This window comes from Stegodyphus dumicola, chromosome X2 (genome assembly GCF_044657685.1).
Source record: "Stegodyphus dumicola isolate Sdum_Otavi_A_Nest chromosome X2, ASM4465768v1".
NCBI classification, from domain to species: domain Eukaryota; kingdom Metazoa; phylum Arthropoda; class Arachnida; order Araneae; family Eresidae; genus Stegodyphus; species Stegodyphus dumicola.
Window position 1 is genome coordinate 146,532,316 of NC_140781.1, and position 72,089 is coordinate 146,604,404.

A 72,089-nucleotide genomic window follows, 5' to 3' on the forward strand; every position below is an offset into this window, starting at 1 on the left:
ACACACTGTTCATGAAACGTTGGAACGTTTGGGCCGCATTTCGTAGGCCAAACGTCATGAATGGGAACTCGAATAAGCCAAAGGGAGTGAGAATGGCCGTTTTCGGTATATCTTCTTCGCGAACAGGAATTTGTTGGTACGCTCTAATGAGGTCTATGGATGAGAAAACTCTTTTTCCAGCTAAAATGGAACTGCAATCTGTTAAAAATGGTAGAGGGTATCTATCAGGAATCGTGACGTTGTTTAACGCTCTATAGTCTCCACAAGGTCTCCAATCACCTGATTTCTTCATAGCGAGATGTAGTGGGTTTGACCAGTTACTTTTGGATGGCATGCATAAACCCATTTGGAGCATAAATTCAAACTCCTTTTTAGCCGCTTTAAGTTTCTCAGCTGATAGTCTCCTGGCTTTCGCGAAAACTGGTGGACCTCTGGTTTCGATATAATGTTCGATGTTATGATTTTTAACTTTATTATTAACTACATTGAGTTTTAACAAATCCGGAAAATCGTTAATGATACGTTTATATGGATCATTTACGGCATTTAAAATCGGAATATTATTATTGTTATTTTGAAAACAAGGAGTTCCATTGGTTGTTAAGAATGTAGTACCATCAATCAACTTGCGATTTTTAGAATCTACCAAAAGGTTAAAATTTGCAAGAAAATCCATGCCTATTATCGGTTTGTTTACGTCCGCAATTACAAAAGGCCATGTGAATGATCGTCTGAGTCCAAGATCAAGCTTGAGTAATTTTTGGCCATATGTTTTAATTTTCGTACCATTTGCAGCAAAGAGTTCTAATTTTGAGATTTTTTTTTATCTGCAGGCAAGGGAGGAATGACAGAAATTTCTGCCCCAGTATCTATTAAAAATTGGGTAGCCGATTCTTTGTCGCTGATGAAAAGACGACTCAGCTGCACCCCTTGTCCCTCCGTCGTCAATGAGAGACGGGGAGCTGGTTTTCCGGACTATTTGTCTGTGATGTTGATGAGTAGTTGCAGGGTTGTTTACACTTAAATGACTTATCACCGAATTTTTTATGATAGTAACAAATATCACTAGATCTGTTACCACTGTAACTCCTATCTCTTAATTTGGATCGGTTACGACAATAGGGACGACTGTGGCGTTGCTTGTTTAAAGTAGAAACTTGTAAGCTAAGTTCACTAACCTGTTTTTGTAAACTTTCAATCACTTCCGTTTTTACCGTTATGGATGATGCAGTAGCTATTTGGGGAGTAGCAGGGTTTTATTCCCAAATCTTATCGGCCATTGTAGCCACTTTTGACAAATCTTCACTACTAACAGATATAATGCTGCGCATATTAACGGGTAAACGTTGTAGCCACAATGTTTTTAGGAAAGTATCTGTTACTTTATCGCCAGCCAAATTACGCATCTCACACAGTAATTGAGATGGCTTTTTGTCACCCAGTTCTAACTCACTCAGTAATTTTTGGGTTTTTTCAGTCTCTGAATCAGCATATAATGAAATTAGTCTATTTTTAATTGCCTCATATTTATTATCTTGTGGTGGACTTAGCAAAATATCAGATACCTGTGACAAAATATCGGGTTCAATGGAACTTATAACATAATCATATTTTGTTTGATCTGCACTAATTTTTGCATTTCTAAATTGTGCTTCTAGTTGAATAAACCATATTTTAGGATCTGCCTTCCAAAAAGGAGGAACTTTAACGCTTACCTTGGCGACAGATGCAGTTGTTGCTTTAATTTCGGTTTCGTCTTCGTCAGCCATTGTAGAATTCGATCACGCCGGGATACACCAGTGAAGTGTCTGGTATGCAAATGTAAGAGAATAACACTTCCCTGACTCCAATGGAACCAATATTTTATTCCATACGATGTTATAGATTCTTATTCATAAGATTTATTTACATTTTACATGCACGTAGCATCGCGTGACAAAAACTCGAAGTTTGTTTACTTCGCGGAGACTAGAAGGTGTTGCCATTCCGCTTTAACTAAATTTAATTAGAAATGTAACGGAACTGAAGCGACACTACACTGTGTATAATGCTAGAATAAAAATAGCGAAAGAGTAAGTAAGATATTCTGTTCAGTGTTATTTAACTGCTGCATATGTTTTAATTTTGATTCCATATAACTTGTTTTTAATTATAAGAGAAAGAAAAATAATTCAATATTGAACACATATTTCGAGTATAACAAAAGTATTTTAAGAAACAACCTTATAAAAATACATAAGTAATTAAAAATATTTAATTTGTGTACAGTCTGAATTTAAATTAAGATGCGGTGGTGTATTTAATTATGGCAAAGCACACTAGGGCTATCTGCGTAATAAGTGTGATGCCTTTGTGGAGGACGTTCTCAGGGAAACTGGCTCGTATACACGTTACACATGAGGAAAACCACGAAAACGTCCGTGCAGCCAGCCCTTTCGCGGGATTCGGACCGAACTACCAGTGTTCAGCGACTTTACCGCTCGGCCGCTGGTGGGCCGAAACTAAGATGTAGGGCAAGTTTATTATTATTATTATTGTGCGTATATGTGTAAGAAAATGTATTTTTATTGTTCCATTTTTAATGTATGGAAGGAAGAATAGGATGCCAATATCGAAGATTATTTACTAAAGCAAATAATCACGTCAGGATAAATGTTATATAGAAATCTTGGGAGTGTAAGGGATTATAAGAGTTCTTTTAGATTATACTGAAAATATATGCACTTCTGCTAAAATCTGAAGTGAATCAGTATGAAGTGACTTTTCACTTTAAAAAGAATGTGATAAGTATACTATTTAAAAGTATAATGACGGATATTAAGAAATTTGTAGAATTTTATGTTATTTAAATATGAATTTGTTAAGTCAAATCTTTTTATGTATATTTTTGCTTGAGATATGTAATTTAAACTGAAAATCACGATCATATATTTCTCATGGAATGTCAAAGTTCATTTGTATTAAAAAAGTGCATGAGCAATGAAAATAAACAGAATAATACTTTTTGATTATGTTTTTACGTCTTAGCAGTTATGCCATCATGTGTTCTGTTCAACAAGATTTATTTAGTGCAAACAATACTACGAAAAATATTCAAAAATACCTTGTTTTGCAATATTTATTTCCCTTAATTAACTTAAATATCGTTTTTCATTTTCTAATGTTTTCCTTTACGAAAAGAATTTAATGTTTACAATTATTTTCAGCATTCGTAGGAATTCTGCGCATAAAATAAACATTTTCTTTAACAAAATACTTAATCGGAAAGTATATACCCGGTATTTCCGGTGTATCTACCACATATAAAATGATCATTTTGCTTTAGTTTACATTTTTTCCATTACCAAAATCATATAGCAGACGCGTCGGCCGATGCGTCTTGTCTCCCGGGTGACGTCACTACCAGCAACCAATGGCACGCTTTTTCCGTTCCTGGTCTAACCTTAGTATATTAAAGAACCTTGTAAAGACGTGAAAATTTTTGACCTTTTGATAGTGTACCTGATGATTTATTAAAAACACAATTGACTCTCTTATATTTAATATTGAAAAGAAGGAGGGGGATATGTACAAAATTATAATAAAGATAATTCTAAGGTATTTTTTATAAATATATGTGACTTCTGAATATAGAAAATAATCGCTTACGAATGACTTATGCAGTATTTGTTTTATTATCATATCCTGTCCTCATAAGCTCAAAAATAAAACTTTATACAGGAAAGTCATTTTACCTCCAAATATATTTTATGGTATTGAAGTATGATAACAGATGATTATTTTTGTTAGAAAAATTATAATGTTATGAATATTTTCCTGAAGAAAATTATACATTATATTCAAGCATATTTATATATTAATATATATATATTATACTCAAGTAATAGATGACATATTTATATATTCTATTTAAAAATAAATGGCAGCCCTATGTCTTATCATTAACTTTATCAAAAGAACTTATAGGTTTAAAGCACCTAATTTCTAGTATAAGAACTGTACTTCAAATGGCCTTTTCTTTTCCTTTTTTTTTTTTTTTTTTTTTTTTTTTTCTGTAAGAGTTTTGCTTTATACTATTTACAGATGTGACATCTAAAAATGCTTGGCCTTTTTTATCCAAATATCTAAATATGGAAGTCTGAAATAATGCACTATATTTGTATGTATATAGAGTAAAATATTAGTAAATTCTACATAAGTACATTATTATTCTAAGATAATGTTTTTAAAAATATTCAGTTTAATGCAAATATGTGAATCAATTTATACATATAAATTTTAAGTGTATGACTTCTGTTGGATGTTTTAAGTAAACAATCAAAAAAATTAACCTTTTTATCAACTTATCTTGCACATATATACATTATTACTTTTTTTTCCTATAAGAATAAACTTAATCTAATATAATAATCTAAAAATAAATAATACACAACATCTATTAAGGCAGACCATTTTTAGTACCGTAACAAATAATACAAGCAATATAATTTAATACTTTCAGTTGTCAGAGAATGAAGTGAGTTTTGTGAAGCTATTTAATAAAAAAATCTGAAAACAATTTTTGATGGTTCTAAAATACAAGTTCTAAAAGAATTAAAATATGTACATGAGATAAATGCCGCTCTTTTTGTTTTAACCCCTTTGAATAAATTTTAACCAATTTGATACTTTTTTTACTTCTTTTCAAAACCTTGAAATACATGAGAAACTGATTTCAGGACCAACACATTTCAAGAAATATTGCTAACTGCAATGAATCAGCACACATGTATGACTTCATCAGAACCATCAGAATGTCTTGTATTACCTTTATTTATTTATTTAAAGTTACTAATGGATTTATATGTAGAAGAGCTGAGATTTCTAATACAGTTACCACACTGGCATTTTTAATGATCTTTTCACTAATGATTTAAAATCTCTCTATATTTTTTATTATTTTTCAAATGAAAAGTTTTTGTTCATTTGTTTCCAAAATAACAGCTACTTCCTTAGTTCAATTATTATTTTTCTTAACTGGTTTGTCTGGTGAACTCCTGTGATTTTTTTTTTTTTTTTTTTTTTTTTTTTTTTTGTGTGTGTGTGTGTGTGTGTGTGTGAATACATTAATTCTGTAATTTGTTGTTTTCAGTTTTTTAATTTCTCTTTTGAAAAGTTTTCTGCATTTTAACTTAATAGCCTTGAAACTTATGATCAACATTCAAAATCTAACTTCCATTTTAAATTTCAATGTTTACCTGGATTCATAACAAGTGTATTATTTTTAAATTATTCAGACAACTTAAGAGCTCTGTGTCTTACATCTTTATAATGGTAGAAAATTTCATTGTACAGCCTATGTACATTTTAGTTTTGTCATGTCATGCCATTTGTGAAATATTCCTTCTCTCTGCTTAATTTTATTCCATATATAGAGATATTCAGTAAGTTTAAGCATAATAAATTTTTAGAAGATAAATGTGTAAAATTCCATTTTCAGTTTCCTATGTAGACTTTTACATTTGCATTTAGTACAGCAATCAATTACGCATTGAATTCCAATATAAAAATATTTTTTATCACAGCCTTCAGATCATTCCTGAACATCATTCAAATCATCATCAGACTGCAGTATGAAATATACAAATATTTCTTCTGTTTTTGAAACAAAAAAGAATGATGACAAGGTCTAGTGAACATTGTGCATAGGGTATAAGCTGAAATTATTATTCCTGGAACAGCAATCTGGCAAATTTTAGTCTTGTGTGCTGCAGCGCTTTTATGCATAGCGGAAGTTTACTGCTGAGTTTGCTACACAGTTTTATAGTTAATAGGAATTGTATTGGATTATTACGTCAAAAAAAAATGTGAGAACTATCTGTCTAAGAGAAGATATGCCTTTTCAAAGGAACAATATAAGGAAAACTGGCTCTGATTCACTTTATACATGAGGAAAACAGCAAAATCTCCTCTGGAGCCAGCCTATTCGTCAAGATAAAACTCTGAGCGAATTACTAGCATTCAGCGGATTTACCTCTCGGCCGCTGGTGGGCCTAGTACAAGTTGAGTCAACAGGTTAGCGTAATAAACACCTTTTATCATGATATTATGTGACCGATAATCTATAAGCAATGCTCTTCATAAAAAATGTTAATTCCGTTTGCTTTCTGGATTCTGAACTTAGCTCTTGTTTATCTATTCTCTTGTTTTGAGATCTGCTCATCAAAACAGAGCAGCAGGTCAATTAAAGAAGGATATGCATGCAGTGCAATCATCTTCAGTACGATCTCAAGTCATAGTCACGTCTTTAATCCACCTAAAATCCAGTTCCAGTACTTTTCACTATTTGAGAAAAGTATAATTCCTGTTGGAGTCTAAATTAAGATGAGCTCCGGTATTTCAATTTTCTACTGAACTATTTTCGTTAATTAAATTGAATTATCTAATTTTATTTATTAATTTACATTTTATTTTTATTTCTTCTTCATTTTTATCTTTGTTGACGACTTTTCATAGTCCTTCTTCTTTTAGAAATTAAGTACTGACCTCAATGCATTGAGGCATAAAATTGAACAGGCACTCGTGTAATCCTATGGCAAACATTCCACACTTGCTAGGTAATGTGTTTCATATTGAGGACATCGAAGCACTGAGCCTACGCAGGCCAGATAGAGCTTAAGTCACATTATTTTGATCACTGCAAAGCACGCAAGGGCTTTCTGCCTAAGAACAGGGATGCTTTTGTGGAGCACTTTTTAAAGGTTCGATTTGGTTTGTTTGATTTTAGAAAAGCACTTGAGGGCTATTTGTCTAAAGAAGAGCAAAGATTCTTGATGGCTTCATGATGGACTTTTCGAAGAAAACTAGCTGGCATTCACATTGCGCAAGAGAAAACATCAAAAACTCCCATGCGACCAGTCCGTTCGCTGGAATTTCAAACCAGTCGAACTAACAGTATTCACCAAATTTACTGGTAGGTTTATACTCAACATGGGACATATTTTTGGAGCAGGTAGGTAGTGTAAGTGTCAGTAAATGATGTAGCCAGTCTTGGGCAATAAGCTATGAGTGAGTGAGTGCACCGCTATGATGGCTTCCGACCACGGACATGAACCAAACGGAATTATATACCATCACGGCGGGGAAGACTCCAGAGTAACAAGGTTGAATATTATAAACTAATAACAGTTTTTACATATTGTTAACTGCAAGGCACTAAGCGTTATTCTGGTTATCTGCTTTAAGTTCTGAACTTTTGAAACATTATAATATTATCCACGGTTGTTTCTGCTTAGGCAGTGTTCTGAGATTTTCTCTATTTTATCAAGGGCTATTCTGTTTTTGAGTGTGTTAGTCGTCCACATTGCCCAGGCACAGTCCGCTGGTTTCTTCAAGTGCCAGGTTCTTGTATGTACATAATGGAAGTAACAATGGTCCGTGTCGCCTTCCTCTCCGCATTCGCAGAAAGGAGTATCCCTAAGTCTGAATCTGTTCAGGTATACTGGGAATGGTCCATGACCTGTCAAGAACTGTGTTAGGCTAGCACAGTGGGTCTTTATTTCCATGTTAACTTTTGGCAGTAAGCGAAATGTCCTTCGTCCTACCTCTGCCTCTGTCCATCTACTTTGCCAATTTTGTAGCAGACTTGTCAAAGTTGTTCGCTTAATATGAGACCAAGGAAGTTTAGTTGGTCTTTCTAATATATCCGTACAGTTGGCTGGGCGTTCTTTATCCTACTGAAATATCGTGCTTGGATTCTTTGTCAGGTATTGGTGTATATTGGTTGAGACAGATAGATTTTCGCATGTTATGTCTCATGTGCAAGCAGTAATTAGAATGGTGCAAAGCATAGTATAACATCGTCAACGTATTAGACAGTGAGAAATGTGACAACACTGACTAAGAAAGGAATGCAAAAGATACAAAAGCAGATTCGAAATACATCTGTATTCTACTCAAATCAGAAGGTGAATGCCCATATGATAAGGGTAACACAAACGCAATTATCACTAGGGGATATAATCCTACTTAATTGTGATGCAGTCTCTCTACTGTATATTCATGCTCTGTACGAGATCGTCCACGAATTTCTGAGAAATTATGTTCAATTCTTCTTGCAGGGCTGATTACAGCTATGAAAGCATTGAAAGGCACTAGCGACGGACTGTCAAAAGTCCCCAGACCATACACTATATATTAAGTTGGAGCATACGACAGCCTTCAGAATGCCTACGCTAAGACAGGTGCTATATCTTCACTCCTTAACAAGCTAGCGACAGTTGGTATACCATGAAGTGTAGCACTGTTGTTCGCGAAGAATCTTGGAAAAGATGCACAATGATGAGGAGAAGAACATTAGCACAACTGCAGTCAGTAGTGAATTAATCTTCTTCAGATGTATGGAGCTTCATATAGCGACCAAGCATTTCACTTCCACAAACGAAAATTTGAGCACTTGCAAACTGTTTCCTTTCGATGATCTCAGAGGGACGACTGCGTAATCTCTGCTTTATCTAGATATTTAGACTTCCAGAATGGCTAGATAATCTAAATATAGGAAGATTAAAGCTGTTATCTTATTCTTGAACCGGGATGATAACGCCTCATATAATATTGCAGCGGCTGCTCTATTGTCCTACAAAACTGGATGACACCCCCCTTTCCCTGTTTAGTCTTGCCAGCGACTGCTGCTATCCTTAAAGCTCAACTCCATTGCTGAGCTACTCAGTGGCGTAAAGGGGGTGTATGATGCGCCGGTCGCAGAGGGGCGCCAAATGGTCTCCAAACAAGATTTTCATCATATCACTGTGTTTTTTTCGGGAAGGGGGGCGCCAAAAAGGTATTTTGCCCCGGGCGCCAGTTATGCTCGCCACTCCACTGGAGCTACTCAGATCTTTTATTTGCAACACTACAGAAGACACTGCCTCCGACGAGAAGGCATGAAAGTCCGCAAAGCGATCAAAACACCATGAGATTGTTTCGTAGTGATATCAGTGTTATAGCTAGAGACGGGCGAGGGTGGACAACTGTCCCTGGGCGTAGTGTCACGGAAATGCCAAACTGACGAAGTTTTAGAATGAAACAGTTTCCATACTTAGAAAACAGAAGGGTGTATGAAATCTGCAGTTGTCTTTAGGCGCTGAAAACTATAGCCAAGTCTTTAGCCATATTGGATGTCCAGTAATAGATTGCATGCATCTTAGGATGTCACCCACTGTCGCCACTACCAGATGATGGGAGTCATTAGCATAGATATCGCATCATCTAAAGACGGCTCTCCAGTGGCCGAGCGGTAAAGCCGATACACTCGGGCCGGGGTTCGAATCACGGCGAGCAGATTGGCTGCTAACTAAGCGTTTTCATGGTTTCCATATGTGTAACCCATATACAGTCCAATTTCCCTTAGAAAGTCTTTCACGAAGCCATCCCTTCCCTTAGACAGGTAGCCCTCGAATGTTTCGCCATAACTAAATAAACTGAACCCAACTCATCATCTGTAAGAGAAGATATCAGTTCTTCATATCCTGGCGTGGTTGTTTGTGGAAAACCACTACCAGAGTTGGATTAGCCATTAAGGAAAGTAAGCACGTGCTTAGGGCATCAGGTAAAGGCGGCGTTACAAAAAGGTGGTTAAAGATTCAAAGAAAGAGTGCAAAGGGTCCACAAAAATAAAATTCTCACTGCAGATTTTAGAAGATACCTAGTGCACTTAATCCAAGCCCGAGAAAGAGGGAATGATGAGAAAGAGGCGTTATACTATAGATGTATGTGGAGGCAGCAAAATCTTTGAAGTGCTACGGGCATATAAAAGTCTAATTTGGCAATGAGCATTACTAAACATTCAGATAGCTGCTCCCTTTGTTCGAAATGTAATCCAAACTACTGACATGATGTGTATAGTCGCACTTTGGCCTTCTTTCAAACTTCCAGACAAAGTCGTCCAAATATTGTCTATAGAACTGTCACGCTGAGACTACAAATCGATGTTGTTAAAACCGAATGTACCGTGCAGTAGCTTCCGTTCATGTTTTGAGCATACACCATGCTTTATACCCTCTCCTACACCCCATAGATGTCATGCTACGTATATGTGCATGCTGTACAATACCGGACCCTAAGTGATCTCCTAATTGATCTTTTTGTTGCATCTTCTTGTTTGTACTAACGTTACATTAATTTCTCCATTTCATTCTTAATTTTTATTATTTATATAATTGCAGAACTGATCAGCTATCGTGGATGACTTCTTAAATCGCAATATTTTACAGGAGCGGAAGCACGCTGTCCACTAGGAAGGTGGGGATTTATGCTACTGACCGGGAAATTCGCTTAGCTACTTATAGGAACTGTGTGCAGCCAAAATAAAATAAGATACTAAGTCACTAATTTTCTCTTTCCTTACCGCTTGGCTTCGTGTTCTAATTAGAAGCACGTTCGGCTGGCAATAGGGAAGTCCAGAATGCAAATTCTGGGGCGGTCATTCGCTGATATTTTCTATTTCAAATAAATACCTAAAGGCTCAACCAACTAACCAAGTGGTTCCCAAACTAAAATGTGGTAGACGATAATTCTTCACCACCAGCAGGTGGCGATTAGGTTACCACCTCCCCAACTGCCTTTTAAATGGGGAAGAATGTACGGAATTTTCTTTTTTCTCAACGCATGCTTTCATGATGTAATTAGAAGCACTTCTGGATGGCAGTCTTTAAGCCCAGATTTCGAATCCAGGATAGGTCATTTCTAATATTTTTTTTGGCTCCTAAATAAACCTGATATTATACATCACCGTTCTATGGTGCTCTACACTCATCTGCAATAGCACAATCTCAAATAGAGCTACCAGTGCTTTAATATCGAGATTAGTGTACATAGTGACTCTGAAATTGCAGTTTCGATGGTAATGGTTCAGAGGCACATGTTCTACTGTAGTGTGGATTAGGTTAACATGTCTTTCTGGAGCTGTTTCCAAAGCAGAAGGGTGCTGATCATTCTACAGATTTAAGGCGAATAATAAGGTCTTTACCGAAGCTTATAAGTTGGATAAATCAATGTCTACATGATATTTTTTCTGATTACATACTTTTTGTTTTGTGTCATATGGGGACAAACTGTATACTAGTTTTTATGCCTGCTTTGAATCAGACACTAATTTTTGTTTGCAACGCCACTATAGGGTTTGCAGTCATACCCTGCTACACGACACTTGAACCATTAGCATCTATGTTCACATATTGCTCAATTGATTTATTAGTTATAGCTTATGTGCATACATTTCTTTGTCACATGTGTATGTATTTTAATATGAATCTTTTGTAAAAAATAAATTAGACTTGCATATATGCATAGGCAAGCTAGTTTGCTATACGAAAAGAAAATAAAATTAAAAACCCTGTTCCTTAGACCATATCAACTAGCTGTTTACCCAAGTCACATATATTGCTACAGCACCAGATGTTAAATTTAAATCGACCACTTCATTTGAAAGTTATAAAATGGACATTTGTATACTATGTTATCTTTTAGTACATGCTCAGCTGTTGAATTTTTATGGCAAAGGTCCTGAGGGCTATCTGCTTAAAAGAAGAGATGCCCTTCTTTGAGCACTTTTTGAATGAAACTGACTTGTATTCGTATTAAACATAGGGAAAACTGTAAAAACGGAGATCTAGCTAACCCATTTGATAGAATTCAAACCTAAATTGTATCACCAGTATTCTGTGTCTTATCTATTCGAGAACCGACACCGGTGGGTATTCTTCTAAAGCAAGATTTTGGTTTATGTTTGCATATAGATATTACTTATGCAGTAGATCATTATCAGACATATAAAAATAGTGATATCATTGAATGAAATTTAAAAAAATAATAATTCCATTTTGCTACAAACTTCATACACAGAAAACAAGAGAAATAATGCTTTGAATTTTGCTCATCAGAAGAAGCATTAAATAATACAGCACTTTTGATGAGCACAGTTAATTGGTGTGTATATGTATTTTAATCAGTGAGCTGTTCTAAAAGATTTTTCATGGAATGGTCAGACTTTCTTAATTTCTCAACCAGACTAGCAGCATTGTTCATCTGACATGAGACAAACTTAAATTAAGATATACATAATTTTTAAAACAGGGCACATAAATTTCTATATAATGGTTAACATAAATTATATTTTATGTTAGCCATTATATAGAAAACTGGCTAAATAAACAGAAAATCTAAAAAATACAGCCGCCTATTCCACAAACAAAAAAAGGACAAATAATCTTAAAATGAACTCAATGATTGCAGACTATAGTAATAACAATTTATTCAAAATGAATGTAGATACAATATTTTACTTTTAAATATGTCAAGAAACTTGTAGTGATAATCCAGCTAATTCAGTTTGCTTTTAAAAAAGTGTGCATTGAAATAAATAAATAAAAAAAAAAAAAAAAAAAAAAACAAGAATTTAAAGAAAAAAGAACAAGAGCTTTTCATTATTAAAAACTGTTATGACCTAGAAGAAATCTAATCATATCCTTTCACATTACCATCCATGCACACCAATCACATAATCATCCAGCTAGTTGGAGAAAAACGGTTTTAGGTAATGAATGTACATATTTTGCTTTTTTAATTCCCCTGATATGAAACTCATCCAGATCAGGTTCATGAATTTAATTGTAAAATACGGGTACTGAGAAGCAACTGTCATTGGCAAAGGGCTTGGGCATACTGTAGATGACAGTAGGAATCTGCCCATAGTTATCCCTATGGGACGGACGGATAGAGGACTAATGTCAATTTCAAAAATATGTCTCTGCAATAATATTTTATTAAATTAATTATGTGAGGTTTGTTTGGTGCATTATGAAAAATGAGCACTATTTATGAACAACTTAAGATACTTAACAGTAAATTATCATCACATACATCACAAAAAAGAAATGTATCTCTTTGAGTGCGCATATAGTGAGCTTGGATATATTTATATATAAAAGTATATTTTATTTAGTATTATAATATATTATTCTTTTTCATATTTTTATGTTAAATGATAATTCTTAAATAGATAAGAATGAATGAATTTATAAAAACAATCATCTCAACCTTTATAATAAATGACACCTAAAGGTTTTCTCAAAATTTAATACAGTTATTCCCATACATGTTGATTTGGCATCCATAGTTGTTATGGCCAAACTATTATAATGCAAATAACAGAAGAAAAAAAATACAAAATGCATTTTAAATGAGAACAGGCCACATCATGCCAAAATAATTTGTACTAAAATTCCAATCATAAGCAAAAATATACAAGTATAAAATAAAAAAATAAAAAAAATATTGTTCTGACATCAAATACAAAACTGCTTACTTTGCTTATAGTACTTAACATTTTATTCAGGGTTAAATTAAAACATCAAAATTCTCAACATTAGAGATACAGAAAATATATTAAAAAAATGTATATGATATAGTATACAATCTCAGCATGCACAATTTATCAATTAAATTTGACTTCCTTTATACGTATTTTTCAAATCATGAGAAACAGTTTTTGGCTGATTTTTGTGATGAAACATTAGAAGATATTTTCCAAGAAGGGATGCTTTAAGGCAAACTGGCTTGCATTCATATTACACGTGGAAAAATCATGACGACGCTTATGCAGGCAGTCCATTCACCAGGATTCAAGCTATTAGTGTTCAGCTTCTCACCAGCTTGTCCACTGGCACACAACAGCCTCTTGTAATACATTATCTGCAGACATGAAATCCTTCTGTATTTATATGAAAAGAAAAAGTTATACATTCAATATTAATTACAAAACCCATTTTCATACATGCCTACTGACAAATTATAAGTAATCCGCAACTCATGATGAGTATTGTTCCAATAGTTCCATCATAAGTTCATGATGTAACTCAGGGTCTTAATAAAATTATACCTTGGTATGTTTGATTATATTGTTATGAATAAGGCTTCTGTTTCACATGAAAATGGTTTAAGGAGGTATAAACTTATGTGACATTTATAAACAATTTATTTGCATACATTCACATGAATTTTATAAAATTAATACATTAGTTGATTTATTTATTAGTTGATAAGAACAAAAATATATACAAAATTCTTTTAATTAAAATAATGGATAAGTAACTGTTACTTATTTGAAAGAATTATTGTAAAATACAACTTAGTGAAAAATTATTATTCAGGTATGATCAGAATCCTATAAAAACAATGCATGTATGCATAAGCTGTTTATATTTTTCTGTAAAATAAACATTTGATCTGGACAACTGCATACTTTTATTTCAAGATGCTTTTTTAGTTAGGACTACCTAATATACACTAATGTTTGTGAAAATCACAACCATGAAGGAATTATGCACTTTGAACCAAACTTACATGAAATGTAAAGTGAGTTAAGACATACAAATGATTAGAATTACAAAGGGATTATGCATGCATGAAATGAGAACTGGCAGTTGTAAAGGACTGTAAAGTTGTGCTGAAATCTGTTTATCATCCTCCGTCTGCAGTGAACATTTAATTTGTGCTCAGTATGCCTCGTCTACAGCAGAGGATGCCATACCAACAAGTTTGAACGAGGCCACATCGTCTGTATGCAAGAGGGTGGACTTTCATATCAAACAATCACAGCCCGCACGCAGCACAATGCCACAACAGTGATGCATGTTTGGAAGAAATGGACAGTGAAAACCAAACAAGGTGAAATCCTGGCAATGGGGCACACAACAGCACAGGACGACAAACACCTCATCTGCATGTCTGTGATGGATTGTAGAGCATCCTCTCGTATGTTAGTACAATATTGGAGCACGGTTACAAGTGTTCGTCGCTGTCTGCTGCAACATGAACTACATGCAAGGGTTCCTCTACGCAGGATTGCCCTGTCGCTGAGTAACATATGCCTCCGACTTCAGTGAGCACTGCAACTCAGTGCGTGGCGTGCTCTGTGGCAACAAGTTGCTTTCTCCAACAAATCTTGCTACAATCTGGAGTATAATGATGACAGAGTATGCATTATTTGATGCATTCCAGGCACTATATTTTAGGGGAAAAAAATGCCTGTGCACAAGTCTTCTTTAAGGTACAACAGGTTTTGCATCTTCCCCAGATATGTTGCTCAATCAGTATGCCTAGGATTTCATCGGTCAGCGACTCGCACGTACAGCTAGTGGGCCACACACTGAAACTGAATTTTCACATCAAGTCAAAGCCATTCCCCAGGATTACATTCAGAACCTATACGATTCAATGCCACGATGTGTACAGGCTCTCGCTCAGCATGACAGAAACCCAAAGTACTGATTTTCCAACTTTCGTTTTTTTTTTTTTTTTGTTTTGTTTTTGTTTGTAAATGTGATCGTTTACTTGTATCACTATCGGTAATATGCGGAATAAATTTCATTCATTTCCGACAATTCCTTCATGGTGTTGCATTTTTCACAAACATTAGTGTGTCTACAGTTTCCAGTGCCTGCTCAGCATCCTCTCGTATGTTACTGAAGATAAATGACTAACTGAAGACAATTTTTAATCTCTATTGAAATACCCGTAATGATTCATTGCTAAGCACAGAATCTTAAATAACACTTGTCACTCCTAACAATGCCTCATTCTGCCTCTAGTCCACCATCAGAAAACTCCATCAACCTGCTGTGGAGGAAGCTCCACGTTTATAAAATCATTGCCATCATCTTCAAAGGCAGAATTACAGAGGTTCTGGGAATCCCATATTATCTGTAAATTCTTTCAAAGCTTTTCTCAAGCCTTTTCTTGTACAATGCAATCATAAAATGCTTGTTGAAATTCTACTCAGTATCAACTGTAATCTCCAAATGCGGCTTTATGAATTTGTGTCCATCATCTATACAAATTACACTGACCAAAAAAAAAAAAAAAAAAAAAAAAAAGCTTTATCTAATTTTTAAAATTACATTATCTTTCGGCTATGCCGAACTGGATAACGAAAGGGACAATTCTCAGAACCCGCACATTTCCAGGAAACCCGTGTAGCTAGGTTACCATTTTCACTTACTACAAAGACAACACCAAACAATAATCGATTATCGCTCAGATTGGGACCCCGTGATCCTTCAGAAGCAGAACTTTCATCTGATTGGTTCATTTCTACCCCGGACAGAGTTTCAGTTGAAACATTTTTGGCGAGGTTTGAAGAAATATCACATAGCCGCTACATTGTTTCTGTAGCTAGGTGGGATTCTTTTTTTTCTAAGAATCCTCCCATTTAAACCAGTGCTACCAAAAACTTGTTTCTCAGGAAAGTTCCGTCTAGCAGGGACTGTTGATAGAAGTAAATAACCGCTTTAATCAACACTCACTAATAATATAGTAAAATCACAATGACCAAAATTAGCCTCAATCCACTATGTCTAATCCGTTTTCAAAACACATGTTTCACTTTTGTGATAAGAGGAGAGTGGAATGTGGAAATGAACATGAGCTCAGCATAAGAGCGTATAGGTAGTGATCACTTTAGGTTTTCTACAAATGACATTCAGTGGATGAGTTGAATGTTGCCTTTTTTTCCCTCCGAGATAGCTAGATGGTGTTACTAGGTGTCTTAAAGTACAGTCAAAAGTCTTTAATCTGGAATGATCTATAATCCGGACCTCAAAGCTACAAACTTTCTGCACATGTTTAAACGCATGCGCATATGCGTTTAATGTATAATGGACGGTATAAGCTAAGCTAAAATTATCTATTTCAGTTAATGTTGCAGATCGCGTTGTTCCTTATTCTTCTAATTGGATCCGGCTTATTATTTTTTGCAGACTGTTAGAGCAATTTTATAAAATGTCAAAAAGAGTTTCTGATTCTGGAGATATCAAAGGATTTACAAGCGAAAGCATGTTTTGATGTCCATGAAACAAAAAGTGGAATTGCTGCAAAAAATGGTTAAAGGCATGAAGAAAGTGACAGAGAGGTGATTTGTTTCTCTAACCATTCCGAAATCTGTTTATCAATTTCGCGCTGCTCTGCGGGAGAGGAGGGGGTACGTTGCAGCACACAATGAACTGGAAGTTGATCTGTCAGCACTATCCTCATCTTCAGGGCAGATGTTTTTATTTTATTCGGCTTATAATTCCTCACTAAATGCAGTATTTCATCTCGATGTACTCCGTCTTTGGTATGATTTAAATCAAGTTCATCATTATAAATATCACGAATACACATGAAATAGTTTTCTGGTTGCAATTTTCTAATTTCAACTATGCGTAATGTATGCTTTACACATGCGCACGTTGAAAGAAAAGTTTATTAAAGTAAACAAATAAATAAATATTAAACTTTTTTTTGTAAATTTTGATACCCTTTAGATCATAATTGCTCTTTATTTCATATTTTTAATTTTATAATTTCTGCATGCCATCTTAAAAGATTTAAACTGATGAGCTATAATACAAAAAAACCGATAATCCGAAATCGCCGAAGAGTCCAAATTAAAGACTTTTGACTGTTTATGATAACCAAATGAGCACCACAGCATTTAATGGGTTAATATATGACATAATTACACAGATTGGAATTTGCTAGCAAGTTTGCCTTTGAAACAGAAAAGAAAATTAAAAATCCTGCTCCAGAGGACATTCCAGCTGGCAACTTTATGAAATTTATATACTACTGTTACGAAATGATTTGATCCAGTTTTGTGAAATTAACAAAATATATGGCATTAATGAACTATACAATCACCTGATGCATATTTTAACTTTGAATGTCAAATCAAAATAGGGATTTTTTTTTTTTTTTTTTTTTTTTTTTTTTTTTTTTTTTTTTTTGCACTGTGGCTGATTCTTACCTTTAGTCATAAAGATGATTTTTATGATGCATGTTGCTTTATCTGTGTATAAAAATTGTCACGTTTATGCTCACGAATTTACGATTCTATTTTTTTTATATAAAAACAAAACATTTAATGAAGAGCTTATGTACATTATTTACATTATTGAAAGCACAATCATACATATATTATAAATTTTCCCATCATAGGGCCAATATTCGTTTATCAAGAACAATTACCGCTATGCGGCCAAGATCAGATCATTTCAAGGCGTCGCCCTCAAGCTGACTAAAAGAGAAGTGTATTACATTCCTTCTCTGCCGCCAGTCACGTGACCTAGTCGGCGACAGACGATAAAAATAAAAGAAAAAATGAATCCATCGGAGGGAAAAAGAAATAATTTCAACAAACTCCCCCCCCCCGATGAACAATAGGTTCATCATAAATTTAACTAACTATTACAATATTACTATAACAATAAGAAACAAATAAAAATTACTTACATATACAGGTCACATTATATCAATAATTTCTTAACACCAAGAAAATAAAATTTTTCTGAAACTATAGAAAAAATAAAACATTTAAATTAACATTTCTCAAGATCACCACAAATCATTAAACCAAGGAAAATAATAATGAATAAATGAAAACATTATGAAAAAGAACATTTTTTTTCCTATCATCAGTTTATCAGTCATTCAGTCCAAATTTTTTTTTTAACCAGTCACTGATTATTGCAATTACTGATATCATCAATTTCTAAATTGTACAATAGCTGCACTGGACGTTTGATTACCGAATTACCAGTTTTCACTTCACACGATCTGATCATTCCATCTCTACCAATAAAGGTTTTGGTTATTCTTCCTAATTTCCACCAGCTTCTAGGTAAATTTTCATCATGAACAAGTACTATATCATTTACGTTGAATGCAGATGGTTTCTTCTGACCGGTATAATGAGCAGATCTCAAGCACAGGAGATATTCTTTTTTCCATCTGTTCCAAAAGTGATTTATTAGATTTTCTCGTGTACGGAAACGTTTTAACATTACTTCTCTGGAACCTGGTAAATTCAAGTCATTCCTCCTTACAGCTGGCAAACTCAAGAGTCGTTTACCAATCAACAGGTGGGCTGGAGTAAGTGCGGAGGGCTCTTCAAGATCAGAAAAGACGTATGTTAATGGACGCGAGTTTATCATCGCTTCTATTTCAAGCAAAAGCGTTTCTAATTCACTTTGAGTCAAAGATGATTTCCCAATGTTCTTTCTTAAACTAGTTTTTACACTGCGAACTAAACGTTCATAAAAACCGCCCCACCAGGCAGCACGTTCCACAATGTATTTCCATGTGATTCCATGCGAAGCATAAAATTTTTTAACTTCAGGGTGGTTAATCACTTTCCACATTTGCTTTAATTCAAGTTCGGCTCTTTTAAATGTTCTAGCATTGTCCGAGTACACAGTGGAACACAAACCTCTTCGGGATACGAACCTGCGGAACGCAAGTAAAAATTCTTCAGTGCTCATGCCTTTTACGAGCTCAAGATGAATAGCTCTTGTAGTAGCGCAAGTAAACAATAAAATGTAGTATTTGTTGTCATTTTCTTTTACATACAAAGGACCTGCAAAATCGAGTCCACAAATTGCGAAAGGTGGAGATTCATTAACTCTATCCGCTGGAAGAGGTGCAGTGATTTGTTGTCCAGGACGTACATTATATTTTTTGCATATTAAGCATTTACTCAGGATTGATTTGACGTATTGTTTTCCTCTTAAGAGCCAGAATTTTTCACGTATATGTACCAGAGTATCTGATACACCCGCATGATGAACCTTTTCATGAGCGTCTCGTACTACTAATTCACTTAATTTATGTTTTGAAGGGATTACTATTGGATGTTTGTTGTTAAATAGTAGGTTTGACTTTTGTAACCGACCTCGTACCAAAAGTAGACCTTCATCTGATAATATGGGATTTAATTCGAACAATTTTGAATCTTTTGGAATATGCTTGTTTTCTCTTAGAGACTTTATAACTTCAGGAAAACTATCTTCTTGAGCTTGTTTTAACCAAAAGGTTTCAGATTTACTGATTTCTTCTGCTGAAATTTCCGCAAAATTTCTATTTTCCCTTTTTACTTTTAAATTTGATATAAATCTGAAAATCCAAACAGTCACACGATAAAGTTTTTTCAAGGAACTAAATTTTGTCAAATTCATGAGTGGAACATTTTCAGCTTTGTCTGTTTTGATCAAACACGCTAGGATAGCTTCCGATTTTCGAGATTCTTCTGATACATCATGTAATTTTGACGTCGATAGTTTGGGTTTTGGCCATTGACTTTCAGGTAACGAAAGAAATGCAGGGCCATGCCACCATTTCGAAGAATCTATCAGTTCTTTTGCAGAACAACCCTTTGTTATTAGATCTGCAGGGTTGAGTTTTCCTTCGCAATGTCTCCATGAACAAGGATCTGAAATTTCATGTATTTCTGAAATTCTATTAGCAATGAAAGGTTTCCATCTTTTAGCTGTACCTTTAATCCAATGTAGAACTATTTCCGAATCTGACCATAAAATGACATTTGAAATATGTAGAATATTTTTCAGGTAGTTGGCAACCCTAGCACCCACCAGTGCTCCCATCAATTCAAGGCGGGGAAGCGTTAATTTCTTTAATGGTGCAACACGTGATTTTGCCAAAACAAATGTAGTTTCAAATTTATCTTCATCAGTTCTGTATCTCAAGTATGCGACTGAGCCATACGCATTCGGATTAGCGTCACTAAAAATGTGTAACTGAACAGTGTCCCTGTCTAAATTTGGTACATGAAAATAATATCTGGGAATTTTCAACATTTTAAGTTCTTTTATTTCAGAGAGCCATATTTTCCAGTCATTTTCGAGTTCTCCAGAAAAGATCTCATCCCAAGGTACCCCTTGAAGCCATAGCTGTTGCAATAAACATTTAATTCGAATTACAAAGGGTGCGATAAATCCAGATGGGTCAAAAATTTTGGCTGCTATTTTTAATACATTACGTTTGGTACATTCAGTGTTTATAGAGGACAGTAAGGGTGTTAATTCTAGTCCTAAGACATCTTTATCATTGTTCCATATTAAACCTAGTACTTTTAAGGATGTACATGGAGTGTCACTATTGAGAGAGATTAACTTTTCCTCAAGCCATTTCTGCTTAAGCTCTAGGGAATTGGTTTCGAATTTTCTTAGATTTAGACCTCCTTCATCAAGAATTTTAACAGATTCATTTGATAGATTAAGCGCTTCTTCAACAGTTGTCGCTCCAGAAAATAGGTCATCCACGTAAAGATTTGAGTTAAGCATTTCAAAAGTCTTAAAGTTAGAATTCTTGTACTTATCAATGTGATGTTTTATTGTGCAAGCAAGGATGAAAGGACTACAAGTTACACCAAAGGTTGCTCTTGTCATTTTGTAAGAAATTACACTCTCTTTTCTATCAAGGTTTTTAAAATAAAGAAATCTCAGATAATCTCTGTCTTCTTCTGCGATTGATATTTGAAGGAATGCCTTTTCGATATCTGCCGAAAAGGCGATCCTATTTTCGCGGAATTTCAAAATAACGTCCAAAACATTTGGATTTAGATTTGGCCCTGGGTGAAGACAATCATTGAGAGAAAGAGCATCATTTGATTTTGAAGAAGCATCGTAAACGATGCGTACCTTTGTTGTTGTTTTGTCGTCTCTAATTACAGGATGGTGAGGCATATAATAAGAATTAAGTGTCGAGCTGTTTTCAGGGCATACTTCTACAATTCCTAAATGTTCTTGTTCCCTGAGAATATTGTTGTATTCTTCAAATAACATTTCATTACACTTAAATTTATTTTCCAGACTAGCAAATCTTCTTTTAGCCACTTCAAGATTATTTCTCAATAAATCGCGAGATTTGCTCCATAGTAACTTTGCCTCATAACGACCATTTTTAAATTTCAAATTATTTTGAAAGTCATTTATGATTTCTAAATCACTAGAATTCTTTTCGTTATTCTCAACAATCCCCATGACTTCTAAATCCCAAAATTTCTTCAGTTCATCATTTTCACTCTCAACTGATACACTACAACAATTTATTCTTCTATCTTTTGATTCTATCTGCCCCTGAATAGTATGTCCGAAAATAGTTTCTGCAATGTATAAATGCTTCCAAATTTTTCCTACAATACCTAATTGAATTTGCCATAAAAAATCTGACCCTAGTAAAATAGTTATTTCCCGTTCATGCCCTGTATCAGCAGGATTAAATCCTCTCATTTTCAAGCGTTGAATCAAACCTTTGTCTGGAATTTTGACTGTAGCGCCAGTTATTTTTTCAACTACCAAGGCTTCAATATTTATGGAATTGTTTGTTTGCGAAACATTTTGTAATTCAAGAGAAACTACGTCAAATGATGATTCTTGTGGTTTTCGTCCGCCAAATGAATATACTAATAAATTTTCTTTTCTAATAGGCTTTAAATTCAGTTTTCTTACTAAATTTTCTTTTATAAAGCATTTTTCTGAACCACTATCACACAAAACCCTTGCATGGATTTTGTTTTCACCACCAGAGACACATACAATACAAGTTTGGAGTAATGTAGAAATAGTTTTATTTTTCTGTTCAGAAACGCAAGATACTAAGGTTGTGGATTTATCTGCGTTAATATTTTCAGGACTTTCATGTTTTTCTGATTTATTACAGAACAGCTCATTGTGAAATTTATTACCACATTTCGAACATGGGGTTAATTTACTTTTACAGTTAGAAGACAGGTGTGATTTTAAGAAACACTTGTAACAGCGTCCTCCCTTCTTCAATTTAAAACGTTTCTCTTGGTCTGTATACCTTTTACAACCCAAGCTTGTATGATCCGAAGAGTCACAAAATACACAAAATATTTTTATAGAAGTGTTCAAGGCAGCAGCCGAAGGAACACTTTTCGTAGAAGAAAAGTTCTGATTATATTTTTGTTTGGAATTAAAATTAGTGTAAGTGTCATGTATTTTATTATTAGAAGAATTATTTACTAATATTGTGGCCTCACGGGCACGTAAATCTTCTCTTATAAATTCCAATAGGTCATTGACCTTATACTCATTTTCTGTATTATTTTTCTTATGAAATTCTAGAACCATGTTTTCTGGTAACAATTTTAACAGTATAGGCAAAAGTAGATGCCCGTATGAACCTGTTACCCCCACTGACTTGAGATTTCTGATATGTATTTCACATTTATCATACAGATTTCTAAGTCCCCTTATATTATTTGATGATTTTACTGGCTCTAAGTTCAAAATTTTATTTATATGACAGTTTATGATTGTATCACGCCTACCATATCTTTCGTTTAACAATTTTAGGCATCCGTCATAATTTTCATCAGTGAGATCAAACCCTGATACAACATTATATGCAGTACCTGTCAAAAGAGATTTCAGGTATGGAAATTTACTTATTTTTGACAAAGAATCATTGTTATCCACAGCATTCTTGAAACAGTTAATAAATTCTAAATAAGTACTGGGATCACCAGAGAATTTTTCAATATTTAATTTCGGCAACTTAACTGCCGCAACAAATTTACTTTCGATTACAGGAGTTACAGGTACATTTTGAACTACGTTAACTTCGGTATCTGCTTTACATTTTCTTAACCTATTCTTAATTTTGGATTTCATACTCAAAATTTTATGAGAGTATTCTTCAACCGATTTTAATTCTTTTTCATATTCAGCTTTATCTTCAATCAATTTATCTATCTCTTTATCAATTTCATTTAAAGAATTTTCTTTTTCTGACAAAATATCCTGGCACTCTAACAAGGAATCTGTGTCAGTTCTTTCAATCGCTGCTACCAGCAAATCTTCTGCTTTATTTATTTGTTTAGTGATTGCAGATCTGATAGCAGCTCTTTTCGACTTGTCTATATTTTCCATATTTCAAGTAATGGAATATAACCTTATAAAATTCAACAAATAATTGTAACAAAATTTAAAGTACAGTATTTCAATATTTTAAGCACTTCCTTTAAAAACAATATACTTATAGTCCACAAATTTCCTTCGATTAAGACCAATTAATTTTTTCAAGCATCAATGAAGTATTATTCTTTCAAGTAATATTTCAATAAAACAACATAAATATTCAATACTTTTATTCAACTCAATCATTATTTTTCAAGGTTGAATACTTCAAGAATGAAAGAAAATGGCTTACCTGATATTTTCAGGTATCCTTCCATTATTCCAGCATAGAACTATATTCAACTATATTCAGTTTCGATTTTAAAGTATCTAAAGGTCCGGGAATTTCGGCACCAAATATATGTGTATAAAAATTGTCACGTTTATGCTCACGAATTCACGATTCTATTTTTTTTTTTTATATAAAAACAAAACATTTAATGAAGGGCTTATGTACATTATTTACATTATTGAAAGCACAATCATACATATATTATAAATTTTCCCATCATAGGGCCAATATTCGTTTATCAAGAACAATTACCGCTATGCGGCCAAGATCAGATCATTTCAAGGCGTCGCCCTCAAGCTGACTAAAAGAGAAGTGTATTACATTCCTTCTCTGCCGCCAGTCACGTGACCTAGTCGGCGACAGACGATAAAAAATAAAAGAAAAAATGAATCCATCGGAGGGAAAAAGAAATAATTTCAACATTATCGAAGACCTGCCAATGATGGATTACTATATTCCCGCCCCACTTTACAGTGCTGAAATTTATTAAAAATATTTCCCTCATTTTCCACTTTTTTCAATAAATTAATTAGAACGAGCTTTCCTATAGTTTAAAATGTATTTGTTGATGTGGTAATCATTGTCTTACTTACAAAGACAAAATCCCATAAATACATACAAAGGTTACATTGAACCTTTCTTGTAATTTTTTACCTTAATGCCAACTTAACACAAGAACTGTTGAAACACAGTGAAGCAAACACAAACTGACATTCATTCTATGATTTCAGCTGCATACTCAACTTCTCGCCTACGACTCTGCAGTTGTGCAATTCTAAGATGTTTCTTCAAGTAAAAAATTGGTCGATGTGTACATGGATACCGAGGATGTGTAATTCTTAAAAACGCACCAAGCAGTCGGTGATTTTTCATTCTTTTTCTTGAAGTCCTGTTTTAGATATTTTGGGAAATTTTCCGTAACCGGCCCTTGGCTATTTTTGGCCGCCATCTTGGATTTCAAAAACGCGCCAAGAGGCGCGTTTTTGAAATCCAAGATGGCGGCCAAAATTGTTTTCCCTGTCCGAGGGAAATTGGACAGGGAAAACAACTCTGACCTACCAAACCTGGAAAGAACGAGAAAAAACGAACTTACCGAATTTATGGTGCCATCCTGAAGGCTACTCATCGCTGTTCCTTCAGATATCTATCAGGATACCTGCAAATAATAAGAAAAACAAAATATAATATTTTTTTGCTGAGCACAAGTTTAAGAAATATTAAATGAAATTGTTTAAATTACATTAAATACAACTGCTTAGCAGAAATGCAAATTATAAAATATATATATATACCATATTATTTTTTGCTGGGCAAAAGTTTAAGAAATAATAAACGAAATTGCTTAAATTACATTAAATACAACTGCTTAATATTTTCAAATATGTGATTATAAAAAAAAATATATATATAATATTTTTTTTTGCTGGGCAAAAGTTTAAGAAATAATAAACGAAATTGCTTAAATTACATTAAATACAACTACTTAATGTTTTAAAATATACGATTTGCAGAAATCAGCTTTACAAAATAGTTTCATGCTTTAAAACTAAAAGAAATATCTATCATAAAATCAATCAAGAAACCTACTCTTTTATAAATACATAAACTATTTTTATAAATCTAGAAATACTTAAAAACGCTTAAAACATACAGTAAAAGCAAAAAAAAATTCTCAGTATCGTAAGTAAGGGATAAGTTAAGTAATCGTTTTAAACTACGAATTTACTTTATTCTCGTTAGCATCCTCTGACAATATATGAAATTAAATTTAATTTATATCATAATATATATAAATAATAATATTAAATTGCATTAATAACAAATTAGCACTTACTTTGTACACGAGACATCCTTTCCGCGCGCGATCGTTTTGGCGCCCAAAGTTACGGCTACTAGTTACGGTTGCAGTGAACGATGAACTCGGATCGTTCAGTTAATAAATTTGGCAAAATTTATTAAGAAGTTCTGCAAGTTCTTGTAAATAGAATTATTGAAATTAGAACTGCTATTTATTGCCAATAAACAAATATAAAATTGTTATATAGTATAATTTTTCTTATATTCCTACTCTTATGTTTGTTCACAATCTACATTTGATTATATTTAAGGTCTTGTTTTTACAGTTCAGAATGTATAATTAATAATACTGCTTTCTAATTTGATTAAAATAAAATACAGTAAATTATTTCAAACAGAATGGTATAGGTTATTTCGCTGCAAACAATTATACTAAATATACTTATTTATGTACATTTGAGAATTTAGCGCCGAGCAGTTATTAATCATCCATGATGCTCTTCTGTCTGCCTATTTACAATTCTAAATTACATTTTTGGAAAGAAAAATTAAATTCAAGATTAAAAAAACTTTTTTTTAATGAAAATGTAACTTTTTTAAAAGCTTCATTTATTAGCTAGAATGGTTCCAGTTTACTTATCTGTATTATCACAGTGAATCAAATATTATTACTGGCTTATCAAACATTAATAACAGTATAAATAGAGTAATTAAGACACAATAACACGCCGAATAAATACTAATTCAGAAGTCAAACAACAAAAATCAGCGTTATCCTTTCCGCGCGCAATCGATTTGGCGCCCAAAGTTACGGTTACTAGTTACGGTTTCAGTGAACGATGAACTCGGATCGTTCAGTTAATAATTTTGGCAAAATTTATTAAGAAGTTCTGCAAGTTCTTGTAAATAGAATTATTGAAATTAGAACTGCTATTTATTGCCAATAAACAAATATAAAATTGTTATATAGTATAATTTTTCTTATATTCCTACTCTTATGTTTATTCACAATCTACATTTGTACAATTTTGTTGGTATAACGCTGATTTTTGTTGTTTGACTTCTGAATTAGTATAAATAGAGCTTTGGCCCGATTGAATAAACGTAAGAAGACCAGCTAACAAAACTTGTAGCCGCATAATAGGGTTTTAAAAACGATGTTTGAAATTTCAGCTAATTTCTGTAATACATCCCCGTCATTAACTCCACATGGATTGCCAAATATTTACAAAGGCACCTTCAATTTCGTAGCTTAATAGTAGCTACTTTTGCAGTTATTCCAGCAAGCCCTACATCAGAAACAACAGCCATTTAATGCACATTGGTCTCAAGTGTCTTTCCAGTGCAGGATTTACGTATAAGCTACACATATAAGCTAATATTATATATAGCTTAGGCCCCCACTTTCTTCGCTCCCTTAAAATTAAAATATAGTATAACAGACTTATAAAGGGCCCTATATTTCAAACAGCCTAGAGCCTTATCAAGTCTAAATCTAGCTTTGTGTCTTCCTCAGAAAGGAATTCGTGCTAAATAATTTATGTGAATATGGGAGCTTCGACAGAGGTTAATCATGCCCCAACCCATTGCTTTACAAAATTTCACTTAATACTCACATGCATGAATGACGTAATGGGCTGGAGCCACTCGGTTTGGAATCATAAACAGTGGCTCAGAGTCATGGGATTATCTTCAGAAATCATGTGAAATCTCGCCTACAAAAATCTTACTCTCCCATCTTGGGTAGTAGTAGGTATAGGCTCAGTAAACAGTCATCCACTTACATATTAAAAATGGCGAAGCGGTGTCACGCAACATGGGACTGAGTAGCAGTGAGTTCATCTGAATCCACAGTCTGCGCTGAGATCTAGAAGACCTCTTTATAAGAAAGGAGGAAAATTGAACTTACATAAGTGCATCCTTATGTAAGTTCAATTTTTGTTTTCATTACTGACTAATTAATTAAGCAAAGGATCAAATAAATCTTCGACACCTTTATGCAAATTCACTTTACTGGACTTTATCATCTATAAATACAGCTTCGAAATTCTAGATCACAAGAGCTCTGTTAAAAGAATCAAGCAAGCCAACTAGATATCTAGTTTGCCTTGAATCAAGATGGTTTGATAAGAAGTACATCATAACTGGGCCGTTCCTAGGCCATTAGATGCCCGAGTACATTCGAGATTGCCGCCCCCAAATTTAAAACAAAATGCTCAATGATTAATAAAATTTATATTTCATACTCACTAAGTACTTACATATGACACATTGTATAACAAGTACTGACATAATATGACAAGTATTTACAATGAATTTGAAATATTTAGGTATCGCGGAAGTCCGGCCGCCCCTGATTTTCGAAGCCCGCTTACTTTTACACTCTCCACCTTCACTAGGAACGGCCCTGCATCATAAAGATACTTGCACACCTGTGCAAATCGTTGTTGTTTGATAATGCTTGTTACCTAAAGAAATTGTTAGAAATGCGCCTGCCTTGAAGACGAGCGTCCCTGATGAGTATCATTTTCTAACTTCAGAAAAGCACTCTTCATAAAAGTGCATACTTATGTAAGTTCAATTTTTGTTTTCATTACTGACTAGCAGTGGAGTAGCTAGGGTGGGGCAAGGGAGGACATCTATCCCCGGGCGCAGAATTCAGGGGGCGCGAAATTGATGTTACGAAATTTTAGAATGAAATGTTTTCCGTTCTTGACACAGAGAAAGGGGCGCAAAATCTTCAGTTGTCCCCGGGCGCCGAAAACCCTAGCTACGCCTCTTCTGACTAATTAATTAAGCGAAGGATCAAATAAATCTTCGGCACCTTTATGCAAATTCACTTCACTGGACTTTGTATAAATGTTCTCTTTGAGAAATGTGTGACGAGCGTTTCCGTAGAAAGATCTTGTTTTTCACAAAAGTGCCGAAAATTAATTCCATCCACTGCATCATTAATTAATTAATCTGCAATGCAAATGAAAACCCCATTCGCATAAAGAGACCTGCCTTAAATTGTCCGTATCCTTACAGAGGTTGCATTTTTCAAAATTACAGATTGATTTTTTGTAAGGTTCACATGCCTTTATGCCAAGGCACCCTTACAAAGAATTTTATTTTTTCGAACAGCGATCGATCTTTATAAAGGTGTATTCACCATTATATCTGGGTGCTATTATGAAGGTGTCTCTAAGAACCACCGCAAAAAAATACCATACATCGCAGATTATCATCGCAATAACTGGGCACATTGCAGATAAAATTAAAGAAAGGCAAGGTGAGCTGCATAATATCCATTGATTCTAGATACTCCTGTTGGAGCCACAATTGCATATATGTTTGTGCATTTTAATTTTGGTATAAGCATATATACAGCTTCCATAACATGCGACCCATCCTCCTATATACAAGGTGTTTCGGTTGATCTTTGCCATTTGACATTCTATATTCTTACCCAGAAGAGACCATGTTCATTGAAACAGGTTCTGATGCAAATGTGCAAACATTAATATTATGATACACATGTGGTTGGGCACCTTTTCCCATATATTCTTACAGTGGCTCCTCCATTGCCGTCAGCTGTTTGATACACGAAGTGAATGTCTGCAAACTCTGAATTCGTAAAACGGTATATACTCTGTGGTTGGAATCAGAAAGCTCTCCAAGTGCCTACCAGGAGCACTGGTACTAAATACAGATTTATCTGTTTTTCCATTTCTGGCCTTGTTGCTCCATATAAATACGGTTTATTTCGTTTGATTTTTATTAAAGATGAGTCAGCCTGTATATATAACAGAAAGATGAATTGTATTTTGCGATGCATATGAGAGGTTACCTTTAAAGTGGGGGAACTTAACAAAGCAAGGTTATGCGTAATTATGTCCTAACGAAAAAAAATTGTTTTTAATATTATATAATCCTAACTAATATTATAAATGCGAATGCGAGTTTGTTTGTTTATTACCCTTTCACTTTTTAATTACTTAACCGATCACCATGAAATTTTCAAGAAAGATGAGAAAAGGTTATAGGCTATATAATGTAACTTATCAGTTGAAACTTAAACTATACAATAAGTTTTATAGTTAAAATGATTGCCGTTGTATAAACATTAAATGTTAAACGATATAAAAGTTTGTCTGCGCGCACAGGTGCTTGGCTTGTCTATAAAATGTTTGCGTGGTTTCAGCCACGCAAACATTTTATAGACAATAAATATTTAATAAACATTTTATTTATAACCTTTTCTAATATCCAGGGGCATAGCTATAGTATTTGACATTCTATATTCTTACCCAGAAGAGACCATGTTCATTGAAACAGGTTCTGATGCAAATGTGCAAACATTAATATTATGATACACATGTGGTTGGGCACCTTTTCCCATATATTCTTACAGTGGCTCCTCCATTGCCGTCAGCTGTTTGATACACGAAGTGAATGTCTGCAAACTCTGAATTCGTAAAACGGTATATACTCTGTGGTTGGAATCAGAAAGCTCTCCAAGTGCCTACCAGGAGCACTGGTACTAAATACAGATTTATCTGTTTTTCCATTTCTGGCCTTGTTGCTCCATATAAATACGGTTTATTTCGTTTGATTTTTATTAAAGATGAGTCAGCCTGTATATATAACAGAAAGATGAATTGTATTTTGCGATGCATATGAGAGGTTACCTTTAAAGTGGGGGAACTTAACAAAGCAAGGTTATGCGTAATTATGTCCTAACGAAAAAAAATTGTTTTTAATATTATATAATCCTAACTAATATTATAAATGCGAATGCGAGTTTGTTTGTTTATTACCCTTTCACTTTTTAATTACTTAATTAAAGCAGCGCCTGGGGACAACTGAAGCATTTGCGCCCCATTCTATGTGCCAAAAATGGAAAACATTTCATTCAAAAATTTCGTAGCATCAATAAGGCGCCCCTTGGATGCTGGGCCCAGAGACAGATAGCCTCACCCTAGCTACGCCACTGCTAATATATCAAAATATTTCTTGAAAATTTCATGATGATCCGTTAAGTAATTAAGGCGTGAAAGCGTAACATTTATTAATTTTTACTTGTTTAATTTTATTATTTGAAATCCTTCAGGATTTACGGGTTTCGGGTCATCTTTCACAAAAATTTTTCAGTCATTAAGAAAATATACGTAGCAGTTTTACTAGATTTCATGGCGATACACTCCACGTAAATACAAAATATCCGCGGTCTTATAGGTATAGAAGAAGGGCAGTATTTACTGAAATTTTACGCAGAGTTTATTTTTAAAATTCACGCGAAGTTGAAACTTATTTAAGGACATTAACGCGAGCGAAGCCGTGGGTAAAAGCTAGTAAAACTATAAAACATGACGCCACATTAAATTAATTAACTGGAAAACAAGGGGCCCACCAGCGGCAACGTCGCTGAACACTGGTAGTTCGGTCCGAGGTTCGAATCCCGCGAACGGGCTGGCTGCATGGGTGTTTTCGTGGTTTTCCCCATGTGTAACGTGTATACGAGCCAGTTTCCCTTAAAAAGTCCTCCACGAAGGCATCCCTCCCTTAATTCAGATAGCCCTCGAGTGCTTTGCCGTAATTTAATAAGCCAAACGAAGTTTGAGAAAAACTAATCATTATTAATAGAAAGAGTTATAGGTATTTTTTCCTCTTTAAAGCGGTCTTTAATGGTATAATCGGAAGCCCGGCCGCCTAGAAATCATGAGGTTAGGAGTTCGAAACTCGGCGAGGGCGTATATTTTTCCTGCCTATTGGCGCCTGAAGTAAAATGTGGTAGCCTATAATATGTCACTATCAGGATTTAGCAACTGATCCTTACCTTCCTTGTCGCCCTAGAAGTGGGGGAGAATGCAAGGAATTTTCTCCTTTATTACCGTAATGGAAAATTTGGCTAGGGTATTGCACCTTTTTCATATTCTGGCTAGGCAGAAGAGTACCAGAGGGAGCATAACAGCCAGGCCACTGATTAAGAGGAGAGGCCTCCGAAGAACCTTAAGTTTTTAAGTATATATTAAAAAAAATGAAGCTAAAATGTGGTCTGTATTGAGAGAATCAATCCCTAACTCATAATTGGCACTAAACATATTTTTGGGACGGTGTATGTTTCAGTTGCTCCATGCTAGAGAAGCTTTTTGAAGTTGAAGTGGATTAAAAGCTATCTTCGATCAACAAGGTGCCAAGATTTAATGGCTTGTCAGTCTTTTTGCATTGAAAATACGGTAGCTAAACATGTTAATGAATTTTTGACAAAACTATAGACAAACTTTCGTAAGTCAAAATTCACTAAAAACAGTTATAGCTTTTTTATTTTTAGAAAAGTTAACAATATTTTTTAAATCATCAAAAATAGCTGATTAAGAAGCATTTTTAAATATAAATTTGTTTTCTAAATGTAATTTTCCCCCTTAATCTTAAGACTTGCTTTTCAAATCAATTCAAATATTTAATTTTAATTAAATAAATGTTAATTTTATATTTGTGTTAACATTTTGTATGGTGATCATTCCGATATAGGGTGACCAAGTGAGATTTCCATCCTGAGCATCGATAATTAAGTCTGGCACTGCAGATAGAATTTTGCATATATGCCCTATTTCTTACTTTGACAAATGTAATGATTTTACAAAATTACATGTTCTATTTGTACAACTTTTCCATCCTAAGATCAGTCAATATACTAAGCATAAAACCTATTTCAAACATTCTGCGTGTGTGTATTTATGTTTTATTTAAGCTAATAGAAAATATTTAATAATGGAAATTTCCTTCATCCAGAGTCAGTTTACAATCCATAAAAGATAATAAGATTAATACCAGTAATAATGTATACATAATGTAAATAATGAGTAAAATGCATAATATATTTTAATAAATGAAGCTGGAAATTGCAGATGTGTGAATCTTGAAATAAATACTGATAACCAAAAAAACAGAATAGAAATTTGTGCTTATTTTAAAAGTGAATGATACAGGCAAAGTTAAAATAAAAATAAACATTATCAATGAAGAGTAACATTACTTATACTACATTAAGGGGCAGCAAATGTGTATATGTAAATGTGTGCATTAGTGGTATTTATGACTTTACACTGAAGAATTTTTTTAATAGGTAAAGAAGCTAATGGGATAAATGAAACTAAAGGAATTATTGATATGTTGTCCTCTATTAAAGACATATGTGTTATTTTGTTCCATTGGCTAATTCATTTTCACATTGGACTTGTAATTGAATTTTAAATTAAGAATGAATCTGTGTGCTTTTTCAGGGAAGGGAAGTTATGCTTTATAAAATTATAAGTATGCAATATTTACAATTAAACAGAAAATGAGAGGTGTATGAAAAAATTACAAGAAAAAAGGGAATTTTAAATTTTTTGACAGGATGAAATTTAAAATACTTCTCAGTCATGGTTAATAAGACTTAGCTGAATATTAAATATATGTATCAAATTTATTGAGAATAAAAATTGAAGCTAACAGAATGATAATAATAAATTAAAAAATTTATTTACATGCATACAATTTTATGTTAAATATACATAAAATTTTCATATGAGAATACAAGAATAAAGAATTGTTTTACTAAAGAGTCTTGAAATAACTGTAGCTTTTTCTTTCAATTTTAAATTCAATAACTCTTAAAATTATAGTGATATTTATAAAAGCATAATAAAAATAATTTGATTAAACATTCCTTTTACATATTAGGCCAACTAATATTACATATTACAGCTCATGAAATGTTTCTGGTATGGAAAAAAGGATCCTTCTAAAAAATTTTCTTTACATATATATAACTAAAAATGTATCAGTTCATTTTTTCTATAATTATGTTTTATGAAAATATTCTTAAACTATTGAAAAGAATGAAATTTCCTTCGTTTTCAAATGATTATGAGATGGATTTTAATGTAATGCTGATAAAGAAGATATTTTTAACATTAAAACAGAAAAATCTAAAATAGCTAAAACATATACACCTTGGATAAAAATTTGCAAGGAAAAAAATTATAAATATTAATGAAAATAAAATTTTCATAGCACATAATTTTAGCATTTTAGTAAAAAATTATAAAAATTGCATCATTATACTTTACATACAGCCACTTTACTGAGATATTTATTTCAATATTAAATATATAAATTTCATGTTTCATTTTCTATTTATCTATTTCACTATCTTCTAATTTGACAAATTTTGTCTCAAATCTCAGATAATGCATTAATTCTAGATTCAGCAGCAATTACTTTCACAAAACATATATGAAATTAACAAGATGCTATTAATTTTGCACGAAGGCTTTCCATATAAAATTAACTTCTCAGATTTTCTACATTTATATAGTTCTATATAAAAAGAGCATCTATTTTGGAACATAATGACCAATATGATAATAATAATGACCATATAACTTTATCGCACTAAGCACAGCAACTGAAAAATTGGTCACAAGATTTGTGGCTTAATTGTCTGATTTTCCGAGATTTAGGTATTAAGTTTTTATTTTGACTGACATTCCTCTTTGGAATGTCACTGGGTTTGCTTGATGCAGCCACTTGCCCTGAAGATGGTTAGCTTGGCTGTTCACAGCTTTAATGAAGCTTGCCGCAGGGTGGTGAATTCTACTGCATAACTAAGCAAATAGCTCCTTCACATTTACAAGTCTGCTGCTTCTGCACACCTAATCAGCTGGAAGGGATAAAAATTATAAACATAAATAATTACAAAATTGATTCACAATAAATTTTATATTTTAGTTAATTTATTTATTGAATAAAATAAATGTGAAAGTAATTAAAAAGCAGCACTGAATTAAAATATTAGTAATACTCATAGTGTAACAACGCTGATACTGCAAATGCTAAATTAAACGAGTATTGGGACTTTAAAGCATTAGAAATGAGTGAGTGTTGCATACAAAGGTTAGCATTTTGGATGCATAAATTCATGTCACACATAGAGAAAATTATGAAAACTTCCATGCAGCTAGTCTATTTGGCAGGATACACAAGTAATAAACATGTTTAATAATGAAACATAATAAAAATATTAATAATTAATGAGGGAAAATTTATAGTTTTGTTCTTTTTATTTAATATTTCTATTGTGAAAACTATCTAACTTAATACACTATTCACTTTCTCTTTGCCAGTACTAAACATTAATTCTGAATTATAATAAATTTTCTAACTGCTCTGTTATTCATTCACAATAGTAATGGCTTGAGTTAATTTCTTCTGCGTTTATTTCACTTATAACCTCCCAAAGTTTTCAACTACATTTTATCCTATAGTTCTAATCTGAGGTAATGTGCTGCAAATATCAAGTGTTAAACTGTCATAATAATAATACTATAGACAACTGAAGTTAACAAGCACATATTGTAAAGCTTCAATCATATGCAGAAGTGATTTATATGCAAGTACAGTCAAAAGTCGTTAATCCGGACTCATCAGGACTTCGGCGATTCCGGATTATCGATTTTACCGGATTATAGATCATCAGTTTAAATCTGGTAAGATGGCATGCAGAAATTACAAAATTAAAAATATGAAACCGTAATTTATGAAATAAAGAACAATTATGATCTAAAGGGTATCAAAATTTACAAAAAGAAAAAGCTTAATATTTATTTGTTTACTTTATTAAACATTTATTTCAATGTAAGTTGCTTCGTTTCATGTGATAATACTTTCTCTTTAATTCTATTAAACAGACATAATTTCTCGTTTAGTTACAAAGTTCCGCTGTTCAAGTCCTATAATTGCTGTGTTGAGAATACCGACTAATTTGTCAATGGAAATGTTTTCGTTTTCAATAACCTCTGGGTCACTTTCTTCACTATCGGAAGCGAATTATAATGACGAGGAACTTGATTTAAATCATATCAAAGACGGAGTACATAGACATGAAATACTATACTTAGTAAGGAATTATAAGCCAAATAAAATAAAAACATCTGCCCTGAAGATAAGGATAGTGCTGACAGATCAACTTCCGATCCGCGGCGTGAAATTGATAAACAGATTTCGGATTTCAGAACATACTTTCGCTTTGTAGATATAAATTACATATCAGTAAATATATATCGGAAATTCTATTTGACATAATCGAAAGTTCAAGCTTACTTTTATGAAATTGTTCTAAAAGTCTGCAAAAAACAATAAGCCGGATCCAATTCGAAGATTAAGGAGCAACGCAATGTGCAACATTAACTGAATCAGATAATTTTAGCTTAGCTTATACCTCTGTTACGCATTAAACACGCATGTGCACAAACATATTTGCAGCCGTAAAGGTCTTACGCGCACTCTTAAACGCCTGTGCGCATGCGTGAACGCAACACATGCGCAGAAAGTTTGTAGCTTTGAGGTCTGGATTATGGGTGTCCGAATTAACGACTTTTGACTGTATATCTTTATCATTTGGCCAATTTGAATTCAACAAAATAATCTAATTTTCATAATTTTCTCAATTTTTATTGTCTGCAGATAATCAAAACCATTTTTAAAGAGGGACTACTGCACATTATTGTTAAGAAATATATCACATTGACATTCTTCAGCTTTATTACTTTTTAACTTTAACAAATTAATATTTAAGTACTAAAAATTAAATATAACACAGTTATAGCTCTGAAGTTATGTGACAGATGCGATGAGCGAAAGCTCTGAAGTCAGATTCCAATCAGTCTGGGTCATATTTATTTTGCATATAAAACAATACATGTGAATTCTAGTTAAATAGAACCAATGACTAAAAAGCACTTGTTTTAAAAAATACATAATAAAAATGTATTTTTCATATTACATATCAATACAAAATAGCATATTAAAATAAAGTCATAGCTGCCCGGATGGTATAGTGATTAGGGAAGCCTGAGTACAATACTGAGGGACCCGGGTTCGAATAACGAACAAGGCATGGATGTAAATTATCTGTCCCTTCATAGGAGGCAAAGGTGGCCTGCCTATTAGGTGCCTCCATAATAGATCACCATATCTGATTTTAGGAGTGGCCAATGCCGGCATAGGCAAGCATCCACCATTGGAAACAAAAAGTACATGTGCAAGAAATGGAGTTATTCTGATGCTAATGGTTTCATAAAATTAATTATTCTTTTCTGATAACTCGATTCATAATTATAATGTGGGGAAAAAAGAAGAAATATAGAATATCAAATCCCATTTACTTTCCTGAACCAAAGTATGAAAGTAACAGCACAGTGTATAAAAATGTTGAACAACTGCATCGTCTGTTAACACAGTTATAACTGAAGTACTGTTTTGAAGAAGGGTATGGAGTTTTATGGCAATTAGCATATACTTTGATGCTTCTTATTTCATTAAAGCTAATTCTTATATATAGGCATAGTAATGTTTTGTTCATCAGCATTTTATGAATTATTGACAATTTCAAAACAACAAGTATAAATATGCAAAATAAAATAAGGAGCTGTACGACTTAAAGCTCATATAAATTGGAATACCTTATGTTGGAGCATTGCTGAACTCATACTTAAAACAGAATAAAATGATAAATGAAAATCAAAACACTACTATATATGCACTGTATGTTACTTCCTTATTAAAGCAGACAGTCTGGATATATTTAAAAGTTACAAGTTACAAATTTGGTGATTCAATCAGCTTATTTTGTTATGGTGTCTTTATTAAACAATAATCAAATGTCACCTATGGATATTCTAATATATTTTAAGAACATTAGGCTTAAATAAAAAGTTAAACTTTACCTTTCTGGATTTTGGAAAGCCTAACAGATTTCAGTTTACAAAAGTCCCATTTATTGCTATTACAGGCCACACATCGAGCAAAAGCTTTCATTGAAGGGCAGTTCAACCTGAAAAAAGAAATTAAATCACCATTTAAAATTTCATGATCAGGGTAACAATACAAAGGTTTAGCACTTGGCTTATAAATAATCCTGCTCTTTCAGAAAAATTTAATTGCCATGACAATAGATTTAGGTTGGTAACTTATTTCTGTAAAAAAAATGTTATGCCCTTTCCAGGAAAAACATGAGCACACATATTTACCATATAACATATTCCTCGAAGTATAACACAATGGCTTCAAATCACATTAATTAGAAAGTTTGATTTCATTTCTACTTTAACCAGTTTGCCTTCATGGCCATATGACATACAATATATTCTTTAAAATAAAGACTAATGTAACAGATTCAAATAACAAATTTAAAAGTTTTGCCCCATAAGTGAAACTTTACTAGTGAAAATATAACTTTGTACCCCATAAGTGAAAATATAACTTTGTGAAATAAATCTTGCATCCAATTTAAGGCCATGAGAACTGATGTTTGACAAATACTAAAGAAAGTTTATTTATATTTTTGATGCATTAGACATGAACCTGATTTAATCAAAAAAACTTTAATATGGGGGATAGGTTGGAATAGCTTTAACTTCTTTGATAAGCTGAAGCATGTTTAGAACAAAATGTTTTAATGACAAGTAAATTTCCATCATTTGCAAATCATTATATTATTAGAAAATACATTTTAATGAGATACTAACAACTATGACATTTTATGCATAAAAAGAGTAAAAATTAAGCCAGTTATCATTTGGCTTTGTGGTGTCATCGAAGCTTTGCTTCTTCTCCCAGCATAAATTCTTTGGTGGTACACTACTATACTGTCAACAATATTGTTTTCATATTAGTTCCACAACAGTAAATTAACATGTTCCAGTTCAGAGTTTGAATGCATCTGAAATGTTTTGTGCACAGTTTGAATTTAAGAAAAATCTCTTTCCTTCAGACTTATATTTTCAGCTCAATATTCTAATGATTTACTTTTTTTGAAATCATATACTACAGCTATATCCATTTGACTTTGAAGGGAAGATTAATAATTTTTATCTTCTTATATCCTACCCATATATCTTTCTTTCTGAGTAGCTATGTGCAGAGTTAAAAAATGTATAGACATATAAAAATAATAAGGATAGCTTAATTATTTTTATTGAGAAAAATTAAATGTGCATAGCTATATATGTAAGAATACATAATTAAATTAGTCCAAATCATATTTAATGCATCTCCATATCTATTTTAATATTTTCATTTAATATGTATTTAAATGCACTAATCATTTTATCATTAGAATTCTAGTAAAAGTAAGAAAAAAGCTATAATAAATTAAATGCTGTTGTTGTTGGTATCATTTTAACTTTGCCCAGTTTGTCTTCATGGCAATAGCAATATTTATAACATATATAATACCTAAAAAAGGAACATTTTGTTATGTTAATAATAATAATTTGCTGCATTTTTTAACTCCCCAAACCCCATAAACGTTTTGCGAAAATATAAAAAACTTTAAATAGCAATATTTATAACATATATAATACCTAAAAAAGGAACATTTTGTTATGTTAATAATAATAATTTGCTGCATTTTTTAACTCCCCAAACCCCATAAACGTTTTGCGAAAATATAAAAAACTTTATTTTCTTTTACCGTAATGTTCGAAAAATAAACCCCATAAACGTTTTGCGATTCAAACTTTATTTTCTCTTACCGTAATGTTCGTTGCGAAAATATAAAAAACTTTATTTTCTTTTACCGTAATGTTCGAAAAATAAACCCCATAAACGTTTTGCGAAAATATGAACTAATAATGATTTGCGACTTTCAAACTTTATTTTCTCTTACCGTAATTTTCGAAAAGTAAACAGAAAATTTCCCTTTTCCTCCTTCAGGAAAATTCCCTGTGTGGGTTGCAACAATTATCAGGGTTACCATATTCTGGCGCACATACGCTCACTTCCGATGTAAACAAATCCGCAATTTCGCCAAGTGCCGGTTATGGAAACATCCCCGATATTTTTGCATGTTTACAGAATTAATTCAAATTTGTAACCGGCGATATGATGAGTCAGCGATTTTCTAAAACACACGAAAACAATCGATTTGGCGACCTGGCAATTTTTTTAAAACTCGCCAATCTGGACCGTAATATCTAGTTTTACCATATTGCTGTTGTGAAAAGACATGTTTGAAGATGAGTACAAGTTTAACAATTTAAAAATACTGTAATCCTAAAAACAAATCATATGGACCATGGCAGACAAAAAAATAAGAAAGGCACTGCAAAAGCATATGGTTAGACATGGCCAGAATCTCATAAAAAATAGCACACATTAGCTTCTTGGCAAAACATACTTTGGCTCAACTTCGATGTTAATGTTTCTGGTTAAGTAGAAGCAACATTAAAACTGGTTTGCAGTAAATGCTGCCAAATGAACACATAACTGAAATATTTGCTGATATTAAGAAAAATATTAATTTGTTCAGCTAGACATTTAGCAACAATGCTCATCCAATAACAACAACAAAATTATAAATTTGTTCACAGAATGTAATAAGAAATTTGTGTAAATAAGAACATAAGCAACAACAACAAAAGGCACATCAATATCACTGCCACACCATATAATTACGTTTGAATAAGAAAACAGAGTTATGCGCACAGCATTAAAAGAATACCTTTGAAGTACACCATATTCATTTCTTACCCTGAATCGACCAGAACCATGTAATTATTTAATCTGCAACTACATTTTGAAATTTAATAATACACACAAATTATATACATTTAATACACATTTTGTACCGAAATTAAATAAGTACAAATATAGTTTTTACTAACCTATACATGCAGAAATTCAGGGAAAAAAGATCGCATTTACCAGTTTGCTTTAAAAAAATGAATTAACATAAATAATTACAATTGAAAACCTATTAATTTAAGCAAATAATGGATTATAAATTTTAATTTTACCTTACAATCAAGAATGAGAATAGCCACATCACACCCACACCACGCTGCATATAGGCAAGAGAACATTAACTGGGCTGAATAACAAAACAACCATCACAGCAAAAGCTACTGCTTCTTGCTGCAATTTTAAATTTCGCTACAAATAACAGAATAATACTAGAATTGCTTACAATAAGTGTACATAGAATGTTAGGCTTTTGGTATTAATATTACACGCTCTAGCTCGGCTGAAGTTAATATGTTAATGTTTCTGGCTAAGCATGTTCAACTAGATGCATTATTAAAGCTGATTTCCAATAACGTCTGGAAAGTTGAGGGCAGATAACCAAAATATTTGCTCAGCCAGATATTTAACATTACTATTAATACGATATCAAAGAGAACATGAAAAAATGAGTATATTTGTTCAAAAGAACACAGAAATACAAGAATATATTACATTTCGCAGTATTTAAAGAAAAATGGGTGAATAAGTACATAAACGACACGAATTTTTTTTCTTCCTTTTAACTGCACACACAAACCAATAAACTATATACAATTCATAAATAATTTTGTATTCAAAGTTAATTAAATATTTACAAAATCAAAAATAATTCTTACCTATACATTCAGCAGAAAACGAATTATGCCTATAATTGCGGTCTATGCAAGAAAAAAAATAATGATTAAAATTAATCAAAAAGACAATTAAATTAAAAAAAGACTATTCATTTAAGTGGAAAAAGCATTAGAATTTTAATTTATTTGAATTTCAACTTAAAATTTGGAACAATAGATATCACTTGTATTCTCACCACTACACCATCCCACCACGTTCGAGAACAAAATGGCGCTCGATTCGCATGCAAGGAGGTTAGAATACATGGAGATGGCATCTCTGCTATCGCAATACGCGGAGAGTGAAGCCGGGGGAAGCAAATAAGCCACGCCTCGTTAGGGCAAGAAAACGCTTCCCTTACAATGTGAAGTGAGGTTAAACGTCAGCTTGTTTGAAGTTTTGAGTGTGTTTTCTGATTTCTTATGTGAAGACGTGAGAGGGTTATAAGGTACTGAATGGTTACATTGAAATAATGTCTACATTTCGGATTTCATTTCCATATAAAAGAATGTTTTTTTAACATGCATAAATAAGTAGAATAATTGAAATGTGCGTTTGAAAAGCCGTCAGCAAAGAGTTTGAGTATTTTCTCGGTGTGACGTGCGCGAAGAAACATCTATAATTCTCAGATTTTTCTTCAATTAATGGTTTGAATATTATACTCGTAATTAACTGAGTTGTAAAAGCAAAACGGTAAGTAAACAAGGAAAGGGGGAGTGGTCAGCTCATCCTGGAAAAGAAAACGCGTTATTTTAAAGGTGTGATCATATTATATTACAAGTCATATTTTATGTATTTAATTTTATTTTCTGTTCAAGTAAATATTTAATAACAGGATTTAATTTGGGGTGAAATTTGTGGGAGTTTTAAAAATAAATATGCAGAATTTAAATATTATTTTTTATCATTGTTCATGTAATTTAATATTTTTCAAAACGTAAGTAGAATTTTGAACATGGAAAATTGAGAATTATACCTGTATATATTTAGAATAACTAAAATATAATCAATTAATGGTTTGAGTATTTATTTATTTATTTTCACAATACCTTTATTGCTAGCATTCATTAATGACAGCATGTAATTACATAATGCATTTCTCATTTAACTCATTTTAAGGGAATCAGTCCCTTTGTACATATATTTTTCCTCTGCATATCCTGATAATCATTAGAATTGATACAACTATCAGCACTTGCAGCCGTTTCCTTGGATAAGTTTTAAATATGCACAGCAAATTTTTATCTAACTTTGAGCAAAGTATAATTAAATAAATGATAGTATATATGTTAAAAGAATATTTACGTGTGAAATGTAATACCGGATCCTGCTATTCTTCTATTTGTACAGCCGAAAGCGACTCAGGAATTTACCATTCTGGCAGGAATAAAAATTGCTTCTCGGAACAATATTGCAGCCGTCTACAAGATGATAGAAAATGTAGAAATAAAATGAAATGGCTGGAAAAAGTGAAGGAAAAAGCGCGCGAAGAATTCACGGTCTTTAATTTACGAAACTGGGTGTGGCTAGGTTCTGCCTCATTGGCTGAAGAGCTCGTCAATCTTTCTAAAGCCACGACTACTGAGGGCATGCTTTCCCCTCCTTTTTGGCTTCACTTGGACTGCGCGCAGGGCATCTCCATGTATTCTAACCAAGGAGGTTAGAATACATGGAGATGGCGTCTCTGCTGTCGCAATACGAGGAGAGTGAAGCCGGGGGAAGCAAATAAGCCACGCCTCGTGAGGGCAAGAAAACGCTTCCCTTACTATGTGAAGTGAGGTTAAACGTCAGCTTGTTTGAAGTTTTGAGTGTGTTTTCTGATTTCTTATGTGAAGACGTGAGAGGGTTATAAGGTACTGAATGGTTACATTGAAATAATGTCTACATTTCGAATTTCATTTCCATATAAAAGACTGTTTTTTTAACATGCATAAATAAGTAGAATAATTGAAATGTGCGTTTGAAAAGCCGTCAGAAAAGAGTTTGAGTATTTTCTCGGTGTGACGTGCGCGAAGAAACATCTATAATTCTCAGATTTTTCTTCAATTAATGGTTTGAGTATTATACTCGTAATTAACTGAGTTGTAAAAGTAAAACGGCAAGTAAACAAGGGAAGGGGGAGTGGTCAGCTCATCGTGGAAAAGAAAACGCGTTATTTTAAAGGTGTGATCATATTATATTACAAGTCATATTTTATGTATTTAATTTTATTTTCTGTTCAAGTAAATATTTAATAACAGGATTTAATTTGGGGTGAAATTTGTGGGAGTTTTAAAAATAACAATGCAGAATTTAAATATTATTTTTTATCATTGTTCATGCAATTTAATATTTTTCAAAACGGAAGTAGTATTTCTAACATGGAAAATTGAGAATTATACCTGTATATATTTAGAATAACTAAAATATAATCAATTAATGGTTTGAGTATTTATTTATTTATTTATTTTCACAATATCTTTATTGCTAGCATTCATTAATGACAGCATGTAATTACATAATGCATTTCTCATTTAACTCATTTTAATGGAATCAGTCCCTTTGTACATATATTTTCCCTCTGCATAACCTGATAATCATTAGAATTGATACAATTATCAGCACTTGCAGCCGTTTCCTTGGATATGTTTTAAACATGCACAGCAAATTTTTATCTAACTTTGAGCAAAGTATAATTAAATAAATGATAGTATATATGTTAAAAGAATATTTACCTGTGAAATGTAATAACGGATCCTGCTATTCTTCTATTTGTACAGCCGAAAGCGACTCAGGAATTTACCATTTTGGCAGGAATAAAAATTGCTTCTCGGAACAATATTGCAGCCGTCTACAAGATGATAGAAAATGTAGAAATAAAATGAAATGGCGGGGAAAAGTGAAGGAAAAAGCGCGCGAAGAATCCACGGTCTTTAATTTACGAAACTGGGTGTGGCTAGGTTCTGCCTCATTGGCTGAAGAGCTCGTCAATCTTTCTAAAGCCACGACTACTAAGGGCATGCTTTCCCCCACTTTTTGGCTTCACTTGGACTGCGCGCAGGGCATCTCCATGTATTCTAACCTCCTTGATTCTAACCTCCTTGTTCGCATGGCACATTGGAGGCATGTTCATGCGCAGATGGTCTCTGCGCAACCAGTCGTACATTTAGCATTTTTACCATGTTTGAGCTAGCCGTCCGACGTCGTACGGGTAGACACTTCCTTCAGAGTTACTTAAGGCCCGTCCACACGAGTACGCTCGAAACGTAGCTGACGAACGCGCTTTTACGTTAAATGCTTTTTATTCGTCCACTCAAGTTCAAATACAATTTTTTAAACTTGCAGTGAATGACACTTGATGTTAATACAGCTTCTTCACATATTAAAATTTTTTTAATTTTTAATTTAAAAAAATTATGTTTGTATTTTTATTTATTTATTTATTTATTTTTGTATTTTTAAACTTTTCTTTGTGGACTCCTAAGTAGGAAGTGACTTAATTTTTTGGGGGGAAATGGGTATATTACTTGTTTTTTAATTCCTTCAGGATGAGTATCGACCAGTTTGACAGACTTGCAGATTCTATATCGTATGAAAATTAGGATTTATAAAATTGGTTTGGAATACAGTATATAAAGAGAATTAAATTACTTAATTCTCTTTATATACACCATCCACCATATAATAAAACCAACTTCATATTTTTTTAACTCGCTCTCCCTTGGTCTTTTGTTTTTCTTTTTACTTATTTTTGAATTTAGAATGAGGTTCAAACTTTGGACAGTTTATGAGAAATTATGTGCATGATAAAATATGCAATAAAGTAAAAATAAAGAGAGAATTTATAGATGATATATGATAAAGAGATGCAGATATATTTTTACATAAGGATTTCTATTTGCACTGCACATTTTTAAACTAAGTTAAAAACAATAATAATAATGAATAAAATAAGAAATGAAAACAATAATAATAGGTAAAATAAGAATATAATGATTCATGATTAAATATAAGAAACACGTTTCAAAATGAGAAAAGCTAACTGAATTATACCGTCTACGGGTGACGTTCGAACTTGCGACCTTTCCATTCCTCCGCCACCGAAGCAGCGCGCTGACCACTCAGCTATCTGTGATAGCACGGTTTGTGAAAAATAATGTAACAAGTAGAAGTCGCTGCAAAGGTAATTTAATTAAACTTCAATAAATGTTTGCTGTATGACACAAGTTGTAACTTTCCTCCAAAATTTCGTAATTGTATTTTATTGAATACTCTTTCACAGTCAACTGCTTTATTTTAGAAGTTATTATATTGCTGAAGTTAGTTTTTGGTGTATTTAATATTGGGATATTTATAGAGCTTTTTATTACACATGATATAGCCAATATTTATAATAATTAAGGAGAATTTTGTAAGGCAGAAACTTTGATTTCGTAGAAACTGTAATTTATTTAGGTTCCAATTACTTACGGTGTTATAAATAGGTGAAGCATATGGATATACTGGTCGGATCATTGCTTTATAAGGATACAGGTTTCCCCTTTAATGAGAATTTTAAATGTATACTAATATGTACGGTTTGAAAAATCTGAAGATGGCGTGAACAATGCTGATTATTTTATTGCTGTATACAGTTATATTTCTAAGCAAAAACTCATCTCTGTGTGGCTCTGACGCCATATTGAAACGGGTAAGCAAGAAGGTTTTCTGATTATGACACGTGATAAGAACTCGGTCGGCTATTGGCTATACGCGCGCGTCGCGGGCGAAAAAGCTGACCAGGAGCGTACTCAGATTTAAAAGTCTTCTGCGTCCTGCGAATTTACGCCGGCGTCAAAAAAGTTACGTCAACTACGTCGGGAGCGTCCTCGTGTGGACGGGACTTTATAGTACGTAAACGAATGTGAAACTGTCTGGCCAGATGGTAGTAAAACCTTTTAATTGGAATTATGCCTAGTTCCGCATTAATTGCATTGTTTCTAATATAGTATGTTGCGTTCGTAATTTGCCGCAAAACAATATTCTGGGCAGTTTGCTCCATGAAGGAATGTTAAAGAAAGCCTTATTTCTCCTGTGTACTAATCACTAATAATTTATCTTTCAGCGAGTATTGGTTTAACCAAAGACAACTAAATCTACATACCTGCTCCACTGATTTGGGATGATATAGTTAGTGATATCTAGTTGGACCTGGTTTAGCTCAGTTTGGAGGTAAAGCATTTTAACTGCGTCCTTAATATAAATTTTCAAAAGCCTTCGAATTCTAATACCCTACCCAAAAACATGAAAAATATACCTTTAACATCTTTGCGTGTTCTTTCCAACATTAGGAAAAAGAAAGCAATAATCCACTTTCAAACAAACTAACCGTATCTCTAATCATAATAATTTTTCTCTCTTTCAAGATTGTTTTCCTGACAAAGTAGACATTTTCTAAAGAGAAATATGTTTTTAAAGACCTAATATATCGATACAGAATCGTATATTTGGAATATGGTCTAAGTCAGTGGTCACCAACTAACGGTCCGTGGATCAAATGGTACCGGGCAGTCCATTTCATTGAAACTGAATTTAAACTCCTAGGTTTACACCCCAAATTAAACATCTGTGTTTCATTAAAATTTTATTTATTTAAAAAAAGGGGCTCGAAGGTAGTGACATAATTTTTTGAATGTTTTAAAAAGTAAAAAGAAGAAAATTACCCTAACTATTTCCTCTTTCAATTAGTTTTAATGAAAAAATTAATCATCATAACTGTAAATATCATAAATAAAACACGAAAACGCAGCAAGAAATTAACATTGGAACCAGATCTCAAATTGCGCAGGAGCCGACCGCAGTCCGGTTTCGGTACTTCTTAGTTTTTGGGATAAATCCTAATTCTAGCCGGAGCGCACCGGAGCCCTCATTCAGAAGGCTCCGGCGCTTCTTTTTTGTAACTAAACAATTTCAGTAGAAATTTGAACTTGAAAATTTTATTTTTTGCAATAAAATTATATTACAAATCGCTTATTAAATTTTAATTTATTTCTTTACATTTTATTTAATTGTAATTTAATTATTTAATTACGTTTATCTTTAATTATTTAACTATTTACTAATAATAATTAGTTAATTTTATTTAATTAAATAATAATCATTAATTAAATAACAATTGACAAAAACTAATTACTAAAATTAATTAAATAATCATTACTTTCGTAATAATTAACTATTTAATTTTTAAATTATTAATGATTTCAATAGTCATTTTATTTATTTATTTACTTTTGTTCCTCTTTAATGACGGCCTTCCATAGGGCTCCGACACTTCTAATTTTAGAAATTAGACCTTGATTGGAACTAATGAAGAACTTTCTTATCTTCTCGCTCGATCGTGACGTCACACACAGCGAGAGTGTAGTAAAGCTTCTATAAAGAGAAGCTGACTCATCCGCCATTTAGTCGCCCAAAGACCACGTGACCATGATTTCTCTCTACTCTTTTGTGTGCTTTATGCGGTTTTGTTTAAAATGATTTAGTTTATTCTGCAATTAAAATGAGTGGATTTTCTGAAATGAGTTTTTCTCGTCGCTCAAGAGTTGTAGCTTAGGTAAAGAGAAGGTGTGTATCGCTCTTCTCTCTGTTTACCGGTACTTTCTCATGTTTAACAGTGCTTGGTGTACGTGTGTATTATGTTTGCTCAAATTTAACCCACAAATGAGCAAAAATAAGTACGAAACAGACGTCGTTAGAAAGTTTCCTTGGGAAAAAGAAAAGGCTCAGTGAAGAGACAGAAGAAAAGCCTTCAACGTCAAAGAAACATGTAACTTTTAATAGACAATACCATGAGTCTACTTGAAATATGGTTTTATCGGGACAGGTGATTCTCACAAACCATAACCTCTCTGCATAGTTTGCGGCGACCAACTCTCTAGTGGCGCAAAGAAACCTTCAAAACTGCTTCGCCACTTGAACGACAGGCACACTGGATTAAAAGACAAGTCCCTGGAAAAAAACTGGAACATGAAGGACAGAAGAAATTTATGAGAGCCACCACAACAATAAAGGAGAATGCACTGAGAGCATCATATTTGGTGGCTAACGGTATTGCTAAAGGTAAAACGCCATTCACTATCGGTGAAGAACTAATCTTGCCACTAAAGACATTTGCCGTGAACTTCTAGGAGAGGCTGCTGTGGAAAAGATAGCACATGTGCCTTTGTCGGCTAGCAGTGTGACTAGGCGCATTGAGGAAATAACCCAAGACATTGAGACGCAATTGTTGGAGAGGATTAATGCATCTCCGTGGTACGCACTCCAGGTTGACGAATCTACAGACATCCACAACAAGGCAATACTACTTGTTTATGTGCGATATCAATATGAAGAGGATGTGCATGAGGATTTATTATGTGCACAATCTTTGCCAACCAACACCACAGGAGAAGAACTGTTCAAGTCACTGGATGGTTATATATCAGGACAACTAAAATGATCCTTTCGTGTAGGAATATTTACAGACGGAGCTGCTGCCATGACCGGACGACTGTCTGGTTTAACTGCTCGGATTAAGGAAGTTCCACCTGAGTGTGAATCTACACATTGTCTCACTCACAGGCAAGAGCTAGCAAGCCGAAAAATGTCACCGGAATTTAACAGCGTACTGATCGTTAAAGTTATTAACGATATCGAAGCACACGCCCCTAACTCTCGCCTGTTTGAGCAGCTTTGTGAGGAGAGGGACGAAGAGTACAGATGCCTTTTGTTATACACAGAAATAAGATGGTTATCCAGAGGAAAATCGTTACTCAGAGTATTTGAATTGCGAGAGCCATTGCAAAGATTTCTCTTAGAAAAGAAGTCACCGCTGGTAGCACATTTCAGTGACAATGTATGGGTCACCAAACTGGCTTCCTTGTGTGGCACATTCAACCTGCTGAATGAACTCAATCTGTGCCTTCAGGGAAAAATGGACAATTGTTTTCAAGATGGCAGACAAAGTAGCTGCATTTAAAGCCAAACTGGAGCTGTGGGGACGGAGCGTGAATGAATTTTAGACATTTTTCAGACATTACTGGATGGAAATCACCTGGATGACTTCGCACGTAGAAGAATGATCGGAAAGCTGGAGGAGGAGCATAGTGTCATCAGTGTAGCTCAAGAGTTCGGGAACAACAAAAGTGTCGTTTTGCGCACTTGGAAAGCCTTAGAAACAATAGGTACAGTTTTTAGAAAGGTTGGTGGTTGCCGCCGCAGGAAAGTAACTACTGTGGATGACCGATATATCGTCCTGAAGCAAAAAGAGCCCGAAACCAGTCAGCAAGCGCGATAGCTCAAAAAATGTGTACAGCAACGGGGCGACAAGTGTCGCGGTTAACTGTGTCCAGACGTCTCCGTATCCAGACGCAGAAGGTCCGCCGTTATGCGCTGCATCCGTTTGAAAGTTGGCCATCGGCGCCACCGTTTAGAGTGATGCAAGGAGCACAAACTTGGACATCTCATCAATGGAGTTTTGTTATCTTAACGGATGAGAGTCATTTTAGTGCTACAAGAGATTCTCAACGCCAGGAGAGAGGTCGGGACACGGTTTCATCCCAGCAACATCACGGAAAGAGACCGTGGAGAGTCCTGGAGTTCTCGTCTGGAGAAGCATTATGCTGCACGGGCGGACAGAGCTCCACGTTTTCGACAGAGGTTCTGTAACCGGAGATCGCTGTTGTCAGGAGGTAATCCTTCCCCATGTGCGTCTGTTCCGAGGTGCCATTGGAGCAGATTTCATTTTATGGATGACAATACACGGCCACACCGGACTCCTGTTTTTCAGAAGCTACTGGAAAGTGAAGACATCACTGGAATGGATTGACTACCGTACTCCCCTGATTTAAATCCCATAGAACATGTGTGGGATGCTTTAGGGAGACGCCATGCGGCACGATTACATCCTCCGGGGAACGCCCAACAACTGTACAGACGCTGATTGAGGAATGGACACTCTTACCTCATGATTTGTTGGACAATATGGTGCTGGGTATGAAGCGACGGTGCGAAGCAACCATTGCAGTAACAGGAGGACATATCTCCTACTAAGGAACATCTGCTTGTTGTTCTTCCTCTTGTGCAGAAAATCATGTGTAACGATACTATGAGTTCAATAAAGCCTTTTTTTTGTTTGATTCCATACTGTACGCATTGTATTCATTTTTGTGCTACTATTCTTTTGTCATCGTTTAAATACAAAATGCTGTCTCTCATTTCTGATTTTCATGTCTCTCAGATGATTATTTGTGGAGTTATGGCCAAAAGAACACCTATTGCTTAAGTTTTGCACACCAGTGTAGATTTAGATCTGGGCACATTGGTTTGGTAATACTCAGGTCTGAAAAATCAATCCTCACTTTACAAAATGCTCAAATTGGAATGATTCTTCCGGCTGGTTAGTTCACCAGTAATCTGTTAGCATGATTCTGTTTAAACGTTTGCATAAGATACATTCGTTTATAACTTGTTTTGCCACCAAATGTCCATTTTAAAGTTGGTACTTTTATCTAACGAGGAAGAAATTTAGCTCTACAACAGTGTGGAAGTGTTGCATATTGTAATGATGAATTATTAACTTAGTAATTACATAACATTAAGGAAGAAGAGCTGGATTTTTTTATTTTGACTGACTGACTGGTGCCGTGACAATAATTCGCCTACTCGAATTAATCTTTTGTCATCTAAGAAAATATTCAAAGAAAGTAGAAACAAGAAAAAATAAGAATTGTAACGGAGGACGCCTTTATGCCTATATGTTATAGAATCAAATATTTTATTTTTGTATTGAAAAATGATTACAATTTCTGATTCGTCAGGAAAAAATATGAAATGTTGCAACCAGCTTTCTTGTTTGCCCTCGTATTTCAAATGAGCGTTATTATAATGGTATATTCTTCTTTTTACATTATTAAATGTTAAAACTGTGCTTTCAGCATGCCTGAGTTTTGTACTCGTATGTGTGGCTCTGTGCTCCGTAGAAATGGCGAACTGACATATAAAAATTATATGAATCTTGAAAGGAAGATATTCTACTCGAAACTTCAACTAAATGGAATAAATGAATACGACGAAGGAATTTCTAGAAATATCTGTTTTAATAATTTTGCTTTTAGAGGGTAAAGGCTGAGCGTCTTCAATTATAAAAGAGATTTATGCTTTCGAATCAGTTTAAGAGTATTAAAGCATTTTATATTAATTAAGCAAATATAATGATTCGAGCTATAACTTCTTCTTTCCTTAGTCCCCACCAAAATACAAATTAGTTATTACGCACTTAAGACGAGGGTTTGAAAAAGTTATAGAGTCTGGCAGCGTCGCCTTGTAGTTACGTACTATCGTCAGGTCTGCCAAAGTTATTCTGGCTTTAGAAACTGGCTAACCGAGGTTTAAAATACGCGCTGTTAGTCATCTTGAGCCAGCTTCAATGATCTATTGTGCGTGTAGTCTCGGGCTACATTATCTACATTTGGATTCAACTTTATTTTATGCCATTTAACCCTTTAACTGCTTAAGACGTGTTTAAACATTTTTGGAATTTCTTTAAAAATGCTTAAGACGTCTTTACATGAATTTCAAATCGCACGACAAATGCTTAAGACGTGTATACACGAAGCCCGAATTTCGCGAAGATTGCTTAAGACGTGTTTAGACGACGCGATCTGGTCTTCCTTCCCCTACCTTTCTGCAGGCGGCTGTCAGTTGACACAAAGGTCTTAATAGGGTGTGAAGTTTCTTTGAAAAGAGCACTTTACGAAAAAGTCCTTAGAGTGAAGTATCATTGTCAGACAGCAGGTATGTATTATCTGTGTGCCGACTAAAAGTTTGCGAAAGGAGATAAATCGTTTTACAACTGTTTGCCTTGTGGTACTTTATACAAATGAAAGTCAAACAGGATCCGATGTTGTTATAGTACATTGCCGAATTTTAGTAGAAACAAGAAAAAATAAGAATTGTAACGGAGGACGCCTTTAAGCCTATATGTTATAGAATCAAATATTTTATTTTTGTATTGAAAAATGATTACAATTTCTGATTCGTCAGGAAAAAATATAAAATGTTGCGACCAGCTTTCTTGTTTGCCCTCGTATTTCAAATGAGCGTTATTATAATGGTATATTCTTCTTTTTACATTCTTAAATGTTAAAACTGTGCTTTCAGCATGCCTGAGTTTTGTACTCGTATGTGTGGCTCTGTGCTCCGTAGAAATGGCGAACTGACATATAAAAATTATATGAATCTTGAAAGGAAGATATTCTACTCGAAACTTCAACTAAATGGAATAAATGAATACGCCGAAGGAATTTCTAGAAATATCTGTTTTAAAAATTTTATTATTAAGATTTTAAATCCAAAATGTTTTAAAATCTAAAGGAAAAAATATGTATTCCTTGAAACATTTTTGGAAAGAAATCTATCGATATAAAATCTCTTAAAATTAATGGAGTGTAAATTAATTAAAACAGTTAGTGTACGGAAGGGTTAGATATACTCCGCAAAAAAAATTACAGTCAGAAGATCAATTATTTAAAGAATTAAATTAATTACATTAAAAGAATTTAAAATAAATTAACATCTGTCCAAATGTCAATGCTAACAGCAATAGCACGAATGAAAGTTATTCTTTAAATTCCGAACTTAATTCCTCCGTCGGTACGCAATGATTGTGTCTTTGAGATTACTTTTCTTATAGATACTACAAAAGGCCGCCAACGAAGTAGCGGTAAAATCGTTGAATACTAATAGTTTGAAGAGGGTTCAAATCCTGACGAATAGATTGCCTGCATAAAAGTTTTCGCGAATTTTTTCTGCCTAAGTTTAATGTGAATATCAGCCAATTTCAGTTAGCTTTTCATGATGACGTGCCTTGACTACGAGTCCTCGCTCGGGTTGCGTTTGGTTTGGCTTGTTAGATTATTAAGCACGTGAAGGCGATCTGTCTAAGGAGAGGTATGCTTTCGTGACAGATTTTCTAAGGGAAACAATCTCGCACTACAAAAAGTTAAAACCATAAAAACGCCCATGCAATCAGCTTGTTCACGGGGGTTTGAATGCAGGTCAAACTACCAGTATGTTAAGAGAAGCGATTTCAAGAATGTTTAATTATTTTATTTAGTTTGTCATAAGCTAAATAAAATAATTAAACATTCCTGAAATCTCTTCACATTACTGAAATGGCAATAACTTCGAATTATATTATGCTACCACATTTTCCTCTAATACGAAATTTTGAACTTTTCCGTTATCGGACAGCCCACCAGCGACTGAGCGGAGTCTAACGAAACAACTGGTGGTTCTGTCCGGGGTTCGAATCCCTGCAAACGGGCTGGTTGCCAGGATAATATTCTTAGTTTTCCATATGTGTAACATGTATTCAAGCCAATTTCCGTTAGGCAGTCCTCGAACGAAGGCATCCTTCACCTTAGGCAAATAACCATGGAGTACTTTGCCATAATCAAATAAACCTTTATCCATAACATACTTCAAATATTTTTATGTTGAAAAGTGCATGCGCCAAAGTTGGTCCCCGTTGAATGAAATATGTTGTTTATTTTTTCTTTGTTTTTTTATAACAACAATGTTCTTGTTTTCAGAATCTGAATTATCAATAAAATTCTTTTAATAATGTGCGATTCTATTTTGTTTTTTGTTTAATGAAAAATTAATTTAAGCGACAAATTTCTTACATTTAGAAAAATTTTCGATTTTCGAAACGAGTTGCTGTCAAAAGCGCATCTTCTCGTTGCTGCATATATTTATTTAAAGCAAACTGCTTGGCGCGTGTGCTTTTATATTTGAAAAGATCCAGAGAATTTTCAACAGGGAAATAAAGTTATTAATTTTACTGAATTTTGTGGATTCTTTGTGTTTTGAGGTAAAAGTCAAACCATCAGATATGTGATAACCTTAAAATAAGGGTATATATAATCAGGATTTTGCGGCCAGACATTCCCAGCGAAATATAATACAAAAAATTATCTATGTAGAATTAATGTATATTCCGTTTAGTATTTGAATTTATCAGTGTTATTACACATCAGTTTCTCAGTGTAAGTTATATCGAGATTTAATTGTGTTCGATATAAGAATTTTATTTGGTTTATATAAATCCGATTCGTTTAATAATATTATATTTATTAAATACTATTTATTAGGTTTCCAAATCTGTCAAACCCAATCAATAGCCTCCTGGCTAAGATTTCTGATTATCGCTATTTCGACTCATATTCGAACCCAAACAAACGAACTGGTTGCATGGTTGAATTTTGTGATTTGCCCTATGTGTAACATGAACATGAATACGTTTTACTTAGAAGGTCGTCCATGGAGACATTCATTGCCTTCGGCTGATAGATCTCGTTTCCTTTGCCATACTCAAAAAATCTAAAAATTTTTCAAAAAGACTAACAGATGCATATAACAAAATAAAATTAAGTAAATGCATATAAGAAAATAAAATTAAGTAAATGTATATTAAAAAAAAACTGAAGTAAATGTATATAACGAAAAAAAATGAGGTAAAAACTAATTTTTAATAATTTTTCAATACAGTAGTTTTTAAATTGCTTGTTTTCAAATTTTGTTTCATTTTTATGTATGTACTAATATACAGTGTGTGTGTGCGAAAGTGTGCTTGTTCGGCATATTCATATATATTAATTAAATAAATCTGATTTGAAAATGCATGCACTAACGCGCTATTCTCGTAATTTGAAAAACACTAAAGTATTGTCTGAGAAAAATATTTATAAAGAAAATTAAATTTCGTCTCCTTACTCGGTGCTGTGTAAAAAATTTAAATAAGCTTATTATTTTTTTTCTTCTTTATTAGAAACAAATTAGTTTCTTTTCATTTATATATGAAAAATAACAAAATCTTGCTGTCAGAATGGAAATTCTTAAAAATATAAAACTCGTTTTCTTCGAACAAAAGTTTCTGAGAAATTTTTCTAGGTCAGCAGGTAGTAACAGGACCACTGACTGCTTTGTTTGAAAAACCCGATGAAGTGGAGGATTTTACCCACAAAAGGTTTTCTTTAACAAAGCAGATGCGGTCCAAATGGCTTTGCTGAGAAGCGTTCGTATTTGAATAGCTTGAAGCTTGAAAGCTTGAGTTGGTTGTTTCCGAAGCAATCAGTCAAACAGCAATAAAATTTGTTATAGATATTTCTTTCTCTCTGTGAGTTCTTGAAATCTTGGAATGGGTGAAAGTTTATTTTGTTTTACATATATAAGGAAACTGCATGTAAAGCAAAATAATTCAAGGCACTTATTGTATGTTAATCATTGTACGTCCCCTCAGCTCTTCGGTTGGGTATTAAGAAAAGAAATTCCTATACTGCTTTTGTATTACTTGTATATTGAAAGATTTGAAAAAATAATAGCTTTATATGAAAAGTTTTTCTCCGATGAACGAATACAGCTGAAACATGTTTCTGTCTTCAAGTATATCCACAAAACATGAAATAGTATTGTACTCTTTTGTATTCTATTGCATTTTTATATGACTTCGTGGTAAATTTTTTGATTTTTAAATTTCTCTCTCTCTTTTCTTATAATACACAAGTACTCTTTCAAATATGGCTGACCTATGAACCTAAATTTTTATACTATAAAATTTTATATAAAAATTAGCCGTAATCATTAGACACAGCATTGTGTATATTATATTCTTGAATACATGCCTGCAATTAATACTAAGAATACTATTGATAAAATTCGTGATATAATTAATAATGAAAATACTGTTTAAGCTAAAAACCGATTTGAGTCTTTTTTTCATTATAGGGTAACATGAGCCAAACAATTTTCGTTAGAAATATACAATTATGCTAACTTGACACATCAGATAGAAAATATTTTATCGTCATCATTGGCTATGATAAAAGATTTTTACGCTTAAGATTTTGGATTATGATAAAGCACACAGGATCTATTTGTCTAAGGGAAAGGAAGTCTTCGATGTAGATTTTTTTTTTTTTTTTTTTTTTTGTGGAAAACAAACTGTTAATTCACAATCAATTGTATTTATGAAAAACCCCTAAACCCCCCATGCAGCCGCTAGAATTTACCGGTGCTCAGCTATCTTACCGCTTGGAGACTAGTTGGCTTTCTGAATTTACGCAATACCTATCTGAATTTGAATATTTGCATAAAAAACGAGCAAAATATAATGACACATTGTAAATAGTACATTTTACTGAAATCAAACTTTCTTTGAAAAAGAAAAATAAATTGTAAGGAATAATAAGATGGATGCATTTAATTAAACGGCGGGCAATAACAGCGCTGATCATACGTTTCGTATAGGAAATAATTTTCTTCGTGTTATCGTATAACGGAAAATATCCACAGATTATATTTTACAATTTTTAAGAAGTCATAGGTTATCTGCTTTAAGAGAACACCTTCGTGGGCAATTTTCTAAATAAAATTGGCTTGAATTCACGTTACGCATCGGGAAAATCATAAAGACCACAAGCAGCTAAACTGTTCGGTTGCCAACAACAAAATACCAACATCCAGCAATCTTATTCACTCAACTATAGTGAACTTAAACTAATGTTTGTATATTATTAGTAGTATTAAAATAACGAAAATATTTATTCTAATAAAAATTTTTGTTTGAATATCCTCCCTAGTAAGGTATTTCCTTTGGTTGGAGATTTGTCAACAATAAATGCTATGTTTAAACAAGACATTTATTTAGAGCATAATGCTTCAAAAATGTATGCTGGGATCCCTAGAAAAAAAAAATATCGCCGGAAAATATATCTCCGAAAAAATATTTAATTATTCATATTCTTATGATTAATTATTAAATAATTAATAACTTTTATAATTATTAAATGAAATGTTTATTTATACTTTACCAAACGTACAGCAACACTCTTTCTTTACAAAAATACCATATTGAATAAATTATATTGTAAGCTAATAAGTAACAACATTGCTTTATTTAATTAACATACAATAACAAGCCGAACAAACATTAAATTGGAATTCAAACAACAAAAATCAGCGTTATATTTTCAAATTTTCACAATCTAATTTTCATTATATCTTATCTCGTTCATTTGCGCTTTTGCAGCTGAAGATGATGGTTCGGTAAAACCATCGAAACTAGTCCTGTGAAAATTTGAAAATAACGCTGATTTTTGTTTTTTTGACTTCCAAATTAATTGCTTTGTTTGTTATTAATATGTCTCATCTTTCCTATTTCAGATAAAATTTACTAGTGTTTCTTGGACAGGAAAGCAAGAATTTTTATTTTGAATCAATAAATTTATGATACACTGAAAACGGTTTCAATTTATAATTCCCTTTATGAATATCTTGAATGTATATGAAAAAGTAAAATGCAAATTTGATATTAATATTATCACCCTTAAAAAACACCCAAATGTTTCGCTTATTACTCTCTTAAAACTACGTAATAATTAAGGAAAAAAGAAATTATTTAAAATAAATATTAGTTGCATGCAGTTGAAGAATATAGGAAAATGCTGAAGGTTTTAAAGATTTTTAATTAATGACAAAAATACAGAAAATCGGAAATAATACGAAATGTTTCAACAATATCTCAGAAGGAATGAAAATTGCACCAGATATTTGTCAGAATATAATTTTAGTGATAGCAGTTTAATCAGTCTGCATTGAAATTCCGGTGATAATCAGTGACATACAGATTTAGGTTACTTAGGTTAAAAATGCGTAATAATTTAAAATTTTACCGGGTAAATTTTAAAACCAATTTATTTGAAAATTAGCAGCTTCGCTGCGAGCCTTCGTCTGGCTTTTAAATGTACCGGAAAAATGGCTGAAGGGAACTCCAAACTTTAAATTTAAAAACTGCGTAGGATTTTACTCTGCAGAACAACTTCATAAAAAAAGTTATTACGTATAACAAAATTACAATGAAATAAACAATGTCCCTTAATACAAATATTAATTATCCTAATAAATAAATTAAGCAAATTCCCTTTGCAAAATCTTAAGAACTCAAATGGTATAAAGGAGGTTAAGAACTTTGTTTCCTAAAAAAATCAGTCAAAACTTTTCAATATCATAAAAACAGTGAAATGAGCAATAAATAAAATAAAAGAATGCAAAAAACAAAAAATTCTGAAAAGCAAAGTATAATTAATGATATTTTATCTTATGTTTTCAAGGGAAAAATTTACAATGAAATAAGCTATATCTCTTAATACAAATATTAATTATCCTAATTAAAAAATTAACCAACTTTCCGTAGAAGAACAAAAATCATGCAAAACTTTTCAATATCTTATAAACAGTGAAATAAGCAAAAAAATAACATGAAAGCAACTCAAAAAACATAAAATTCCGCGCAGAATTTTACTCCACAGAACAACTTTATCAAAAATTCAATAAAAATATATTATATTTATATAAAAATGACAATGAAATATGCCAATCTCTTAAAAACAGTGACATAAGAAATACGATGAAAAATTGTTGCCAAACCCATATTTCTAAAAGAATGAAACTATTCAAAATGATGCGATTTCGTCAAAAATCTATCAACAACAATAAGACAGTAAAATTGTTGCCAAAATCACACTTTTAAAGATGTGAGATGTGAGAAATGTACTCGGAAGCTTCATTTAAAAAATCTTTTAAAAATACAAAATAAATTATCATTTTTCCAAAATTCTTTTTGTAAAAGCATTCGCAAGGATGAAAGTTTAACGTGTACAAATAGCAAAGAAAAATAAACTGTACGTTTTTAAAAATAAACTTTTTTAGAAAAAATCCCATTGAAAAAGCGTTAAGCTCCCTTTGTTAAATAAATTCGTATTTAATCGATTTATTGAAACACGAAATTTATTTTAAGTTCCTAATAGCTAAGTGCCTACGTTTCATGACGATGTGAAAATGGAGTGTGTAGAGTAAAATCTCGCTTTCCTATAGCCCATTATGTTTCAAAATGACACGATTTCGTCACAAAACATGAAATAAAAAAAAAATTCGAATTCGAACTTCGAAAAAATCGCTTCGAAGTGCACTGGCTCTTGTGTAGATGTACCTATGTACCAAATTTCGTAGCCGTGGGTCTATTAGCTTACGGGCAGCGCGAACAAAAGGCGCACACACACAGACAGACTCTTTCTTTTATTATATGTAGAGAAGATATGTAGAGATAAGATTGTTTAAGGGAAGGAAACTTTCAAGTTTCGCAGCTATAGCCTGCGGCATTAAGACGATCATCACGGAGAGTCTAGCCTTTTGCAATTCTCTTGAGAGCTCACAGCTACCGAACAATATAGAGCAATCAATCTCAGTTAGCGGGATCATTGAAGTAAAATTCTGGGAGGGATGGGAAATAACAAAAAAAAAAAAACTGCTTGACAATTTTCAGAGGTTTAGGGTTATTTTCGCGACATTTTACGGGAAGTTCGGTCCAAAACTAGCGACAGTTTTAAAGGCATTCGCAGAAAATCACTCGACAGGCTAAGGGTTAAAGACGTGAATTTTTCTTAAAATAAATCTTGAGAGATTTTCAATTCGTTGCCGGTATATGCTGAAGAGTTCCGCTTCTAATTTTGAACGATTTCTTACGACAGGGAAGGCTTTTACTAAGGCAGTCTTGAAATTTTCGTAAGTATAGGTGGGGCTTCCCGCTTGACCCAAGAGGTTTCTGCCTATACATTTGAACCAATTAAGCGCTTGGCCCCTCAAAGCGCTGGTAGCTAAGGTGACTTTCTGGAATTCATGGACTGGATACAGCATGAAGTGGTCATCCAATTTTTCCAAAAAACTGGTTACTGGTGAGTTTCCATTGAATGTTGCTTCTGGTTTCATCGATGCGCGTATGGTCTGGACGATGTACCCAAATCCTTCCAGGGCGGCAGCTGGCATTTCTGGATTCTGAGCCCCTTCTGCAGGCTCCACAGGTTCTTCTTGAAACTCGGCCGTGGTTATTCTTCTTCGTCGGGCGCCACTATCAGGACTTGTGTTCCTCTTTACTTGCTTTGGAAACATGAACTGTCCTGACTCGGAACAGGGAGCTTGAGTAAGCTATGTTCAATAAATTGTGAAGTAGACAATACACACAGGAAGGGTATACGAAACCCTTTATTTTTCTATCTTTACATAGATTTCCGGAACTTCGGAATACAGAGACCAACCACTTGTGGTCTGAACATAAGAATATAAAACTACTAACTAAAACTCTGACTAAAACTAACTTTGGATTAATATACAAGTGCCTAACTTTAAGATTGGCCGTTATTTAACAAAATCCGTATGTAGTACGGAGAGCTGCTAAAACTACGATACGTTTAAAATTATCAAGAGGACTAAACATCTGGCCTTGAAGGCAACCAACAACCGAGTAAAACTACTATGGCAAGCGGCCTGCTTCTAATAACTCCTTTTCTCTCTTGCTTGGCAAAAAACCACAACTTAAGTACTTGGCGTTAGCAAGACAAAGTTGCATAAATAAGTTAAAGCTTTTAATTCTGGCCGGAAGTAGAAAATAAGAAGTGATAGTAAAGATTTAAAATAAAATAAATGTTAGTAAAACTTAGGATCCTTACAAATTAAGAAGTCATGGGTTATCTGCTTTAAGAGAACACCTTCGTGGGTAATTTTCTAAATAAAATTGGCTTGAATTCAATTTACGCATCGGGAAAATCATAAAGACCACAAGCAGCTAAACTGTTCGGTTGCCAACAACAAACTACCAACATCCAGCAATCTTATTCACTCAACTATAGTGAACTTAAATTAATGTTTGTATATTATTAGTAGTATTAAAATAACGAAAATATTTATTCTAATAAAAAATTTGTTTGAATATCCTCCCTAGTAAGGTATTTCCTTTAGTTGGAGATTTGTCAATAATTAATGCTGTGTTCAGACAAGACATTTTTTAGAGCATAATGCTTCAAAAATATATGCTGGGATCCCTAGAAAAAAAATATCGCCGGAAAATATATCTCCGGAAAAATATTTAATTATTCATATTCTTATGATTAATTATTAAATAATTAATAGCTTTTATAATTATTGTTACGAATTTGGTATTTAAAAAGCTAATGTTAGTTCAATTATAAATTAAATGGTTTTATTTCTCGCGCAGTGCAGCGCGTGACGAATATTAAAAGAAAGCTAAGCCAGAAAATTGAAAATACAAGAGCACGTGCATTAAATAAATAAATATCTTTTTTTGATTTCGAGAAAGTACTGGAAAATTCTAGCGCGTGATTTTAAAATCTTATAAAAGGAGGAAAACATCTCAGTTTGTAGTAGTTGCTTAGTTTGTTGTTGTTTAGAAAACTGCTCTTGTTGATTTTAGCGAATTCGCGGATTAGCGTTCTTTAGCTGTTTTGAATTACGTTCTATTGGACATTTGAGTAGTTAAAAGATAACTACTGGGAGATATTGTAATACTGCATGATAATTTGAGAAAATTTAAGCATTTTTGTTGTGATAATAATAAATTTTTGTTCATTTTTCCTCGGACTTGTGCATTCATTTCATAACGAACCCGTACGCATGCAACAATTTTTGGTGTCAGGAGTGGGGTTTGAATGCCAATAACAAGAGCGATGGAAGAACAATTCTGGCAAATGATGACTGCATTTGCTGCTTTCCAAGAAAAGATGGAAGGAGCCGTCAACTCCGTTAAAGAAGAAATTAAAGGCGAGATGAAATTGGGCCAAGAATCCGTTAAGGAAGAGATGAAGGCCATTCAAGCTGGTCAATTAACTTTTAAAGACGAAATAAAAGCCGTACAAGTAAAGATTGAAGAAAGTCAATACGAAATGAAAAGAGAAATTGCCAGCATAATAGAAACCAAATTCGATGATATGGAAGGTAGAATAGATGTGGTTGAAAATAAAGTTAGGCAAATTGAAGAAAAAATTTCTTCTGTCAAAGATGAAATAGAAGATAGAGTGTCGGCTGTGGAGCGACGAGTCGAAGGAAGAGTTTCGGCCTTCCAACAACAAATTGAAGAAAGAGTTTCTGCCGTCCAAGGACATATTGAACAACAAATCGAAGACAGAATTTCTGCTGTCGTCGCCAAAGAAGTTGACACTTTAAAGAAATTCGTAGCGACGGCAGGGAGCACTTCGGATGGTTTAAAATTTCTACCCATGCCTGCTCGTCCCTCTCTGAAGCTATCGACATATGATGGGAAGACCTCCTGGCAGGTGTATAAGACACAATTTTCTATCGTGGCGGATGCGAATGGATGAGATTCCCAAGCTAAGGCCTGTCATCTAGCCGCTTCTTTAAGAGCAGACGCAGCGGATATCCTTCAGACTCTTCCCAAAAACAAAAGGTTAGATTTCGAAGCTCTGTCCGGCGCCTTGGAGCTGCGCTTCGGGGAGAAATGTTTAAAAGACTACAGCAGGCTCCAATTAAAATCCCGTCAACAGAAGCTCACCGAAACACTTCAGGAGCTCGCCACGGATGTTGAAAGGCTGTAACATCATGCCTTTTCGGAGTGCCCGACAGAAACAAGGGAAATCCTGTCCCTGCAATATTTCATCGATGGCATCCGGTACCCTGAAATACAGAAAGCACTGCGAATGGCGGATGTTAAAGATCTGAAAAGCGCTTTAGTGTACGCCATGAAATTCGAGGCAGCCCAGCAAGCCATCCGTCGAGACCGCCATCCAGTCAGAGGTGCTCAGGTCCAGGAGTCAGGGGATCAAGTCACTGCTCGTTTAGACGATTTAACTAGACAACTGAACGCCTTGAAACGGAATATTGGTGACAAGAAACCGACCGTAAAGTGCTGGAACTGCGGTGCTGAAGGACACATACGACGTAACTGTAGAACACCCCAGGGTACGGATGTTAAAACCGCTGGGAAACTAATTAGTGGCCATCTCGCGGAGCGGAGGTTGCCAGATAATGAAAAGCCCCAGTTTAAAGCGCTTCAGATTTCTGCGGTGAGAGGCGGCAGTAATGGACTTTTGATAATAGGTCATATTAATAGAGCTCCCTGAAATATGACGATAGATACAGGAGCCAACGTTACCATCATCCGAAAAGATTTGGCTGAACAACTGGGAAGCAAACTTATCTGGACGCCTCCCTGCGTTACCCTACAGACTGTGTCCGGTGAGAAGATCGACATCGATGGAAAAATAAATGTTAACATCACGTTTGGAAGTGCCGCTTACCATCACACGGCATATGTAGCAGAGATCACTGATTATTGCATACTCGGATTGGACTTTCTAAGGAAATACAATTTTTTCTTGGACTTTAAAAATAACGAATTGCATTCTACATCTGAGGACATAGCGTTATTTGGAGTGAATGATTAAGAAGTTAAATCTGTTCATAAAATCATAGCACAAGACAATATCACAATACCGGCAAGAACAGAAATTTTACTTCCAGGATTCATAGCTGAAAACAGAAATTTCCGCTACGGCATCATAGAATATCCCAATAATTGTAATAGCCCAAAAGGAGTACTAGTAGCCTCAACACTCGTCGACTTATCCAGAACGGTTATCCCGATGAGAGTCGCCAATGTAACTGAGAAGGGGAGAATTATTAAGAAAGGTGAAGTGGTTGCAGCATGTACTCCAGTAACCAGCGTTGAAAGAAAGAGTAACATCCAACAATCCGTGTCCTCAGAGAGCATTACATCGGAGTTATTGCAGAATGCGCAATTAAACGATAAAGAGAGGAATGCTGCCGATCGCGTCATTAAAGATCTTCAAGTTGTTTTCTCCCGCTCGTCTTCTGACGTGGGTCGAACTAGTTTGACACAACATAGAATAGATACCGGCGATCATCCCCCGATCAAGCAACATCCAAGACGTCTACCGTTTGCTAAATAGGAAGAGGTGCGAACACTGTTAAAAGATATGGAAGAAGGGGATGTCATCGAGCCTTCAGTAAGTCCATGGGCATCTCCCATCGTCCTAGTCAGAAAGAAAGACGGCTCAACAAGATTTTGCGTCGACTATCGCCTGTTGAAGGAGGTTACGAAGAAAGACAGTTACCCTCTTCCTAGAATTGACGACATTCTAGACACTCTTTGTGGAAGCAAGTGGTTCTCAACACTTGATTTAAAGAGTGGGTATTGGCAGGTAGAAATACAGCCTGAAGACCGAGAAAAGACGGCATTTACTACGGGACAAGGGCTTTGGCAATTCAAGGTGATGCCGTTTGGACTGTGTAATGCGCCAGCAACATTCGAACGTCTTATGGAGACTGTTTTGAAAGGCCTTTCCTACGAAGCCTGCCTGATATACCTGGACGACATCATCATCGTCGGAAAGAGTTTTGAAGAACATTTAGAAAATCTTAGGAAGGTGCTTCAGAAACTGAAAGAAGCCAATCTGAAGCTGAGTTCCGCTAAATGCAAATTGTTCCGAAAGGAAGTGACTTATCTGGGACATGTCATCTCTGCAGAAGGTGTGCGCACGGATCCTGAAAAGGTATCAGCTGTTAAATCCTGGAAACGTCCCGAAAATGTCCATCAGCTGAGAAGCTTCCTGGGGCTTTGCACCTACTATAGGAGATTCGTGAAGGACTTTTCTTCCATCGCAAGACCCTTTCACAAGCTGACAGAGAGCAACCAAAAGTTCTTGTGGACAAAAGAATGCGAGGATGCATTTAACAACTTAAAGGAGGCTTTAACATCTGCTCCAATCCTGACGTATCCTCAGCTCGACCGACCATTTATTCTCGACACCGACGCGAGCAATGAAAGTGTCGGTGCTGTTTTGTCCCAAGAAATAGACGGCCAAGAACGTGTAGTGGCGTACTGGAGCAAGTGCCTGTCTAAACCGGAGAGGAATTATTGTGTCACCAGGAAAGAGTTGCTCGCCATAGTTAAAGCTGTAGAACAGTTCCATCACTATCTATACGGCAGAAAATTCCTGCTCCGCACCGATGATGCATCATTGACCTGGCTTTTAAATTTCAAGAATCCTGAGGGTCAAATAGCCAGGTGGATACAGAGACTCCAAGAATATGACATCACTATCCGTCATCGTAAAGGATCATCACACGGAAACGCCGACGCCCTGTCTAGAAGACCTTGCCAAGAAAGCTGCCGATATTGTTCCAGGGTGGAAGCGAAATACGAGCTGCTGACTCCGGTCGCAAGACAAATTACAACATCAACATCGGCTGATCGAGAACCGTGGAGTGATGATGAAGTCAGGAAAGACCAGCTGGAAGACCGCGACATTAAACCCATAATTGATTTAATGGAATCATCAACCAGAAAACCTACCTGGCAGGACATTTCTATCTGTAGTCCTACAACCAAACAGTATTGGGCACTCTGGGACTCATTCACTTTGTAAGGATCTTAAGTTTTACTAACGTTTATTTTATTTTAAATCTTTACTATCACTTCTTATTTTCTACTTCCGGCCAGAATTATAAGCGTTAACGTATTTATGCAAAGTTTGTCTGGCGAACGCCAAGTATTTAAGTTGTGGCTTTTTGCCAAGCGAGAGAGAGGAAGCAGTTAGTCGAAGCAGGCCGCTTACCTTAGAAGTTTTACTCAGTTGCTGGTTGCCTTCCAGGCCAGAGGTTTAATCCTCTTGATAACTTTAAACGTATTGTAGTGTTAGCAGTTCTCTGTACTACATACGGCTTCCTGTTAATATAAGGCCAATCTTCCACGTTTATTATTTTAAAGTTAAATTAGAGTTTAGTTATATTTTTATATTCTTACGTTTAGACCACAAGTAGTGGGTCTTTGTATTCCGAAGTACGGAAATTATTGTAAATAGAGAAAAATAAAGGCTTTTGTATACCCTTCTTGTGTATCCTGTCTACTTCCCACAGTTATTGAACATAGCTTTAGTAAGCTCTCTGTTCCGAGTCAGGTCCTTGCATGTTCCCGAAGAAAGTAAGACGGAACATTGAACCTGATAGTGGCGCCCAACGAAGAAGATTAACCATGGCCGAGATTCAAGAAGAAACTGTGCTGCCTGCAGAAGCGGCTCAGAATCAAGAAATGCCAGCTGCCGCCCTGGAAGGATTTGGTTACATCGTCCAGACCATGCGCGCTTCGATGAAACCAGAAGCAACATTTAATGGAAACTCACCGGTAACCAGTTTTTTGGAAAAATTGGAGGACCACTTCATAATGTATCCCGTGCACGAGTTCCAGAAAGTCACCTTAGCTACCAGCGCTTTGAGGGGCCAAGCGCTTAACTGGTTCAAGTGTATAGGCAGAAGTCTCTTGGGTCAAGCAGGAAGTCCCACCTATACTTACGAGAATTTCCAGACTGCCCTAGTAAAAGCCTTCCCTGTTGTAAGGGATGGTGCGAAATTAGAAACGGAACTTTTTAGTATATATCAGCGAAGAATCGAAAATCTCTCAAGCTTTATTTTAAGAAAAATTCACGTCTTCAAACTCTTGTATGTAAACCGTCCGGATCCTGAGATAATTCAAGTGATTTTGCCGAGGTTACTGCCCCAAGTGCAAGACTTTATTGAATTAAGAAATCCGACTACACTGGAAAAGTTATTTGAGCCAGCAATCCAGTTTGAAAGTAGAAGAACGGCGGACATTGAAAGAAGACGCCAATATCAACAGCGAAACCAATTTGGTGCGCCAAGACTACAGCAAACTCAAGCACACGGCTACGGAAGCAAAGCGAATCAGTGGGCAAGGAAACCCGAGCATTCAAAAACAGCCGGCGAACGTCGACAGTTCAATAGCAATCCAGGAAAAAAGTCTCAAGGCCAGTGGAAAAAGAAGGAAAGCACGGAAATGAAAAATAATTTAAACTAAAACGGATTTCTGCTGACGAGACGGTGCGGAAATCCGAAGGCCACGAAAACCCCTCTTCCTTCATGTTAAATACAGTAATGGTGACAAATTTGACTCTTCCGAAGATTGAAGTGTTGGTGAATAATATCCCAGCCACCGCACTCCTGGATACAGGCGCGCAGTGTTCCTGTGTGGCAGAAGATTTTTTTAGGAAGTATTTTCGGAAATACCGCATATATAATTCGGATAATACGACAGTGTTAGTGGCGCAAGGAGAAAAATGTAAGTGTATAGGTAAATTACCGCTGTATGTCCGTATCAAGGACGAACAAGTAAAGGTTATGTTTTTCGTAGTAAAGAATCTGCAAGCACATATTATTTTAGGAATAGATTTTCTTTCAGAGGCACAAGCAACGCTGGATTTTAATGAAGCGTCCCTTAAGCTGACGATGAAACCAGTTCGTGGAGAAAAGGCTGAACCGCCGATGTTAAATCTTGACCACCTGCCTAATGACAAGCAACGAAGAATCCGACAAGTGGTAAGTGAATTTGCTTCGTTATTTAGTGATATTCCAGGATTTACTCAGGTTACTAACCATAGTATTGACAGCGGAGATTCAATGCCAGTTCGCCACAAAGCATACCGGTATGATAAGAGTAAGGAAAAAATTATAGAATGGCATATCACCGATATGCTACGTAAAAAGATCATAACGCCCATCTCAAGTAGTTATGCTAGCCCGGTGGTTTTATGTAAGAATAATAATGACTATCCTTTGACACATCCAAAAAGGTGGAGATTCGCAATTGACTACCGTAAATTAAACTCCATAACTAAATATCCGGTATATCCGTTACCTATTATTGAAGAAATTCTAAGGAACATAACATCCACCAAATATATGACGACTTTAGACTTAACGACTGGTTATTTTCAAATAGGGTTTAGGCCTGAGGACGTGCCTAAGACTGCTTTTATAACCAAGTCTGGCACTTATGCATTTTTGCGTATGCCGTTTGGCCTTTCAGGGGCACCGGCAACATTTCAGCGATGTATGGACATTGTGTTAAGGTCTGTTCTTGGAAAGTCCACATTTATCTATTTAGACGATATCATTATTACTAGTGATAATCTCGACCAACATGTACAGGATTTAAGACAGGTGTTTTCTTTATTAAATGAGGCCGGTCTAAAAGTTAATGTGGAAAAGTGCAAATTTGCAGCACCTGAATTAAAATATTTAGGTTACAAAATATCTCAGAAAGGAATCGAGACAGACGAATCAAAAATAATCGCTGTACAAAAGTATCCGACTCCGAACACGGCAAAGAAGCTCTCTTCTTTTCTAAGACTTTGTTCATATTATAGGTCCTTTATAAAAGATTTTGCAGCTATTGCTGAGTCATTGTTAAAATTAAAAAGGAAAAAGGCAAGATTCTCGTGGACGGCCGAAGCCAATAATGCTTTCGAAAAATTAAAAGAAGCATTAACGCAAACCCCTGTGTTGAAATTTCCTGAAAAGGATGAGAATTTAGAAATTTCAGCGGATGCTTCGGATTATGCGGTAGGAGCGGTACTTTCGCAAAATAAGCAGCCCGTGCATTTTTTAGCCGAACTTTAAATCAAACACAAAGAAACTATTCCGCGACCGAGAGAGAGGCACTTGCAGTTCTGTTAGCAGTGCAAAAGTTCCGAGTCTATTTTGGAAAGGCGCCAATAACAGTGTACTCTGATCATGCGGCGGTAACTAGATTGTACTCAGGGAAAAACTTATCCCCAAGGTTAATAAGATGGGCACTCAAGCTACAAGAATATAATCTGGTAATCAAGCATACCCCCGGAAAGGAAAATATCGTAGCAGATGCCCTAACCAGAATTAAAATAGATGAAGAAGGTAATACCGTAAAGGTGGCAATGCTCACAGCATGTACAATAAATTCCCGAGAAACTGTAATAACCGAACTGGGTAAGGATCCTGAGTTTGGAAGCATTTATGAGTATTTAAAGGATTCTGAAAATTTTAGCCACCAAGATATTGTGGCGATAAGAAATATGGCGGCCCATTATGAACTAATAGATGGTCTATTATTTTATACAAAATCTACGAATTTCAGCAACGAATTTCGACCTGTTATCCCAGCTAGTCTTAGATTAAATATCCTGCAGTAGCTCCATGACAGCCCTTTAGCTTCTCATGCTGGTATTCGAAAAACTATCGAACGCGTACGCGAGGCAGCCTATTTTCCTGAACTGCAAAAGTTAACAAGGGTGTATGTCCAGTCCTGCCCAACATGTCAAGCAGTTAATTATATTAATTTCCGCCCGGCCGGGTTTTAAATAGTATTAAATCCGAATTTCCAAATGAAGTAATTGGCATCGATTTATTGGGCCCTTTCCCAAAAAGTCAGTTAAATAAAAGTCGCTATCTCCTTGTTATGGTTGATCATTTTAGTAAGTGGACCGAAACTGTTCCCTTAAAACGAGCCTCCGCGAAATTAATTACTGATTCTATTTTAAATAAATATATTTTAAAATACGGGGCGCCCCTAAAAGTTATATCGGATAATGGTCCTCAATTTGTAAGTAATGTATTTGAAGACATGTGCAAAAAACTGGGCATACGTCATTTAAAAATGGTCCCGTATCGGCCGCAATCAAATATAGCGGAACGGGTCTATAGAAATATAGTGAAAATTATCCGTAGTTATGTTAAAAATTTTCATAAAAGCTGGGATAACTATGTCAATGAATTTGCTTTCGCCCTTAGGACCGCAAAACATGATACAACGGGCAAAACTCCTGCTGAGTTATTTTTAGGCAGAAAGATTATAACGCCGTTAGATAAATTATTTTATGTGCAACAAAGAGCCCCAGAATTTAAAATGGGTGATATAGAAAAACTAATTAAAGAAGCAAAAAAGAATACGGAAGTAGCACAGAGAAAACAAAAACTGTGTTACAACTTGAAACGACGGGGAGTAACTTATAAAGTAGGGGATGAAGTATTAAAAATTAAGCATTCACTTTCTTCAGCACCAGAAGATAAAACTGCCAAATTTTTTCCACGATTTGAAGGACCATATGTCATAGAAAAAATAACTCACGATGTATTACTGTTAAAAGCCAGAAATGTTGAAACCTGCTCCGCAAACATTGATCAAATCAAACCCTACTATGATCGTAATAAAATGCAAATTTTGAAAGATCTTTTGCAGGATCCGGCACGGCAGACACCGCAGGCACAAGCCCCAGAGGTGGAACAACGACAAGTACAAGGGCAAGCCATTAAGAGGCAAGAGCAAGTGAAAAGAAAGTTTCCCCGCGGGAAAATTGAAGGTAGCAAGAAAAAGAAGCCGTTCCACCGTCCAGAAAAGAGAGCTCACGAACACCCCCAGAATGAAGAAGGGAGAAGGACGACGTATGCAAAGAGAGCAAGGAGAAATGACGGCAACTATAACCCGGCTCTAAAACGGAAGTCTACTCATCCGACAGGACTCTCCGCAGCAAATGTCGCCGAACTGCGGAAGGGCCATCAGCGGCGGAGGAAAAGTTACAAGGAAAATTTGAACGGCCAGCAACGAGGTCCAAGCAGGAACGCGAAAGAAGTCTCCCGGTTCCGCCAAGACCAGCTGCTATCATACGGCCAAGACCACAGGCAGAGGCGAAAAAGAAGGTATTCAAGGGTGACCGAATTGGAAAAAAAAGAAAGCTTCTAGAGGAAGGCAATGAAGGGCGAGCCCGCACACGAAGGAGGATAAATCAAACAACAATCTACGCTACTTTCCAGGACTGGGCTCAGAAAAGAATGTCCGAATATCACAAAGATAAGTAAAATTTTATGTTACTTTGCAAACTTAAGTTAATCTTTCATTCTTACTGCAAGTGGCAGATTTCAAGAAGTTTTACCTCATGCGAGGTCTACCTTTATCGCCAAAAGGGCGAGAAATGAGTTGTTACCGATTTTGGTATTATGTTTTTCAATTACTCGCGCGTAAAACTAAAGTTGATGTATAATAGCGTTGTGTAAAGACTTAAATATTGTAAAAAGTTATTGTATAAATTTTATTTAAAACATTCTCTCAAGAAAGAAGTTTTAGTCTGAAAGACTTTTTGAAATGTAGTATTTCAATGTAGAAAGAATTGGCACTTGCTTTGAAAAGAATAGAAGTTAACAATGTACTACTAATGTATGTTTTCAAATGTGTAAAATTAACGGCATCTTGATATGTTCTTGTATACATGTGAACTGTTATTTTGAATGTTTAGAAATACCGTGATATGGTAAAAGTGAAAGTAATGTTAAAAATTTGTTATTTGTGAGACTGTAAAAAGACCAAATCATGGTGAACATGTGTTAAAGGTTGAATGAAAGTAGTTAGGCTCTCTGGCGCTACACTTCAGAGTTAGCCACTTTCAGAATAGTACCTCAGGGTTTAGAGTTGAAGTTAGGGTGTGTTACGAGGTCTTGGTATGTTGAATTTTTAACACGTTAGTGCTTTGATTGTAGAAGGAAGTGTTGAACACGTGGACATAAACACATTCGTGTTTGGTGTTCTTTTACAACACATGTCAGAGAGCACGGGGAGAGATAATTAAAATAGTCATGAATGAAATAAGAATGTTAAGAGAAATATAATTATACATGTTACTTGCCATTTCATTGTGTAACATTTCATTAAACTAGTTTTCCTTCCAGATCTCTGGAAGGAACCAGATTTGAATAAAAGCTCCTGTTTAGATGCAGAACAGATGAAAAAATTGCGTGTCCTGGGAGCTGCTATTGTAAAAACAAATTTCTTTCTTTTAAATTTCTAGTTTCTAGCGAAACATGTTTGTAAAAGATTGGCCTCGCGTTAGATTCTAGAGCTAAAAGTTTTCAACAAGGTCGTTTTAGACCTCAGTTTCAAACTAATTAACTCTGGCGGGAAGTATGTAAGGATCTTAAGTTTTACTAACGTTTATTTTATTTTAAATCTTTACTATCACTTCTTATTTTCTACTTCCGGCCAGAATTATAAACGTTAACGTATTTATGCAAAGTTTGTC

General features: G+C 34.3%; 2 long non-coding RNA genes across 3 annotated transcripts; both read right to left on the reverse strand.

Moving 5' to 3' along the window:
• Window positions 1-13,339: 13,339 nt before the first annotated feature.
• On the reverse strand, window positions 13,340-25,981 carry LOC146992943 (uncharacterized). The gene is made up of 3 exons (XR_015038818.1): window positions 25,916-25,981; window positions 25,175-25,237; window positions 13,340-13,744 (listed from the first exon to the last, which is right to left on the reverse strand). It is a non-coding gene; the product is annotated as an uncharacterized LOC146992943 (long non-coding RNA).
• A 7,420-nt stretch (window positions 25,982-33,401) lies between these two features.
• On the reverse strand, window positions 33,402-41,546 carry LOC146992944 (uncharacterized). Of its 2 annotated transcripts, XR_015038882.1 has the most exons (4): window positions 41,310-41,546; window positions 40,707-40,824; window positions 37,635-37,741; window positions 33,402-34,570 (listed from the first exon to the last, which is right to left on the reverse strand). It is a non-coding gene; the product is annotated as an uncharacterized LOC146992944 (long non-coding RNA). The 2 variants fall into 2 exon arrangements; XR_015038883.1 differs by lacking the exon at window positions 40,707-40,824 and having other exon boundaries at window positions 33,405-34,570; window positions 41,310-41,537.
• Window positions 41,547-72,089: the final 30,543 nt, after the last annotated feature.